The 72,089-nt window shown below is 39.8% G+C and overlaps 1 protein-coding gene across 15 annotated transcripts; it reads right to left on the minus strand.

The window, feature by feature from the left end:
* Positions 1–16,340: 16,340 nt before the first annotated feature.
* Positions 16,341–45,833, minus strand: ANKEF1 (ankyrin repeat and EF-hand domain containing 1). Of its 15 annotated transcripts, none has more exons than XR_014778098.1 (12): positions 45,507–45,832; positions 45,240–45,335; positions 41,350–41,742; positions 36,685–36,884; positions 35,602–35,751; positions 34,510–34,633; positions 31,029–31,851; positions 29,591–29,817; positions 27,687–27,847; positions 26,696–26,833; positions 25,608–25,827; positions 16,341–16,449 (listed from the first exon to the last, which is right to left on the minus strand). XR_014778098.1 is itself a non-coding variant. In XM_084776165.1 (12 exons), the coding sequence occupies exons 5-12, from the start codon at positions 36,733–36,735 to the stop codon at positions 25,669–25,671; spliced, it is 1,833 nt and encodes a 610-aa protein (XP_084632291.1). In that variant the 5' UTR covers positions 36,736–36,884; positions 39,125–39,192; positions 41,710–41,742; positions 45,240–45,335; positions 45,507–45,830; the 3' UTR covers positions 25,023–25,668. The 15 variants fall into 15 exon arrangements, 13 of the variants coding, with proteins under 13 accessions (XP_084632291.1, XP_084632280.1, XP_084632281.1 ...); XR_014778099.1 differs by lacking the exon at positions 16,341–16,449 and adding an exon at positions 23,273–23,702; XM_084776165.1 differs by lacking the exon at positions 16,341–16,449 and adding an exon at positions 39,125–39,192 and having other exon boundaries at positions 25,023–25,827; positions 41,710–41,742; positions 45,507–45,830.
* Positions 45,834–72,089: the final 26,256 nt, after the last annotated feature.

Consider the following 72,089-nt stretch of genomic DNA (forward strand, 5'->3'; position numbering starts at 1 on the left):
CTGGCTGGGTGGACAAATGGACGGACTCATGGCATCCAGAGTAGGTTATGTCATGGGTTGGTTTGAAGCTGAGCTGAGGCCACAGCAACAGTTGTGGGTGCTCTGCTTGCTGGTGCCTCGCCACACACAGCAGACAATAAAAGGACAAGTTACTGGAGATCGTCACTGTTGCGGTAGTTGATAACGTCTCCCTTATGGTGCCCAGGTGAAGGAGTTACAAGGTTTTTCACTTTTGGTGTGTTTAAGAAGCTCCAGGTCTGATTTGTCCGATATGGTTTTAGGATATGCATGTTTTCAAATGGTCCATATCTACTTTGGGAAATTTATAAGATGGTGTTCTTCATCACCAGGGTGTGCCTTGTGGGTGGAGCTAAATAGATGGTGGCATCCACAGGCACAGTGAGCTACAGAGTCGCCCTGCTTCTGCATTTGCACTTGAAATGGAGTCAAATGCTCCCAGGCCAAAGCAAAACGTAGCATCATTGTTTTACATCATATGGAGTTACTTAGAACAAGGCACAACCTGAGATCACTATATATTAAAAACTAAACCTAATTTATTTATTTATTTATTTTAAATCTAATAATAACACATTTTTATTGAAAATTAAAAATAATTCCTATTACATCTCATTTTCTATCCCATCCCATGCATCCTCCCATTCCTCCCTCCCTCCCACTTTCACCCCAATCCCCCTTCCCTATGACGGTGGCTGTGGGGGACCTCCTCCCCCTGAATATGGTGCTAGGGTATCAAGTCTTTTCTTGGTAGACCGCTATCCTTCCTCCGAGTGCCATTGGGCCTCCCCAACAAAGGGACATGGCCAAATATGGGGCACCAGAGATCCTGTGAAAGTCAGTCCCCAGTCTCCACTTAGCTGTGGAGAATGTTCTTTCCCTTGGCTAGATCTACTAAACCTAATTTAGACCCATCCTGCTTACATTACAGATGTTGCTTTCCATCATTAGAAATTTTAATAGCTGTGGCCAAGTGTTCAGCATCTTTTCCCTTCCGGCTGACATGTTATTAGTCAACTGTCACGACAATACTGTATCACAACCACCACAACTCTTAATGACATGCAGTAAGCATCTATTTTTGTGCACATAGGTTTTCCTTTGTTTGCCTAGTAATTTATTTAGATTCTTCCAGAACAAAAGAATAATGTAGCAGAAATGCAGGAGAGGCAGTCACAAGTGCAGGAGATAAGTCTCTCACCTACATGTGTAGAGCTGGCACATTGTAATTTTGCCCATGGGCCACTGGCCAAAGCAAGCTGTGTAGGGCAAAAGCAAGATTTCCAGTGAGACAAACAGCAATGCTATTAAGCAAGAGTCTGTTATGGGGCTAAGGGAGGAGTGGAGGAACATTCCTTGAATAACTGAGTAAGTGGAGATACATTATGTCAATCTGCGATTAGGGTTGGGATGTTAAAGTGCTTATATTTAGGTGGTAAATGTGCCTCTAAGAGGTAAGGACCTAGCCTTACACGGTGGCTGTAGCACTGTAATTTGGACTAGTTCTTTTGGGAAAGTGGAACATATTATACCTGAAGTCATCTTTCGTGGGAAAGCCCTGTTCTTTACTGAACATTTACAACCACAAGCAGAATCAAAATACCCAGCTTTAGTATCACGTAAGTATGATATTTTCTACAGCAGGCAACTTCCATCCTCAAGAACACTTTGTGTCTGGGAGTGTCTGTATCCACAATAGGAACTGAATTCTGCTTTCCCTCCCTGGGGCACCCAGAGATGTGGTCCTCGTTTCTCAAGGAGTCTTTCCTCAGCTGCATTCCATAGGCTATAATTATGATCCCAGGAAACTGAATTAAGTCAAATATTGTGGTGCTAACTATGGAGGTGGAGGTGATTCCTCATGACAGTCATAGTGCGTAGATTGTTTCTTCATAATTACCCAGACTTTTCTCGACAAGAAACTGAGCGTGTATTGCTGTTTTTCCATCACACTTTTTGCCACATACTCACAGAGGGTAATTACAATATAGGTAAGGATATAAGTGTGTCTCTTCGTAGGGAACATATTCATTTTTTAACTATGAAAATGAGATTTATTCATTCAGCAAACATTTCTAGTGGTTTCTCAGCTCTCTAGAAGCTAGTTTGACAGAAAAAAACATATGTGAAATTATTTGTGACATGAACAGATCGTCTGAGTCAAGTATATAATGCTACATTTTGCATCTTTATTTAATGGTTTTAACACTGCTTAGTACTACAGTCTGTTGTCAGTATTTCATCAATTTTAACTCAATTTAACCTTTATAATGAAAGTATGATGAAGGTCCTACTTTTTACAGGTATATAATTCAAAGCCCAGATTCTCAAGGTTAAGTAGTCTTTAAAAGGTTGAGATACTCACGTGACTAACACTGAGGAGAGGAGGTATGTGTTGGCACTTATTAAATATATATTCTGATTTAATTACTCATGTTTGTGGAACCAACTAGCTGCACATGGTGAAGAGTCTTAATTGTTGTAGGAAGAATTTCTCCTGCCCAGCATCCATTTTTCCTCTTAGCTCTAAAAACCTGATTCTCTTTTTCAATAATGAGTCACTTCCATAAACTTCATGTGCTTTAAATGGAAAACTCCAAACATCCTTCTCAGAAAATGTCAAGTGCATCAACCCTAGTGATCAATTGCACAGTAGACTATAGTGTGACTTGTTGTGGTGTGGTTTATTTTGGCTCATGTCAAGATCAAAGAACCATATCTGGTGATAGCCATTTTCCCTGGTAGATCCCAGAGGCCCTTCCAAATATCACATGGCAGATATAAATAACTTGCCCTTTAATGTGGTCATGCTCTTCCTATAAAGACGCCAACATCTAATGATAGGCATCTTTAAACCCAATCACTTCCCAAAACACTCTATCTCTAAACACCAAAATCAAGTTAAGTTTCTATGTTCTACCTCTTACTGGGAATTAAATTTCTGCAGATGACCCAAGCAGTAGCTTGTAAACATCACCCTAGGATATTTGCTAAGGCCTTTATGAATGAAGTACATTCTTTCCACTAGTAATATAAAGAAAAGGGCATAAGGCTGCAATAACAGCTGGCGGACATCTTTTTGTGTGTGTGGAAACTCTGAGATTCAAAGCAATACCAGGGATGCTGGTGCTGAGGTAAAATTTGATTCTCTCTTTAATTTTTAAAAATGTGTTCTTGGAACAACTTTAGCATGTAGCATGTAAGAGCGCTTACTTCATAGGCATGAAAATTCAAGTTGTATACCCAGCACCCATGTAAAAAGTTGGACAAGGCCATGTGTCCCTGAAAACCTAACATTGGAGGGCAGAGACAAGAATATCTGAAGAGCCGGGCATGGTGGCACACGCCTTTAGTCCCAGCACTCGGGAGGCAGAGGCAGGAGGATCACTGTGAGTTCGAGGCCAGCCTGGTCTACAAAGTGAGTCCAGGACAGCCAAGGCTACACAGAGACACCCTATCTCAAAAAACCAAAAAAAAAAAAAAGAATATCTGAAGAGCTTGCTGACCAGCCAAGACAAAGTGGTTAGTTTTTGATTCAATGAGGGACCATGTCTAAATGCAATACAAAGGGAATTGATTCAAGAAGATAGTCCATGACCATGGGCCACACACATATCCCCTCCTCTCTCTGTCTGTCTCTTTCTCTTTCTCAGACACACACACACACACACACACACACACACACACACACACACACACACGCATGCACGCATGCACGCACACACACACTTGGATTTTAGAGCCCTTTAGGCATTAGATTCATAAAGTAGGCTGCTCAATCTATATTCTTAAAGTTAGTCTGTTACCTTTCAACTGTTTAACATGACTCACATGATATTCATAATGAGAAACATTTGCCTAGAGTTTCATCATAACCCATGATTTTCTATACCCAGAGGCTACAGTTCATGACATCAAAGTCTGGGTTTGAAAGTTTTTGAACTTCCATTCTTTAAATACATTGAAGAAACATGACAGCACTCTTCTTCTCTTAGTTTGCTTCAACAAACGCCTAGAACAATCTAATCAAGAGCTTCGATTATAATCTCACCATTTGATATTTCAACAATGCTTTGGCTTGTTTTCTTATTCTGTTTGCTGCTTTCTAGTGTAAGCTTACAAAACATAGGTTTCTGGCATGACTGAGAGCCACAGTTTCACAGCAAACTCCTGAGTCCTGTCTCTTACAAAATTTTGCACCCTCTTCCCTAATGTTAGCTCTGCCTTTGGTACAGAATTTATTTCATATCTCGTTGAGCCTGGCTCACAACTTCACATTGTGGTTGTCTGTGGTTTTCTGTAACGATCTCTCTCTGTTGCAGAGAAAAGCTTCCTTCAGAAGCTGCAGCCACAAAGTCTGGCAAACATGGCTGCCTGAACATCGGATGGACAAGGACAACAATAGACATATCAAAGTAGATGGGGAAAGACCAGAAAGCTCTATCTTTACATGGAACTTACAGGCATCCATGGAATACAAAGAGCAGGACAAATGGCCTTCCCATGGAAGAGCACTCCAATTGGCTAACCAGTCCCCAATATTCAGCCCTGAAAACCTACATACAAACATAATTATAGGACTGAGCAGGATGCACTTAGGATTATCTATGTACGTGCAAATACATAGCTCATGTAACACTAATTAAAGAAAAAAGAGGCCACGAAAAGAAAGAGATCAAAGAGTGGCACATGGGAAGGGAGAGAAAGGAGGGGGAGGAATGATATAACTAATTATATTTCAATCTCAAAAAGAAAACAAGAGAAATGTAGAACAAAACCTGAGTTTCTTAAAAAAAAAAAATAGGAAAGTGTTCCCTTCCTTGATGCAAAATGTAAAGTGCCAGACATATTTTTACCATGCATATAACTGCTATCTTGTCCTTTAAAAATTGTATGTCTGATATTTTTATTTAAATAACTTAGAAACTTTGCATTTTATTTCTTTAGCTTCATTTCTCATGTTTCTCTAAGACCTTTTCTGAGATTCCTCTTTCATCTATAATCTACTTGTCCAGAGACCTGAAAATACAGCTACAGCAGATGGACACATGAGCGTTAAAGTTCACTTGTACAACCAACCCTAACATGACCTACCACCTGGCTGCTCCAGTTCAGTAGACCCTCCTCATGTGCTAAGAATGACCTTCGGAATATTTAAGGTCTTTGACACAACTAAACAACTACCAAACAAAGATAAGTCCACCCCAGCAGGTTGGAAATTTGAAGCTTTTAAATCCATACCATGTTCTTGGAAACACAATGGTCATTTGCCTGCTGCTCTGAGGTATCATCTCATCAAGGGCTGGAGAGATGGCTCAGAACTTAAGAGCACTGACTGCTCTTCCAAAGGTCCTGAGTTCAATTCCCAGTGACCATATGGTGGCTCATAATCATCTGTTGTAAGATCTCGTGCTCTCTTCTGACATGCATACATAATACTGTATAGATAATAAACAAATCTTTGAGAAGAAAAGAAAACAACTCATTTCCAACATGCATTTCTTAGACTGTCAAGTTCTCTGGCATGTTTTGTGGAGAAGTAAGAGCAGGTGAAAGGAGAGAACAAGGAGACAGGAAGAAGCCAAGAGTCATTACTTCTTATCTTAAGATGCATCTTCATAGGGTTGGCTTTGCATCTCCTGCTTTACAGCTTATGTCATACATATTTAATTTTATGACATATGTCTTCAAATCATATTGTAGAAAGTGCACACAAAGTCATATGACAACTAGTTAATAATTTGCATGTACCATTTTGAAATCGGTTGTCAGGACCCATGTTGAAATATGATTATGGATGATGAGATAGTTTAGTGGATACAGGGGAGACTTTATACCTACTGAGTACCTGATGCTCATGTGCAGTGAACATTGTACTCATTCCAAAGCAGAGCAGAGGATCATAAGACAAAATGTTAGTGATTACTAATTTTAGATAATAGAAAAGAAGGAAAAAGAAAAACCATAACACTAGCCATAAACCTTGCAATAGTACTTTTTTTCTTAATCATTTCCTTTCAGGAAGTATTTGAATATTATAACTGTATTAGCTATCTATTGTTGCTAGAAAGGACAAAGTGCTGCAAACTTAGCCTGAAATGATGCAACCTTTTTTTTTTTTTTTTTTTTTTAATTTCACAACACTGGAGGTCAGAGCCTGGAAGATGTCAGTAGCCTAGGTGTTTTTTTGTTTTGTTTTTGTTTTGTTTTTTTCTTTCTTTCTTTCTGAAAGCTCTAGGGGGGAAACTATTTTCTTGTCTTCTTTTCCAGCTCCCTTGAAAAATTTACTCTTATTACTAGGCTTATGCATCTGCCCCACATATCTCAAGAGCCTTAATTCAAACATATCTACAAAAGCTCATTTACACTGTAAGACACTGCACACCTATTTCCCAGAGATTAGGATCTGCACTTTGAGGAGAAAACCATGACTTTGCTGATCGCAACAATTTATAGTAGGTAGACAGCCCTCATCTACAAATGAAAGAACTTGCAAGCTCCTTTTTCATTCAGCATGTCCTATTTTGAATAGACAAAATTTTAATTCAAGTTCAGAGGCCAGAGGCCTGAGAGGCATAGCTGGACCATATGTGTTTCCAGTAGAAGACAATGAGCAAAGCACGTGTCCATGTGGGTGGTTTTCAACAGAATATCAGGCAGAACACAAACTAAGTCAGGACAAAGCTTTCTTTTGGATTTCCATCCATGAAGAGATAAGCATCGTTTGCTCTGTTGTTGCTCAGCTCAGCAAGTCGTTTTGGCTACAAGCTACCACTGTTCTGATATTTTATGTCTTGCACTGGCTTTGGTGCGTCTGCTGAAAACAGGCCGATTTCTTGTGGACTAGGATTTGGCTAGTCTGGTTATTTGTCTGGGAAGTGGGTCTTAAAACTACTTATTTAGAAAGTACCAGTGTTCATTAGCCTATGATTAATAATCTTTCTTTCTCAAGTAGATTAAATTTTCGTTAAAGAAAGAGGTAATGAAATTCAGAAACTCCCAAGGAGACCACAAGTAGACACTTAATTAAGCAAGCAAGTTAAGGCAAGAACTTGGCACATTACCATGCAAACAGTCCTTGTCAAATCTCTTCACATTTCATTAAACAAGTGTGTTCCTCCAGCAACCAACAGAAAAATGTATTAAGTGTCCAAGAGTTGGAATTATGTAACCAACTCCCAGAAATGCTCAACTGCCTTTCTGGGTGTCAGAGAGTGACTGTAAATTCCCAGCATTCTCTTAGCTTTTGGATGGCTTTTGTTTTCTTCATTCCTGAACAGTTACTTTATGAGGTAGAATTTGTTCCGAAATTAAAGAAGAGACATTTCTCTAATTTCAAAGTTCAAATCAAAATATGAAAAATATCGTTAGTGGTATGTGTGTGTGTGTGTGTGTGTGTGTGTGTGTGTGTGTGTGTGTGTGATATTCTCTTCTCTTTTGTGTCAATGAACCCTGAGATCCTTGGGAGGGTGGCTTTTGGTTTGCCTAGGTATAGATGGCTCCTTTCAACTTGGACGAGTGAGTTGTGGGCAGTGGCTGCACTGCCAGCACCTGCCCTTCTAGACTTACTTAAGTGAGTGAACTTCAAAGCTACCCCCTAGAATACAGGGGCCATCACTTGCTTTTACTTTGGAGAATCAGCTGGAATAAGAGGATGGTTGTCTTAGGAACCCAACTGTGTTCTTTGCTTGGTGTCTCGGTGAAAGGTGGATTAAAAACAACTTCCTCTACTCCTGACAGCACATGATGGATGTTATGTTCAGGTTCTTTTCATAGCAGAACCTGAGACAGCATTCAATTTTAATTAATTCATTTGGGAGCCAATCCCCGGAAGCACAGTAGGACAGAGTAGAAGTGAGCCGGAGAACAGGCAACCTCCCAATATGCACTATCAAATAAATTTCTACTATAGCCATCACAGGAACTCAGTCCTGCTGGAACTTTCTAGATGTCTGTGGAGAACACTCAGAGTTAACTTGTGGCTCAGGGTGGCAAGAGCAAGAGGTTATCTGCTGTTTGGGAGAAAGCTGCCTAGCTGAGGGGACCAAGGAGCTAGAGCTAGAGCAAGCCTATCCTACAGTATGGTAAGGCCTGGGCTCAGTGATGCAAGGACTTCTCATTATTGTGAGTAAGACACTGAAGGAAGCACTGGAGGTTAATGTGCATTAGATAGAAGCAGCCGCATTTTATATACTCAGAACTGTGCCATGTGCTATCAGGGAAACAATGGCATGTGAAGACGTTGTTTCTCCCTGACTCTGGGTAACTTAAAGTCTTAGGAAAGTGATCCTCATTCTGCCATGCAACAGTAGGCAAAGGAGGAAATTAGAGTGGAAAAGAATGGTAGGCATCCATTACAGAAGGTGTGGAATTGTTGGGAAAGGCTCCCTGTAGGGGGCAGGAAATAAAGGAAGGATACTATTTACAGAATCAGAGCCTCAATCGGTATGATCTGAGGATGGATAAGGGAAGACATGGAGCATGTTGGTAGACCTCAAGCATGCTCATGAGAATCAAGTGGACAGGGTACCCTCAAAAGGAGGGGAATCCACACACGTGATGATGAGACAGGGTTTACAACGAGGTACTTAAAGGCAGGATAGAAAGCTTTGGCTCACTGTTTTCCTAGAGATGTAAGCCATTGACTGAAGTCTATAATACCTTAAAATAATCCACCCACAGCCATATTATTACTCCTCCTAGGTATCTATTCTTTCTGGGTTACATATTACTGAGATCATCTCACTGGCATTTAGTTTTTTACATTCTGTCATATTGACCTTAGCCTCTAAAAGGTTGAATAAGTTGCTTTACCATAAATCCAGAGCAAAGTTTTCTTCGGTTAACATGCCACAGCTGTGTGCAAACATCGCTGTACAGTAAGGCATCGCAAAGCTGGACTGCAGCAAAAAGATGAGTTAAAGTGACAGACTCAGAAAACACAGCCTGAGTAGGTTAAGGGTGGCTTCAATTTTCTTGGGCAGGGTGTGTTTCTGTCAGTTTAGTTTTCTGTCCACTTTCCACCCAAGGACCCGTCACTAACGTGACACACAGTCTCTAACTGCATATTGCTTCCCTGTTTTCCAGTGTTTCCATGGCTAGTCCTATGTATTTATGTCAACACCTGCGATCACCATGATCAGAAGTGGCACTCAGAGGAAGGATAGCAGGTTACCAAGAAGAGACTTGATACCCTATGAGCATATACAGGGGGAGGAGGTCCCCCTCAGGAACAGTCATAGGGGAGGGGAGTAAGGGGAAAATGGGAGGGAGGGAAGAATGGGAAGATACAAGGGATGGGATAACCATTGAGATGTAACAAGAATAAATTAATAAAGGAGAAAAAATGAAAAAAAAAAAAAGAATCATCTCCAAGCAGTTAGTGATTGAGGAAGGGCCCCAGTAAGACAGCAAAGGTGTGTGAGAAGTGGACTCAGAAGGGAGGGAAACCCTGCACAGGTGAATTCAAGCTGCTTCCGTGGAGCCTGCATTGGTGTGCTGTGTGGGATCCTGCTTAGGTTTGCTTTCTTAAGCTCAGCAAGAAACTGGCCATGCACATCTGTCTTACTGATACAGGCTATTTGGCAATCCCTAGGCAAATTAGGCAGACTCCAGTCCCTGAACTCCTTCACCATCTGCTTGTGGGAGACAAAGCTTCCAAACAAAGGCATTTTGGAAACTGTCTTCTGGGTAAAGAGCACCACCCAAAGGATGTTGACTACCAATAAATGCGATGACATGTGCATGTCCCTTTCCCACAAGACACAGTAGAATGACTCAACAGCACAAGCACGGCTGATCCTCCCCACTCCCACCACAGACACTGTTTCCTCGTGTCTTGCAGAACTTCCTGGGGAAAAAAAAAAAAAGACCGTTGAAGGAATGTGATAAGAACTTGGCAAGAACTCAGTTTAGACTCAGCAGCTTTGATCCTCGAAAGAGAAAAGTAAACATCACACCCAAGGTTGGCGAGACTATTGTGTCTTTTCCTTTTCCCCACAAAGGCATGTTTGCTCTTTTAAGAACTAAAAACTTACTGTTTAAAATCCAAGTGCTATGCTGCCAAGAAAGAGATAGGAGTTTGCTCATAGTAGTTATTAGCCCGCTGGCCCTGAACTCTGTTCTGAAGAAGGATGTGGCTCAGCAGCCACAGGGCTTGTGGGAATTTCAAGTCCTAAAATGATAAAATACTGAGATACTGTTATTATGAGGAAATGAAATGCAACATAATTTTAATTTAAAATATGTAACAAGAGCCCAGGAAATGACTCAGCAGGCAAAGGAGTTTTCCATTAAGCCTGAACACACACACACACACACACACACACACACACACACACACACACACACACACATAAATGAAGTAATAAAACATTTAAAATACATATCCTAAATCGGGATGCCTGTAATCTCAGCACTCAGAGAGGCAGAGGCAGGTGAATCTCTGTGAGTTCGAGGCCATCCTGGTCCACAAAATGAGTCCAGGATAGCCAAGGCTACACAGAGAAACCCTGTCTCATATCTGTATCTATATCTATATCTATGTATATATATCCTAGTAAAGTACTATTATGAATTGACTTCTTGTAAAATTGGGTGTTTATACAGTTTGTATATATGTTTTATATATTATATATAACATCGAAAGTCATTAAGAGCAGAAGTTCGGGAGTTGGATGAAAGGTACCTTCCACTAACTTTGCACAGCTTTGTAAAACATGTGCCACAAGGCACATAAAATCCTGTTGTCAGCACACAGGGCATCAAGTCCATTCTCAGGAAGCTTGGGGAGCACAGGGCACCATCAGTGAGGTCCTACTTACAACCTTTAATTGCAGCTGTCCTAGCTGCATCATCATCAGTCATTGTCAGCTCAGACTCACCTTAACCTAAGTTCTTTCATGTGTGCTTGATCTTATTCTATGAAAAGGTGCTCTTGGACACTGGGTTTCACAAGATAAAGGCAGGGTTGTAGGATTTTATTAGTATGTCATGCAGGAGTCGTGGAAAGGGAGAAAAGTCATTAACAGAGTGTACTAATGAATAGACTGACTGCCCTGGGTAGTCAGGACTCAGAGTCTTGGCAATTTTGAGGACACTTGGTATGTTCACATGCCTCAAGAATGTCCCAATCAAGAGGTGGGGACTTGTGACACTTAGCCAACATGTTCCATATGATGTTTGTTGCAGGCTGCTTTGTGGACAATTTTTGGGTATGTAAGGGGAGAGAATCAGAGGAGAATGTTAACAGGACTTAAGCAGTATGCAGATGGATGCTCTGACAGCTTCTGCTATGGCTGCATATTTCCATGAGCAAGATTCAGAAACCAGAGGTGTCCAATCACTTGACTTTAAGATACATGGGTTGCATTTCAATGCTTCACAAGTCCACGTTGCTAAGTAGATGGATAAAATCTCATGTAAGTCGCAAAACCTTGATGAAGGGGGAAAGACAGCCACATGAAAAATGGAGGGGGAGATGTTTTCAAGTTCTCTGCATATTTTTGCTTCTTTAAATTTGCATTTTAAAACAAGCTTTAAATTCTGGACTGCTTGAGGACTGGGTCTTGGCAATCACATTTTCATGCAGAATAAAATTGCCTAGCCACACCCTGCAATCTGAGCTTTCTATTTGGTAGCATTTCGCTTTTCATGATTCATTTGTCCAGGCAGTTTGTGCCCACCATCAGTCACATCCCGCGGTCTCATTTCCAACTATGTTGCTTGAAAGTTTTCACCTCCATTCTAGGATTCACTAATTCCTCTCCAAGTTCCTGGGAAACTGTAGTCCCTGAGGTGGAGTCCCCGGAGATGCCCTTCGAAATCCCAGGTGCATCTACAGATAATGAGGGGGGCCACTTGGATTTCTGGGACTGCACTCAGGGTCATCTGGCTACAAAGGCCACTCACTTGTCTATCTTCTCTTCAAGTAATAATGTTCATCACGTACTCGATATCATAAAGAAGGTAGATAAGCCTGTGCAGGTGCATCTTCCTCAAATATTTGGCTTTGTTGATATGGAGCCAATCTCATCATCTGAGACATCATATTTTTATTCCACATTCTGTGTGTGTGTGTGTGTGTGTGTGTGTGTGTGTGTGTGTGTATCTCCTCTCTCTCTCATCTACATATTCATGTATATATATATATATATATATACATATATACATACACACAAGTATGTATGGTGTACATTCACATGTGTGCACATGCATGTGAAAGCCACAAAATCCTTTAGACTGTTTTTGAGGCAAGCTCTCTTACTGAACTTGGACTCAGTCATCCTGACTGCTTATGAGAGTCCCAGGGATCCTCTGCCTCCATTTCCCCATCTCTGGGATTGTGGGTAGATGCTGCATTTTTGCATAAGATTTATGATTATCTGAGCTCTTGTGCTTTCAGAGCAAGTGCCTTACTGGCTGAGTCTGTCTGCCAGCCTCCTTTCCACACCATTGAATAGCATGCGGCTTTGCTCTTGAGCAATTTTAAGAGGCAGCGTACTAAGAACATTAGATAATTACTAGGCCAACTCATCTCCGTTCTTAGAATCCTGATCTTAGCTTCTCCCACCTTCATTCTGTTTTGATGCCTTCCTCTTTCTCCAATGGTGGCATCTTCCATCCTGAAGGGTTCACTTCTGACCTGCAGATACTTTGTCGTCATCTTCTTTGCACCTGGGTGCTTTCTATGTCTCAGCTATTTCCACAATTTCTATTTCTTTGGTGGACCCTTTGTTTTTCTCTACTCTTACATGAAGTGAAAGTTATTTCCCTCAAATTAATTTTTCTTGTAAAAACTTTGCCATATGAATAGATACCAGTGCTTGGTTTGCATTGTTATATTTCAATAACCCCTTCTAAGTAATTTATTTTTGCATGTCACCCAACTGATAATGGCTCTCAACTGAGGTCAAGTAAATAATGTGTTTAAATCATTGCTATGTAAGGTGTAACCTAGTAAATCTTTAGCAACCTTAAAATGGGTGTCCAAGGAATTATAGACATTAACATGGTTCATGTACATAGCTGGAGTGTTTGTGCACTCCACAATCATCCAACAGGGTGGCATCAGTATTTTCACAACGTGTCAGCTGGCTCCAGCAAGCCATCTTTGCAGTTATTTTTCATGGTTTACCTTTGGAACATCATATTTGGATCATATTATTGGATGCCCATGTCACCCCTGATCAATGAATGCGTAAAGATGCTACGCTGGCGTGTGAAAATTAGAAGTGAAATACCAGGGGTAGTTTCGGGACTGGCAGGCGCAAGCAGTTAAGGCTCAATGTCACACTGCTGCGGAGAATACGATGCCCCCTTCAGTGGCTTCAGTCCTTTACCTCACCTCAGCCTTTCCCCACGTCAATAAGATACAAATTTTAGTTAACTGATCTCGGTTGTGCCATCTGCTGGCTTTAGTTCTTCATGGTGGAACATGCATGTTCTTCTCTGAAAGGTCTTCACAGTTTGATCTAAGTCTTATCAGCCTTATCCTCATTGCTTTTCTCCTGCCACCACCATTGCTGAAGGTCTCCTGGACTTGCTCCCGCTCTCCACCGAGCTTCACTATCTCCGAGCTTTTGGAAGGCTCCATATAAACGTCTTTTTCTTCCTCTGTATGGCCTGGATGCCGGTACCACTCTGCACCTCTCAGTGTGGGCTTTTCCTCAGGGAAGTCTTTTTCCTTGACTTTCTACTTAAAAACCTCATCCCAATTTATGATAACAAGTTTATTACTTAATTGTTTTCTTATTGTGGTGGCAAAAGCCATCAATCCCCATACTGGAACAAGACTCTAGAATGCTGAAAATGAGTCCTTTAAGTTTATTTTAAGGCATAAATGAGCGAAGAAATGAGTTCTTCATCTTTAAGTGAAGATTCTATGTAAATGTCTAAAATGTTAATTTCCATTTCTTTCCTTTAAAAAATTTCAACTCCAATGGCAAAGGTGAGAGATTAAATAGAGAGAAACCAGAATCAGCCAGAAGTGTTTGGACAAGGATAAAAACACTTGTCCCTCTCTATTCCAGTAATTTTTTAAACCAATAGCCTAAAAAAGAATAGCGTTTCTGAACTATTGATTTTAGAATAAAGTATAAAGGATTTAAGTACATTTTGGTCCAGCCTAGATGATGTTTTTAAGTCAAAGGATGAAATAGAAAACCACCAACCCAATTACTGCAACTGAATCAATCAATACGTCCCCTTTCCCACTCCTTCCCTCCCTCCATCCTTTTTTAACCGTTCCATTATTTATTTCCACTTGCCAGAAATTTGTTACTGAATAGCTTGAATAATATGATCATTATTGTCATTTTGTGTGTATCCTTAATCATGCATTTCAAATGAAGGAAAGTCAAAATCTATGGGACACTGAAAAAGTGTGTTGCCGACCAATTTATATTATTGGAATTCTTTGAATCTGTGCTACAGAACAGCATATGAATCAAGTACTGTGATCATGTTTTATCACAACACACGTGGCACATTTAAGAATAAGTTTTAATTCTGCACGGCACATTTATCTGGTAACATGTGGCACAGGAATATAGTGTCTCTCCCTTTTGTCATCACAATATCAAAAATGACCTGCAGTGTCTTTTGGCTTTCTTCTTGTTTGCAATCCTTTCATGTATTCAGAACAATCAGCACCTGTTAGTTCTTTGTATCTCAGGCTAGGTGAGACTCAACTATGAGTTTAGTTGGAGTAAGGGAGACGCTGTTCCACAAAGTGACACTGAAACCATTTTGAAGAAGACTAGAAATTATGTACAGTTACTTTACCAGAAGCAGCAGAGAAAATTCTAGAGTCCTGCAGAAAAACAAGATCCATTGTCAGATTCAAGGATTCGTAAATACTGCAGTCATGGAGGAATTAGTGTAAAAACAAGCTGCTCTGTACCTGACTGGGCACTGAGGATACTTGAATATGATCTTATTAGCCATATGTATAATTCATTAAAAATAATTTAGCTAATTACTGTATGTTTCAATGCTATAGGCTGACTTATATCTTACAATGTTCATGAAGCTTTCTTAAGCAAGGAAAGGACCTTGCAATATCACAGATAACAAATTGTCTAGAACGCTTCTTTACTCCAATATACAGGTATGTATATATGCATATATATGTAATATATATATATATGTTATTTCTTCCAGCCATTTTTGTCTAAAACAGTGAAATTGGTAATATATATATATATATATATATATATATATATATATATATATATATATATGTATGTATATATATATAACAGGTTATATATATATATTATATAGTGTAAAGGTTATATATTCATATTTTTCACTGTTTAATAGCTGATAGTAGTGAATAGACTATAGAAAAGGAGAGAATATAAAGGAGATTCCTCATTGGCTTTGTACAGAGAGATGATGCTGAGAGGTGATGGTATGGGTACAGATAGTGGGAAGCAAATTCCAACAAGAAATTCAAGAAGTTTAACAGAGGTTAATTGCAACAGATGAGTCCTGAGGAAAGAGAAATGGCAAGCTAATTCCTGGGATTTCGTGTTTTCCGCTAGAGTGGTTAGTGACTCTTTCAATGAACTAGGAAACAGTGAAGGGGAGCTCGGTATGGGGGACAGGCAGTGAGTTTGCTGTGAACGATGGTTTGAAACACCATTGCCAACTCAAAATCTGATGCATGGAGGTAGAGGGTGACTATTGGAGGATAAGGAAGATGGGAGAGTGCAGTGGGGTGGTGACTGTGGACAGAGTATGGTCAAAGTGTCAAAATGAAACCCATTATTTTATACGCTAACAATGAAAATGCGATGTCAAATGTCAAATGTTGAGGAGACTGAGCTTAAAAGACATATAAAGATGGGAGCCACTCCGAGTGGAGGTCTAATGAGCCTGCCTAGGTAGTGTGTACAGAGATGAAGGTTTGGAAGGTGGTTTTGAGAAATTCTGGCATGGTTTGCTGTGGGTAAATGTTCTTTTTATGTTCCAACATCTATGGCTTTTCTTTTGGGGGTAAACTATGTCCCTTTTTTCTTCCAAGGGCATACCTCTTTGGGTAGTAGTCTTTGTGACTGCAACAGGGCTTATAGCCTATTAATATTGCACTGCTAAATCCATCTGACCAACAACCAGGCCATAGCGATGTGTAGAATCCCAAAAAGTTTTTCACTGTGGGTGAGTACATTTTCAGTCAGCATTCTGGGAGGTAAGACTGGATCATTTGTTTTTGTTTCCTTGTAGCTGAGACTAGAGTTCACGCAGGAGGAGGAACAGAGAGAATACAGACGCTGTTCTGTGAGCGCCGTGTGGGAGCCTGGGTGTGAGGCACCATTCCCAGTGGAGCTGCTAAGGCTCCAGACTTGCTCAGTTTTCCCTTTGAAACATTGGCTTCCACAAATCCCATACTGAATTGAGAGTGCTGACACGTTGGTGGAATATGACCTGTGAAAGAGACATGGAAGTTACCAAAACCACTGTGCTGTTACGAACGCTAAGGCTGTATCAGGGCAGAGGGAGAAATCGGAATGAAGTGGAAATGAATCTCCTTCCCAACTCATTCCTCGCACATAAGGATCTGGCTTTGCCTCTTTCCTAGTAAATGTAAGTAAAAAGGAAGGTTTTTTACTTATATTGTCCTCTATTCCTCCTCCTTGAATCTCATTGCCATGCTGGACGCCATCTCTTCTATCCAATTCTTCTCTTCCAGGAGAGCTGAGTTAAGCCCTCATCCTACAGGACTCATCTCATAAGCATTTCACTGTCTAAATTTCCTGGTTGTGTCTTATGTACTGTAAGTTCATAGGTTGTGTGAGGTAACATCATGTAGCTATACTGGGAAGGCCTATAGTTCTCTCCTGGGATGTCCAAAATCCTAGCATTTGACAATGTATTTTTTAAAGCTGAAAAAAAAAATCCCTCAGCACTAGCTTTTCTGCTTGTTTTAACAGGCTCTGAAAACTGTAGGTGTTCCAGGATGGAACCTTATGGGGATTAGAGGTTTCTTATGGATACCTTAGGTAGTTCTCATGAGATTATTATAAAAGCCAGAGCCTGGCCCCACCCAGTTTCTCTCTGCCTTTCAGGCTGGCAAAGTAACTTTCACTTCCCCATGTTTCTTCTGTTGGCATCTTCCATAAGGCAAGACAGCTAAGGATATTCTTCACCCAGAGCCTGTACCATGCCATTTGGACTTTGAGCATGAAAAACCATGAACAAAATAATCCCTTTTTCTTTATAAAGTTACCCTGACTAGAGTATTTCTTAACAGTTAGCTTCATGGTCAGTTAATATGAAAGATGCTCCAGTAAATACATGCCTGGGGTTACAGCTATTTTGTTTGTGTTTAATTTGAGTATCATGTGTCCTATCTCTAATGACTAAGGGTAGACTATGGAGAGGGCTGTGCTTAGAAATATCATACTTTATGGTTACTTATGCTCTGTCCTGCACTATCAAATGTTTCATATATGTTAAACCTTATACAAATACACGTTACATAATATTTTAAGTATTATAATAATCTTCCATTTTTTTTGGACAGTGACCAAGTCTGGTTTTGTAATCCATTGCTTCCTGACACACTAGTGTCAGGATTGATACTTAGTCAATCAGGATGTCACCAAGGCAAAGGAAACCTCTGGCCTCTTCTGAGAGTAGATGTAAGGATGCGTGTTGTGCAGAAGAAACTAGAGACACAACAGGTGTCACCAAGTTCCTGGGATTCTAAGAACAAGGGCCATTGGTACTTACTATCCCCAGGAGCTAGAAGAGTGGGTAGTCTTAATGGAGCAGAGGGGATAGGGCATCTGGTTGAAGTGTGGCAGGTCTGTTAGGTGGAAGCTGAGAAGTGAGACAGATAGACACAGCTGTTGTCTGGTATGCTGCCTAGGGCAAAGTGGCAAAGAGAACTATCCTGGCTTCTCCACACCTCCCTCTACCTTCTGTCTGACACAGGATCTCTACTCTTTGAATCCATCCAGAAACCAGATGATGAGGAAACCTGGCAAGTGCAACCTGGATCAGCTACTCCTTGTGATGCAGCACGGGGAGGAGCAAAGAAGATGCTCAGGGATTCCATTACCAGCACTAAATAAGCATATGCGGAGTGAATGAATAAAGTAAAGTGTACGCAGCTTAGGGTCGCTGGTTGACTCAACATGATGGCAGTACTAGCCTTTGACACGTTGGAAGGTTTAGATCTATAGGACAATGCACATGTGAGATACGTAGATGTCCCTACCTGAGACCTTATCTAGGCATGCATGGTGTGCCTGGCCTCTCCTGTGATGTCCTGTTGCTAATTATGCCCCTTCTGGCTGACTCTTTAGCTATTCAGTGTTGCCTTGGCTGTGGATCTATTCAGACATATGCAGAATACTTCGTGTATTGCTCCTTTTATTTTATATGTTGATTTTTATTAATTCCTACAAGGAAAGCTGTATTTTTCACTTTCCACTTCCTTAGGCAAGAGCTTGATACTAAAGCCTCAGGAACAAAGGCCCTAATGCTATCTCAGTTTTAGAGAAACAGAGGAGTATTTCAAATCATCAGGCAAATCACTATAAGCTAGGGGGTTCAGATTTGTGTATCAGTTCCTCTTCAAAGTCTTACCTACGAAGACATTAGTAATCCTGAACATCACATACACTAATGGTTTACGTGGGATAAAAGAAATCTCCCCTGGCTTGCAGAATGCAAACAGAATATTTAGTTCTTCCTTGTTACCCAGACATGGCTTGATGTAGTAATAACTGCCAAAGGACCTGAGGATGTTATTATGAGCCTCTTTAATCTGCACACATGTCCCATTTACCTTCATTTGTAACTTTCCCCAAGGGTCCATAGTTAAACAAGCAAAATCCATAAAAATCATAGTTTATGGAAATGGTAAAAAAAAAAAAAGTCCAACTGGCTTCTTACTTGAAATTGGTGTCTCTGTGTAGGAGGTATCTCAGCCTCCCACTTCTCCCCTTTTATACTACCCTCGTTGAATAAAAGATGTGGGTCTCTCAGGCATCAGTGTGGCTCCACATTGAACATCTTAGGTTGAAAACTCAATATAAGTTGCTAAACTAACTTTACTGGGTCCAATTCATTTGTACCTCGTAGATGTAATTCTATCCTAGAACATAGGGAAGAAATCATCTGTCTCTGATGTTTATGGCTTTCAATGTATAATAATATTAAAATTTGAAGAAACAGAAACCTTCAGTGGGATTTGTGAATTGCTTTTCCTTCTAAGTTGCTGCCAAATGAGCTTGCATTGCTGTTCTCATTCTTTCTTCAATTTTATATTTAAGGATGCATAAGACAAATTTGTGAAATCAAATTCATTTGAAAGAGAAAGCATGACATGCAAAATTGCCTTCTAGACCTTTGTCCTAAAACTTTTCGTTCTAAAGCATACCATTTGTAGCAGAAGCTGCTAGTACCCTACCCAGGTTCCCTTTGCCAGCTAGCCCATCTTGTGCTCAGCTGATGAGAGTGGAGGCTTACAGCTGCCCCCCTCTCTGGAAGATTGCTCTCATGTACTAGATTTTGAGTTTCCCTTGGCTTCAGGGCTGGCTGTGAGGCTGAACACTGTGCTTATGGGGGAACATTTGGCACAGGAGCATCTTTATTCATCTCATTGCAGACTGAAATCAGAAAGAATTGGAAATGATAAGATGTCAGGGCCAGATATAACACTCAAGGGCACACTCTCAGTAACCACCTTCCCTCTGCTTACATGAGCTAACCCTAACCTTCTGCCCAATGGTTCCCAATAAATCATAGCTGAGTACCAACTTTACATGGGCACAGGGCTAGTGGCCCTAAAGCTGGGAACACATCTGATTGTTTCCTGTGAGGCTGCTGTCCAAAGCCACTTAAGTATTATCTCTTCTTTACAAATGATGAAACTGAGTCTCGGGGGCTATTGGGACTTGGCCAATAGACCTGTAGTTAGTAAATAACAGCAAAGATTCAAATCTGAGTCTTTGGATAAAACTCATGCTTTCACTCATGACTCCATGGTGTAAAATCAAATAAACATCTTCTGCTGTGCCATGTACCCATTCCCAGCTCCTTCATGCTTTCCAGAGGATAGTTGGAATTGCCCCTGGCACTGAACGGCATTTCTTTACCACCCCCCAGCCTGTAGTTATTAGCAGGTGACTCAGAAATCCAGACAACCACAAGTTTCACTGATGTTTTAATGCACCCCTTCCCCATCCCTAGAAATTACTCTGAAGCTGGGCTTCATCTGAAAAGCCCACCTTGCGTGGCCCCTTTCACTTGCCTACCAAGTTGCCCTGTCTCTGGAGAGCACCCCTGTCTTGGGGGCGCTCCTTGTCTCAGTAGTTCTTCTTGTCGCAGGGGTGCTCCTTATCACAGGAGTGCTCCGTGTCTCAGGGGTGCTCCATGTCTCAGAGGTACTCCCTGTCTCAATGGTTCTCCTTGTCTCAGTGATTCTCCCTGTCTCAGTGGTTCTCCCTGTCTCAGGGGTGCTCCCTGTCTCAGTGGTTCTCCTTGTCTTAGTGGTTCTCCCTGTCTCAGGGGTGCTCCCTCTCTCAGGGGTGCTCCCTGTCTCAGTGGTTCTCCTTGTCTTGGTGGGTCTCCCTGTCTCAGGGGTGCTCCCTGTCTCAACAGTACTTCCTGTCTTGGGGTGCTCCCTGTCTCAGGGGTGCTCTCTATCTTCAGGGTGCTCCCTATCTCAGAGAGATTACTTGCTCTTCAGTTCTTTACTCAGAGGCCCTGACTAGGAAGCTCTAGACACTTTGATATTCTAAAAAGTCTGTTTCAACGTTTTATCCTTTAAAATAACAAATGTGTTTATTACATTTTTCTTGTTAAAAATAACAAATGTGTTTATTACAAAGTACTACATTTTTCTTGTTAAAAATAACAAATGTGTTTGTTACAAAGTACTACATTTTTCTTGTTAAAAATAACAAATGTGTTTATTACAAAGTACTATATTTTTGTTGTTAAAAAATAGAAAATGCTTGCTTCAGCAGCACATATACTAAATTAGGAATGATATAGAGAAGATTAGCATGGCCCCTGTGCAAGGGTGACATGCAAATTCATGAAGTGTTCCATATTTTTGGACACTTGACAGAGTGCCGTGAGTGTAGGGTAGCCCCGTCAGGCCACGGAGGAAGAGGCCATATATAGTACAGGCGACACTAGATAAACTAAGATTAGATGTTTGGGGAGGAGGGGTAGCCTTTCTAAGGACTAGAGGAGGGAGGGAAAGGGATGAGAGAAGGGATGAGGTTGGGAGTTGATAAGCGAAGGGATGGGATCGGGAGGGGATGGAGGAGGGGGTTACAATTGGGACGTAAAGAATTCAAACTGCACAACAAGAAGGTAATTTATATTCCTAATCTCACTACATGGGAACAGCTCTGAGACTGGCAGAGATACGAATGCAGATGCATAGAGAGGCCTCATGTTGGCCATAGATTCTTTGTGACCTAGTATTAGAGGCCACTCTTAGTACTGCATGAAGGAAGATTTGCACACGCCTTACATCGACTCATACAATGAGCAGAAAACTAGCTTTATTTGTTCTGTGCATCCCGCACACCTCATACAATTATAATGTTAGAACTGTATAATGCTTGTGAGAAATTATGTTTTTAGAACAAAATAACCAGACACTGATGCTAGATCAGACCTGACAGGATTCATTCCTCTCAGCATGATGGATGCTGACATCCTGCATTCTCCTAGCTCCAGCCCCGGATGACTCTGTTGCTGTTACCCATCAGATTTGGACGGCTTCCTGGACAACACTGTAGAAAACTTCTGATCCAATTTGGACCACCATTTCGATCTCCTATTAAGTCTGGAACCTCTCAACATTTAGAAACTGGACCACAAATGCAATCCCTGGCTTGCTTAACCGTTTTCTCCAATCTTTTTGGGCCCCTTTCAAGATGTTATTTGCCCCAGTTCAGCCTAAGGAAACCTTAAGAGAATGACACCTATTCCCTCTAAAGCGGGGGAGGGTCGTATAGCTTTCTGTTTGTTCTCTTGGTCTATAAATGCTTATTCTTATCGGGAAGTGGTCATAAGTCATTATTTGTCTTATATAGAGGAAAAAAACTGGATGAAACTCAGGGATGTCTCTCTTTTCCTTTATCCTGCCTATGTAGGTAAGGAGATGGGAGCTGAAAAGAAAGAAAGGGAGGCATAGGAACATAGAGGGAGCATAGAACAAAAGCTGGATGATTGGACCTACTCCTTAACCCAAGGCCTGGATTGTTACTCATAATGAAGGTTATGTCTAAGTCACTGGTATAGAATTAAGTACAAAAGATGGGCACGTCAAATACTTGTGAGATTTTTAGCACAAGAATATATATCCTAAACCTAACAGATAGACATGACTCTATCGATATATGAAATAAAATAGTTAAATAAGGTCTTCAAATGACTCAGAGACACACAGAATATGGCATTTAAAGATGTTTTTATAACCTTAAATTTCTTGGACAACAAGACAAGTTAACTCTTGACAACGCCCAGCTGACCTCAATGAAGATGATGAGCATCAAAGAGCCTCCTTATAGAGATGGCTTCAAATGTGGCAAACAAGCTACTGGGCAAAATGTCCTCAATTCCTGCCACAAACAGAATTCTGCCTAAAAATGGGCAGCTTAGATGGAGGCAGAGTCAACGGCCGCACTCTGCCAAGACAGAGTAAGCAAGTCCTCAATAGTTCTGGCCTTGAGAATAAGTCTGGCAGAGATATTGGGTCTGAAAGCCAAAGATGAGGCTCCAACATTATAGAGAGTGTTAGGTGACTGGTCAGGCAGTAAACCGCGTAAGTCAACTTGTTCATTTAGGAAGCTGCTAACCTGCATCGCTGGTGCACTCAGGAATTTAAGTTTTATTCCTTCTCAAGTCTCTGAGGGGCTTTGAAGGCCAGATAGTATAGTTTTACAATCAAGTTTAGTTGGTTAGGGGATAAGGTCTTTTTAGATCAACATAAAGAAGTTAAGTTATCAGAGTTGAGATAGGATAGATACTGAAATTCATTCAGAAATTTAGAGCCAACAAGACAGGAAGCACATTTACTTCAAGCTAGACAAATACAAATAGCCAAACCACTATGAACGTAACATTTATAGAACTCATGGTTCTCCCTGCCGTATGTGGTTTGTTTTATACATGTGTAATAAAATAAATGTATTTTAAAAAAGATTATAAGTGAAATAATTTCACATCAATTACCTCCATTGATTGGGAAAAATAAATTCCTTTAATGTAAAAAAAATAGAAAATACAAGTTAAGTCAGGATAAAAGAGAAGCTAAAATACAATTTACACCCCAGACCCCACAAACCCAGAAATTCTTAGAAAATTTCCATTTACGTATCTCATAATTACAAGTCTGAGGTGCTGTACAATCCACGCAGTTATTGTTTTGTGTAACTTTGACAGACTTTTATGCCAGTAAAGCTTCCTCTACAGAATGATAACTGTGTTGCTCACACAGACTGTCCTACTCTAGTTTTGGAAGGCGAAACCCAGCTCCCAGCTCCTGGTACTGCTCCTGCTGCTGCTGCTGTCCATGAGCCACTCGCTGTAACACCAGTGCTTTCTCAGGGACCAGCAGAACTCTGACTTTGCTGTTTGGTCTTGGTGTTAAGCTCCACTTGAAACTCTTTCACACATAGTTCCTTTTCACATGCCCTGAGCCACTGGAAGGAAAATAAACATTGCGCATGTGGGGGCCAGAGTGCTCACAGGACCGGACCATACCCTTTAGGTTTATGTGCAGTAAGGGTTAAGTTTCTACATGTCTTTGAAAAGGAGATGAAGGTCTGATACAGTATATTCATTTCTCTTGTTCCTGAGTGAATAGGCATTTCCCGCACATTCAAGAAATAAGGAATCCTGTAGCTTCTCCAGGAAACATCTTTGTTATTAGGAGTTGAATTTTTAATGGTTTTCACTGGCAGAATAAGGGGCAATATGAGTTACGTAATAAATGATGTTAGTAAAGATTGATATAGATGAGGAAGCCTTTTCTTTTGCCCTTTTAGGTTCAACACCTGGAGTTTGTGAATAGCATATAATAGCAGAAAAAAATATTTTCATTTACATGTGAGTATACCTATTGCCCCATAGTGGTAAGAGGCTCAAAGCGGCATTAGAATTAAAATTTTTAATTAAAAGATTCCTGCATATAAGTATTTCACCTGCATGAATGTAAGTGCACCTTTGGAAGCCAGAAGAGGGCAATGGGTCCCCTGGACCAGGAGTTACAGACAGCACAGCTTCCGGTCTGTGAAAGATTCTGGAAATGGAACCCAAGGTCTCTGCAAGAGTCACAGGCTATTTTAGTCAGTTCTGCAGGCCAATGATTTGAGGTTTATTAATACATCTACATCATGCTATTCTCCACTAATGTGTACATTTAATATAATATAAATTGCAGTAGTTAAAAGCAAATTTAAAAAAAATAGGTAAAGGGGAGGAGAAAAGGCACTTGCATGAACCAAAAGCAAGTTGTTTGGAAAACTGGCATTTCAAGAAGATGAACAGGAGATAGGAAGCTTGTGACAGTGTTTGTCTACACTGTGGTATAGAAACAAGTGATCTCTGCGTCACCTTTCGGGCCGTAAACCTCCCCTAGGAAAGTGACCTGGAGTAAGTTTGCTTGTTCTTGCCCTGCTGTAAAAGCTTAGGATAGAAGAGGAGTTTATGGCTGATCAATAACCACCTTGGGTTCACAGTTGACTCCACAGTTGAAGCCTATCAAGTAGGAGAAGAATGTGTGCGCACTCTGACTAAATTACCAAGCATAAGGGAAAAGAGAAAGCCTCACTGCATTCCATGCTCCTGCCACCCATCAGCTTCCACAGCAGACTATTCCCATTGCAGCCACGAGCCAAAATAAACCTTTCTTTACTTAAGTTGTTCTGACAGATGTTTTGGTCTTAGTGAGGCAGAGCAGCTAATAGTTCCATCCATCCATCCATCCATCCATCCATCCATCCATCCACCCACCCACCCACCCATCTTTTTTTACTGGTCCTATTATCCCTGTCAGAACCCTGTCACGTCTTCTTTCCAAATCAGAATCAGCTCTAAAGTTTAAATCACCCTGGGTACTTAGGTGGCTTCGTGCTGTTTTTGTTAATGTTGCTCTATAGTATAGCTTGAGATAGGCTCTTGTTACGCAGCCCAGGCTAGCCTCCAGGTTGTAATCCTCTGCCTCAATAGTGCTGTGATTGTAGACATGTGCTACATATGCCTATCTAAAAAAATTTATAGGTGTACTTTCAAAATCACTATTGTGGGTTTTGTTTTCAAATGTGGTTCTGGGGATTGATCCTGGGCCTTGAATTTGCACTAGAATAATTTTTAATAAACATATTGGAGCACATCTGGTAAACTGTGACAATATTTACAACTTCCATGTGGCCAACTGCACTCTTAATGAAGGATGGGCATTTATATGGATAACCTGCCATCATTGCAAAATGAAAGAGAGCTGTTTGATACAACTCAGGATATTTATAGCTGGTACAGCAAAAAACTGATCTTTAATAACAAATTCTTAATGAGTGGAATGCTTCGCTTTTGATGGAAATACATACTTTCTCCAAACTCTGGACTCTGGGCCACAGAGCACTTATCCCAGGAGGCAACTGCTGTGACTTAGTTCTTGAAGGATGCCTCCAACGCTTGAGCTTTCTCCGTGATGTTCTTCTGGAAAGGCATCATGAAGTCTTCAAAGTCCACCTCGTATGTGAACCTCTCCCTCCGCAGTTCTCTCTTCCTGATCAGCTCTGCTGTTGTGGGTTCTGGACTCCAAATCTTAAATAAACAGCCAAAGTCAAGGCAGCTGTTATCCTCATGGCCAGTGATTTTCACCCTCACACATGTTTTCAACCAAGCACATGCTAGGAGAGGACTCTACCCATGAGTTACATCTCTAACCCACAGTTTCAACCCAGAACTATCAAGTACACTTCTCAAGTACATGTTACACTTTTCCTCCATCTTGTCACCTTTGTGGCTTTGTGAATATCACTATTTCTGGTGAGGGCCACCTGAACAGAGATCAGAAGTGCTCTTCACTTCCTTCTTTAGTTACCTCCCGGCCAACTGCTACCTAGTTCCATGATATCAAATTACAAGATGAAAGGAATCAGGGCATCTTTTATGTCTAGTGTAGAGGTCAAATTATTTTTGTAATAAAAGGCAGAAAGTACTATTTATTCAGCATGGCTGGATTGGTACTGCAAAAATAACTCCTTTTACCACACGTCTCCACCTATTTAAGGGAAGATATTCTAGGAGACTAGAGAGTTTGTTCAGCCTTGGTTATATGAATATTCCAAGTAGTATTGGTAAGGACTAGGGCCTGTATTGTTACAATACCAAGTGTCTATAGAACGTGATGACTGAAATGGCTATAAGGAATGTCATTGACTGAAGAGCACTCCAGTCCTCTAAGGAGAATGTCAATATTAGTATAAAATAGTAACAGATGGAACCAGATATTGGTTGTTAAGAGTTGGTCTTACTGAGATGAGTGTGGCAGAACATGGCCAGGGGACCACTGCAGTAGTAACTGTGGAAGACGGACACTAGCATTTGTTCAGATAATGTGTGGAGTCAGCATGAGTGAAACTGACGCTATGCACTCTGCCATGTTATAGAGGCTTCCCCAAATACTTACCCTTTGTGGGTAATATGTGATATCATCTTTCTTAGTGTAACCACTGGTAATCAGTGAATTGAGGTAAACCACATTATCCTTGGGTACTCTCTTTTCCTCTGGTACTGCAGGCATAGCAAAAAGTGATGACAGTGTTTCCTGGAAAAAAAGGATTTTTAAAAGTATAAATGGCTAAAATCAAGCATTCTCTGTTATCCTTTTGTTTGCAGTTTACTTTGATGTTAGGAAAGAAGGAAAGGGATAAAATTTGAGATAAGGTAGAACAGTATAAATACTATATCTGTGGGCATGGAGCGATTCTCGGCTTGCCTTGCTCGTCTTCACGTAACAACAGAGACAACGAACATGAGTTGTTGAGATCTCTACCCCTGGCCTATGGCTAGTCATAAGAGGGACTAATAAAATGATAATGTAGGCATAGTAGGAGCTGCAGTTGGTGGAGACCATATGGCCACATCCAGCCCACGAGTAGAACTCTGTCTCTTCCTCCCAGTGCCTTTCCCCAGCTGCTTTCCTACTGTCTACGTTCCCCCAGCCCACAATGTGCTGGATTTAGAGCTTTGATTTCTTGGCTCTCGTCAATTGTTTTCTGCCTTACAAGGATCTCCGCTGAACCACTTGCTCCCCTAAAGAAGCTTCCAGTTTGGAAATGCACTTACGACATCCTTACTAACAGTGATGTCTTCTTCATTGTCTTTCCCCTCTACGTTTGGGTCATACCACTGAATTTGTAGAACTCGGGACCACGTGGATACAAATCCAATTTTTCAATATCCTAATCATTTGACTGAATCATTTGTATTTCGTGTGGATTCTACTTACCATGCATATTTTATAATCTTCAGTATTTCCCTACATATATCTTTGTACTTATTGCCAAGGGTACACATAGCATGGCATTTTCCCTTGTTGTGCAATAGCATAACGTAATGCCACTTAGATGTTAAGGGTTTCCTATTATTATTTGGTAGCCAGCTTCATTTTGTTTTACCTCTTCCTTCTTAATGTCCACGGGTTCAGCCTTCAGCTTAGGAAGCTTGCCTTTCATCTTTTGATTATCCGTAGGTTTAGGCAGGTTATCTAGCTTTTCTTTTATCATATCAATTATTCTATAGTCAGCATACTCTTTTGCAATATCCATGGCAGCATGTCCTGTTTCAAACAAAAATATAAACTGAAAGTTACAATTAAGCATTTAATGATAACCCATGTAGAAAACCCCAGCATGGTAGCAAATGGCAGTGTGAGTTCAGGGCAAGATGGAGATTCTCCAGAGATGAACGTCTCACTACCACATCCCAGGGCTTCAGGAGGCACTTACTAACACAACTTCTCTCTTAAATCCCTTAGCCATGTACCTTAAAATGTTAGTGAGAAATGTTATATTACATTTGGAATACTAAATTGGTTGTTGTCCCTCCGCCCCTGTCCCTGACACGCATCTATTTTGTCATGATTATTGGTTTTAAATCGTTCCTTTCTATGTTATGAGGAGGTAAATTCCAAATGGCCTGGGAAGCGGTGCTCAGAAGTAACCTAGCAGTTATTATTTTACCTTCAACATCATCCAGCAATACTATACCAATACAAGGTAACCAATGGTAATACTGTCTGTGGCTCAGGTATAATACAAAGAATGTGGTCTTAGTGAGCCCAAAGCAGTATGAGTTCCAATTTTTAAAAAGACATCTCAAAATAGTGTTGGAGCATGCATGTTTTAGAGCCTCAAGTTAGGAATTTGTCCAATTCTAAGGGAAAATATAGGTTTGCAGTCTATAGATGGCCATTTATTATGAAATAAAGGCTTTAGTAGTGACAATCTAAGTGTGACCTGCAAAATGGTCTGTGTTAAGAACTAAAAACATGAAATTTCTGCAGAAATCAAGTGTTTAGAAGTACATGAACAAGGCCAACACTAATAGTGATACTAGCTTGGACAGGGGAAAGTAGGAGGTCTCAACCCTACACACACCACTCCAGGAATTCTGAGGGTGGGAGAAATAGCCTTCCCAAGAGAGAGCACACCAAATGGTCATGCCTGAAAACAGATAAACAAGTAACATTATATAGACTGAGTAATCTGTGTTTGTTTAGGAAGGTGGTGTGTGTGTGTGTGTGTGTGTGTGTGTGTGTGTGTGTAACAAGAGTTAAAAAAAACAGGTCATGAATTTGAAAGAGACTAAGGTAAGGGAGAGTATATGAGATGGTTTGGAAGTGAGAAAAGGAAGGAGAATGATGTAACTACATTATAATATTTAAAACTTATAAAACAAAACTATAAGGACCTTCACGTATACTAATTTTGTTATAGTTAGGTTAACATCAAAGATAAACTGTTATATGCACTAGAAAGGATTATAATCAATAATGTTATCTTAAGCTTAGCTTGTGTATATGCAAATACACTGATTTTATACTCTCTATGTTTAAACACACAAATTATCAATATATTTCTGTCATTTTGGTCAATATGCAACACGCATAGTACTAAGGTTTCCTTTAGTCATTAGCCAAGGAAAGCATAAAATAAAGGTTAGAAAAAATTAGTTACAGCGGTGTAATAGAAAAACTTCTGTCATTTGAACCTAATGAATAAAAAGAACTTTGGGCCTGTAGTTCATGGCTCCTTCCATTTTATTACCCCAGAGAGTTTTTCTTTTTAACTTTACAAATATATCACATATCAGTCCACAAAGACTGCAAACATAAAAAGCTGAGCCTTTAACCAATGATTGGAACATCAGACATATTTCCCTAACACTTAGTGAAAGCTGATGTTTCTGTTAGTACCAGGGAAGCCATGTTTCTACAAGGACAAATTCGACAGAATTTGCAGTTTAAAATCAATCTACTTCCCCCACCCCCCCCCAACCACTGGTTAATACAAATGCATACCGCTTCTATTTTCAATCTGGAATTTGGCACCAATGTCAAGTAGGTATTTTACAGTGTCCAGCCTACAGCTTTCGATGGCCCTACTTAGGGGAGTGGAGTTGCTGATAGATGTGGCATCTACTACAGCTCCAGCCTTAACAAGAAGTTCCACAATGTCCTGCTGGCCAGCGTGGCATGCGAAGTGAAGGGGAGTCCACAGAAAATTATCTGTTGCATTGACATTCGCCCTGCATAATAAGACAGACACGCTAATGGAGAATTTCAGTTGTTCCACACACTGAAAAGTCAAAGTAAAGAATTTCACAAAGTTTTACCCTTATAAAATTATCAATCAGAAGAGCTCTGAGAAAAGTAAACTGTGTAAATTTTCTTATGTTTCCTTATGTCCCCAAATACTTTTCTTTTGTTTTGTGTTTTGATTTATTTGGCAGACTTTACTTCCTTTGTACATATGTATGTATGTATAAGTTTGAAAAGTTACATTTCAAACTGGGGATTCCATTTTTTGCAAAGGTTAAAATCAACGAAAATTCTAAATCTGTGTCAATGAAGGAAAAGCTGGGCAAAAAGATAGCATGTACATTATTCCACTTTGTGTCTACTTTCTCTGCGTGTTCTGATACTTAATTGATTACTCTTTATTTTAAAATCTAAGCACTGTAATGAATTATTTAAAATTTTAGTCCTCATTAGAACTTCACTTCTCAACAGTTTTTACTGTCTTTTAATAATATGCAAATGAATGTCTTTGACGTCCAACACTGTATCAACGTTAAATGCCTTTCCTCGAGTATTTGTAATAATTGTATTCAAAGAGCATTACATATTTTAACTTGTTTAATAATCTATGAGTTTGGAGCTGGGTCCTATTGGAGTCATTGCACACTTGCAGAAACAGAGGCATAGAATTATTCAGAAACTTGCTTCCACTTACATAACTATGGCAGAAGCAGCCATTAGACTCCGCAGTAGTTTTAGCTTTAAGAGATAAGTGAAAAGACCATGCTTGAATGATATTTATTATGAAGCAAGGCAGTCTCTGCTGTCTGGGAAATGGAGAGGTACGGATGTCTTCTGTCACTGCGGCAGTCACCCTACTTGTATTTGTTGTGGCCCTCCATGAAAGAAGTGGCCCTCCATGAAAGAAGAGATGACTCCACAACATCTCTCACCATCTAGGTATGACCCGATGGCAAAGCCGAGTTGCCCAATCCCTAGCAAGCAGCAAGAGTAGGCAGCTAGAAGACGTCTCCTCCCCAGAATGAAAACTCCTTGCCTTCACTTTGTGGTCATCTTGGTGGGCTACTGTCTCGGTGCACCTACCATCCCATGTCCCCCTTTGCCTGCATCCTCTTGTCATTCGGGTTGTCCATTGCGGGGAATGGGGCGCAGGGGGGCGGGGGGGGGCTACAACAAAACCCAAAACCTGAAAGCATACCCCTTTTCAAGAAGAAACTTGACCACATCAATGTTGCCGGTGGCGCACGCTGTCATGAGGGGAGTCTTGTAAAACCTGTCCTTCGTATCCACAGGCACTCCTGCTTCAAAGGCCTTTTTCAGAGAGGCCAGGTCTCCCGCCTTGGCGATAAAATTAATATTTGCGAAGACCTTCCCTGGATCATCCATGTACCACTTTGAGTCGTCCTGGAAGGGGTGATCAGGCGGGTGGTCCCTGTTGAACCTGCTGCAGTCGGTGAGGTTCTGGTGGGTCTCGATCATATAGTAGGGCGGGCCTCCATCTGGCCTCCTGGGTAAGGCGTTCTCCGGAATGGTGCAGATTGGGAGAGGCAGAACTAACTTGCCTTTCCTCGGCCTTTTGCCCAACCCCATTTTCTTTTTCTTAGGCGCGAAAGATCCTAAGACATAATTCTTACCTAAGTATCTGATTCCCTTAAAGAACTCATTTATGTTGACCCCACCTCCGCGGCCTTTTTCGTGCATTTGAGCGACGGAAATCAACTGATCCGAGGTGACAAAGTCTTGTCTCTCCTCTAGGGTCACTATGAAGTCATCTTTGCTGACTACGCCATCACCCCTGTCCACCAGGGAAAAGGCTTCCCGTAGGAAAGCCTCATGCTCCACGGACCAGTCGTGCAGTCTGAGAGCCCATAGTGGGTTAGGATTTTTCACTCCAGGCTTGGCGAGTTTCGCCGCAGTCAGCTCTGCTCGACGAAGTTCTTTGCTAGCCAATTTGAAACCTCCGTCTTTCGCTACAGCTCTGGGGGTTTTATGCTCCAAATTTTTCCATTTCAGATTACATCCTAAAAGGAGGAGGCATCGCTGTTAAGACTGTGCCAAAAGTTATTTGCTTGGCCCCACAAAACGACACTCGCGACTTAATTTTGTGTAGTCAGTTTTGTTCTTAAATTTGATGTATGAACACATTTAACCATTTGTAATTCTGCAAACAAACAGCAATTCATTTTCCTGAGAGCTTCACGTGAGTGAATTCTAATAGACAAGTTTACAGTATGTATCTACTCATATGTATGCATACCTGTAGATCGGCAACTTAGATAAAATTAGATGTTTGCAACAAGTATCAGTGGGATATTTTCTGGGGAGATGATGCTAAAAGGGAAAGAGTGTGGGTATCCTACAATAAGTAAGGAAACTCTGGATCCAACCAGCTTGCACAGGACTCCATTATTTCACAATACAGCAAGATACCTGTTTCTTTTCTTTTCTTTTTAACACAAAGCCTTTTACACGCTAAAACAAGATTTCATGTTTTCTCTATTAACTGAAGATAATTCATCCTAATTTGCTGTTTTGTCATAAGATGGTGAAAACCCAATGTGTTTAATGAAAGTTCAACATTCCAGACTAGTGTTTTTGTATAAGATAAACATTAAAATTCATTATTTTAACTCCTTACTAAAAGAAAAAAAAGTAAAAGTCTGAACATGTCTAACTATATCAGGAAATATTTATTGCTACCAAGGAGGCTATAATGCATTTTCAGGTATTAAAAATCTATTACATAAATAAGTCCATCTATTATGATGTTCTTTTTGGTTTTTAATCTAGAGGAGGGCTGGGCAGCTGTTCTTCCAGCATGACATCATGAAAGCATAAAGTGGCTCTGAGAGAATAAGAATCTTTATTTCTTAGGAGGAAAAGATGCCTATGATCCTAGCTTTGTCAGACCTCAGAGGTCAAAGCATGCTCATCCTTCTGTGTGTTGTGGGGAAGAAAGAGGACAACTAGGAACACAAGCCACCCTTTTCCTCCAAAAAAGGAGAGAGGAGAAAACTGTCAACAATGATTTTCAAGCTCAATCTTTATTGGAACTGTCAAAAATATATATTTATACTAAGGTTAATAATCTTAATTGTAATAAATACTTCATAGGAGTATATGAAAATAGAAGTTTTGGAAGTTTTACAGTAAGCAGTTTTAAGAACCCTCATTTACTTAGAAAGGGATAGGGGACATCCCAGGAGGAGTTCCACAGCATGGCGATGCCACAGACACGCAACTGCTTTTGACTGACTGTTTTGCTTTGTCTCGGATCCCAAGCAATTACACCTCTCAAGCTAGTTCCTTTGTGTTCACCCCAGAACTGGGGGATAAGAGATTTTAGAGCCACTTTAGCTTGTCACCCCAGTAGCAAAGCCTTTTTATGGTTAAAAATCTGGTATTCCCTCTGACCTTGTCCCTCTGACCTTCCAAACACTCCCCAGATCACATAGTGTGTTCAGACCTTGGTTTTAGGAAAACATCTTAGGTTTCATCCAAGAAGATGTGTTGTTTCTCTATGCCTTGGCCAGGCCTTCGTGCATAATCAAAGCTTTGGTCATTTGCTTCTCAGGGATGGATCCCAGCATTTTCTACTTGGGTATATTATCAATGGAGTACAAATACGATTTTGTCCCAGCAAAAATCGTTCACCATATTAGAGATGATTGAGACTGACTCCGCCTTGAGAGATTACTAATGTTTGGAAATCTACATTGTTAAAAGTGCAATGTCAGAACAGAATGTTGACAGTGACAGATGTAAAGTAAGATTAGTTTACTGGGCAAAACTTGCATAGGACACAGTTTTTTTTCTTATTTGTTAAAATAGTTTAGTATTGAGAGAAGTATGACTTAATGAAGTAAAACCAGATTAACTATACTATTAATTATATGGGCCTGTTAATCATATATATTAATGGTTCTAAAATTTATCTCTGGAGGGCAGCAAAAGAAAATACTGTTTTACTGTATAGTTGTGGGAAATATTTTTAAATTTATTTTTCATAACCTAGAAATAACATAAAATTCAACAAAGTGCAAATGTATTCTACTGGAGTTAAACTTTGGATGCACACTCAATTAGTGGGTAACTGACCAGCAGCAGTGCATTTATGTTGTTCAACCTGGCTAGCCAATATTTCATTGTAATGATTCTCTAAGCTATCATGTGCACTAGATAGTAACTAGTTCTTTAGCTTTGAGAAAATCTATACATTGAATGTATTTTACACTTCAAATTTTCATAAGTCTTTCCATTTTATTGTTTCCCATAAAATATTTTCCTTGTAACTACAAATCACCCAGAAATCCTTTTTAATTTAACATGCATTTTAAAAATAACGTAATTAAAATTTCAGATAATAAAAATATTTTCAATGTTTGTATTTCTTTAGATTGATGTTAGGACTCTTAAAATAAGGATATTAATCAAGTATAAGCATTTTTAAATTTGGTTAACACATGAAAATCCTTTTGGATTTAAGTTTTAATTCCTCCCATTACTAGATTCATAATTCAATGAGCAGCTGTGTGAGAACAAAATTCAATTTTCATCCTACATTGGATGAGGATCAGTGACTAACAATTATACAGGTAGGTGGCAGGCCTGAATTATGTCATCACTTGTGACATGGGTAGACCACAAACACCTTAAACAAAACTATCAGACAATTTTACCTCGCTGAGCTAAATATTTACAGCAATCTGCAAAGCCACCCATAGCTGCAAAATGAAGCGGTGTGTTACCATCCATTCCAATCAGCCCCATGTCACCATTGTAGGCAAAGAGAAGCTTCAATATCTGCAAAATAAACAGAGAAAACAGGAATGCTCAGTTACTACACGAACATTGACTTGTGCAATCCAATCTGTTGTCTATTACCACATGTGGGTTTTGAAAATTTGAACTAAAATTTAATTTAAGTCCAAGTCTTTAGTCTTCTTAGCCACATTCAAAGTGCTCAAAGGCCATGAGTAGGCTAATGATGCGCTGAGGTATAGAAGGTTTTCATCTCTGCCAAAAGTTCCATCAAGCAGCCTTGACACAGACAACAGGAACAGCCAGGCATTGCCACTTTGGTGAGTGTAGACAACTTCAGAAAGCATCAGAGCATGGCAAATTAGATCAGAGCAGCAAATTCTTAACTCATTCCAGATTCTACTGTTAATCTGTATTTTCATTATACAGAAAAGGCATCATGACACAAACAAAGGTCCGGTGTTAAACCTCAGAAAATTGAGTAAAGGATTTTTGGTTGTGATTCAGGATTTTACAACGTAATATAGCATTGATTCTTACACTGTCCCTTGCAGTGCCACTGGATCTGTGAGCTATGTTTGTTAAGGGGTCAGAAGTTTAGACTTTAAAGTTCAGGAGCATCACTAGGTGCACAAGCAACAAAGAGATGAGAATGTGATGACATTGTCCTCTCCATAAGTAGATCACATGGGGCTTGAAGATTTCAGTGGCTATCAGAGGCATTACATAGCATAGTCCTAGGTGGCAGGATTTTTGTGTTGGCTAATTACATAAAAAATATTGCTAGTAATATTCAGTGTCTCAGTTAACAAATATATAGAAAAGTTGCCAAATGTATAAAACTGGTGAAGAGACAGGATACATTGTCAGAGATAACTTTTTATATCTGGGAAAATCAAGATAAAGCAACATAAGTAACTTTGAAAAATACCTGCCTGAGTATAATATACATGAAAAAGAAAAAAGAGAAGGCTTTAACAGCCAAATTTAAAGCAAAGAACAATTATTACATCAAAAAAGCCTCCTTTGGCAGCAAAATGAGCAGCATGGTGTCTATCATTGTCAAATGTGTTCACTTCGCCTCCTCTTTCCAATATGCCTCGAACTATCTCCAATACCCCTTCTCGTGCTGCTTCCATCAAAGCCGTGCGCCCTGTGGACTGGACACAAAACGGATCAAATGCTGTTGACGCTTTTATGCAGAAGCCTTCATTAGTACAAACATGACTTGAATTCACTGGATGTTGCTTTATGCTAAGACGTTTAACGATATACATTTTTATTGGTATTACTTTCAGGAGATGCAGCACTCAGTCAGGCCTGTGACTATCTGAAATGGACTTTTAAAGCCAGAATCAAGTTTGCTCTGCATACCCCTGTGAGAATGCCATGCGATCAAAATATAAGTCTACAAAGAAAGCAGAGTATAAAATGAAAAGGCGAGGGGCAGAGCAGCACGCCAGACTTAGGCAGCATTTGTTTTCTAATGAAAAGAAAATCTATTTCTGAATGCCTGGAAATAATTACAAAACTGAAAACCCCATATTAGCCAGTTGAAAAGAGGAATAAAAATATATGTGAGAAGCAACAGGATTTTCTTTCTACAGAGATATTCTTTGTCAGGTGCCAGTGATACCATTTCTGCTTGCTATAATGATATTTTGACAATATGAATAACATGGACCAACTTCCAAACACAGGTAGCAGATGAAGTATAGTGTGGCAGCAATATAAAATGAAAGTGAATAGAGACGAGAAACCTATGAGCCAACAGAATGTTATTATGTCTCTCCCTCCCCACGAACGCCTTTTCCCTTCTTGTTTTGTTTGAGAAAGTCTCAGTATGTAGCCCTGCCTGGCTTAGTAGGTGTAGATCAAGGTGGCCTTAAACCCACTGACATCTGTCTGTGTCTGCCTCTTGAGTGCTGAAACTAAAGGCATGTATGCCACCATGCTGGGCTGCAATTTTATCGTGACTAAGTGCAAAAACCAACCAACCAAAATCAAAAAATCCCAACAGCAAAAAAACCCCCAACTACTTGACTGTGTAGCATAGTAGAATAAAGAAATATTAATTGCAGGGAGAGTCGTACTGTGTTGATAGTATTAGGGTTGGCTCCTTTCTCCAAAAACGCCAGGCACATATCCTTCACGTCATGCGCTTCTTCACAAGCTTTGAGGAATACTGGCTTTCCTTCATAGGTGACATTGTTGACATCTGCGCCATGGTCTAAGGCAATCAGTGCACATCGATGATGCCGTTTGGTGGGTAAAATGCAGTAAAATAACACACCTGTAGAAAAATAGTTCTGCAATGAGAAATCCTTGTCCAGTGCCAAATGGCTAGCCCTGAAAACACAGATAAAAGTGACATTGTATAGATTCAGCAGGTTGTATTTAATATTATATACATATCTACAAATACATACATGCATACATTAATCACTAATGAAAAGGGGGTCATGAATTTAAGGAGAGTGGAGAATAGGATATGGGAAGGTTTGGAGGAAGAAAAGGGAAAGGAAAAACACTGTAATTAAAATCTCAAAAGGAAAAGAGAAAATAATTAAAACCCCTCTCTCTTTATCTATCTGTCTGTCTGTCTGTCTGTCTGTCTATCTATCTATTTAACTACCTACTTGAATCTGGCAAGAAAAAAGGAGGATTTAAAATTCCATGAGCTATGTCTTTGGCAGAGCTGGAAAACAGCTACAACTAAATCTTACAGGACTTGTACTGGGGAAGGAATGGATCACGCATATGGAGTCCTTTTTGGCGCTGGGATTTGGCAACTTACAGTCCATACTCCATCAGACCCTTCAGATCTTCAGGGCTGTGTGTGTGCCAGGAAGTTCCTTAGCTATCCTGAGTTCCATTTGAACCCATGTTTATAGGGAGCAGGCTCTTGATTTCACAGCAGTAAGAAGAAAAATCAAAGCCGCTCGGCCATTTTGGTATAGCTCTTTGTTCCACCCAACAGAGGAAAATGCTAAATCATTGCACTTGGGACCCAAAAGATACTCTCCATCAACATACTCTGTGTTAAACATGTACTGTAATATCAGATATTGTTACAATCCTGACAGAGTGGTGTTAATTAAGGTGTATATAAATACGAGTCAAACTCCAAATTGACATTGTAATGAGCTGTCTCCCAAAGAGGCTTCATTCATAAAAGAACTGCAGCCTGAAAGAAGCATGTGACCATGAAAGAGAAACCACAAAATCATAGGGGAATGGATAATAAAAGGCAGGTAAAAGAATAGTCTTAAAAGACCACATTTATAAAGATGATTGCCTGGCCTGTTTTTATATTAGTGAAGAAACAAAATATAACTCATTCAAAATTAAAATGCAAAGACAAGCACCAAAAAGAACCAAAGAGAATAAAAGACAGAAAGAAAAAAGGATTGAGCCAGCAGAACCTAGAAAAGAACATTAAGCTCTGAAAGTCAAATTAGAAGCAGACAAGGAGGACAAGAGCCTGTCCCAACTGCAGTCAAAGAAAGAGGAAAGTTACAGAAATGACAGTTACAGAAAAGACATGACTCAAAGAGAAGCAAAGATGACTTCACACATGTTTTAGTAACAAAGGACAAAATACAACAGAAAAACCACAGAGGTACAAGGACAATTTTGTGAAAGAAAAACCAGAATCTCAAGATCAAAAGGGAACACTGAACTTCAGAAAAACTTGCCCAAGAACTATTAACATGAAGAAAAGCCAAGTGAAGAGGTGTTTTATGGACAGAAACTCAACTCCTGTCTAATGAGAAAAGTGAGGTTATTCCTATGACTTTGTATGGCAACATTGCAAGTAGGATCTTTTAAAGGGGGGCTTCATAATGTCACAGAGAAAGAAAATAGAAAAAATGATACCAAGTCAAGCTGCTGATCATATGCAAAATCAACACACACACACACACACACACACACACACACACACACACACACACACACACACACGACTAAGCATATAAGAAATAAGTGAGAGTCTAACAGTAGATCAAAGTGTGCCTAAGAGTCATCAATCTCTTCAACCATTGAAGGAAAGCTAAATTGCTAGAGGAATTCTAGGTACAGACAGAGATAGGCAACTGAGTAATGCTGGGAGCAGGAGAGGTGGTCCTCCCTAGGGAAGAGCATAGCAATTGGTTGTCCAGTGCCAAATGATCAGCCCTGAAAACATATATACAAATAGCACCATATGAACCAAAAAGGTTATGTTTAGGAATATAGGTATTCCTATACATGTGTATATATGTATTCATGCATGCAATAACAACTAATGGAGAAAGAAGCCGTGGAGTTGAAGGGCAGTGGGGAGGGTTATATGGAAGGGGTGGGGGTAGGAAAGGGAAAGGAGGAGTACTGTAAATACATTATAATCTCAAAAAAATTTAAATAAGTTAGAGCTGACCGAAATAACATATCAGAGAACCAAACCAAATTGAACTCTGAGTGTAATACTAGACTAAATCTACTACAACAAAGCCCTAAGGCGCTTGTGAAGTGCATTATTTTATAACTCACAGCTCAAAGCCTACGGAGTAAGTCACATCCTTTTAATGACACATTTAAATTCTCCATCTTTTCTTGTCCTGTAGAAATAACATGCAATCAATCAGGAAACAGGATGTCAGGGAGTATCCTAGAATAAGCAAAGAGCTGGTCCCCAGCTGAAGCTGTGTCAGCCAAGTGGGGCTCCTCCAAGGGGGAAGACAGGGGCCTTGTGTTAACCATGGATCATGTGTGAAAGCACATTGCATTTATTTTACTTCATATTTTGTTTCTCCCGTGTGACTTATATTATTTTTTCCATATGTTCATATTTCTCAGAACTTTATTAGCTTAATAGTAGTTTGAATGGGTATGAATATTACCCACATGGCTGTTGTATTTGCTACAAATATTTATTTGACCTTGTTCTTAATTTTAGTTTGATTTTAAAAAATTCTATATTCTTAGATTTTTATGCTATATAATGTCTCATTTTGATATATTCTGTCTGATTTATATTTCGGTTCCAATTTAAGAAATGAGCTTTTCTTCATTACAGTGTTTTTCAGAGTTCCTTCTACATAACTTAATGTTTGATGCTATGTGGAAAAACTGCTACACAGCCAAATAAACATTTAAAAATCTTTTGACTGAGTTCCAACAGGAACAAAGGAAGATGCTTCAATCTGTTTTACTCAATGGCTGGCTAAGGAATTCAATAGTAGGGCTAATTGTGCATGTTCCACTTTTAACATCTAAATGATTCCATACTTCATGGAAGACACCTCAGACAGTGGCATTCTATGAAACTCTGGGGTGGCTGGGTTCTCACTATGTAACTCTAGCTGAAACAAAACTCATTATATAAACCAGGATGGCCTGAAGCTCACTGTGAGGACCAGGCTGGCCTCAAACCACTATGATCCTTACGCCTTGGGTTCCCAGGTCCTGGGATTATAGGTGTGAGCCTCTCCGCCCAGCCATTCTATGAAGCTTGAAACTGTGCTTTCAGTATTTAAAATTTTAAACCATATTTGGCTTCTAAATATATCTTAAGTATATTTTGTTATGTGGCTCTAGCATACACTATATATCAAATATCAAGTTGGTAGTGAGTTACAGAATAGATTTTCCTCCTGTCAGAAAATATTAACAATGTAAAATAAGATTCACTTCTTTAGTTTAGGCTAGTGACAGTGGCTTTGTAGTTGTGGCAATCCTCTGGGACAGCTGATTCAATCTACCATTTTATATTGAGTCCGCTTGTAATCATTTTATTAATTTTCATGAGGCTGGCTCAATTCTTGGCTGCAACTCAATTAGACAAAAATCTCCCGACCATGTTTTTAGACTGATAGCTTGTCAGCAGAATTACATGTGCAACAATTCTTAACAGCCATCTGTAATATTTCAAGATATATTTCCAAATATATTAAAATTGACCTTATATACATGGAGTTTAAGCAAAATCTACCTTACTCTTCTCACTCTCTCAACCACAGTCCTTTCTATACTAACAGGACAGGAAAAATCCATCTAGCATCCTAAGTCTAAGACTACCACGTTCTAAAATTTAAGAAACACTTCTTTCTAAACAAGATTTTACCCTTTACCATAGATGTCTGCATGTTGAAGGCTGTCCTCACTTGAAAGCATCTACCAAGCTTATAATCTCATACCTATAAGAGCATGAAAGCAATCTCACTATTAGGTAACTTCATGCAAGAAGATTCAAGTCTGATGAAACCCAGACTCAAAAAATAAAAAATAAAAAATAAAAAGGAGAGGAGGAGGAAGAGGAGGGAGGAGGAGGAAGAGGAGGGAGGAGGAGGAAGAGGAGAAGATGATGACACCAAAAGAAGAAGAAACCATCAAATACAAACCACTCTAGTTGTTTTTACACGAGTGGGATTTCAAAACTTGTTTCCACACAAAATTCCTAAACTATTTTAGATTATACGGAGGCTACATATTTAGGTGCAGCCGTGGGAATTGAATCTTTTAAGATCTTAATTTACCCAGCACTGAGAGAGACAGAGGCAGGCGGATCTCTGTAAGTTTGAGACCAGCTCTGTAAGTTCAGGACAGCTATGGCTACACAGAGAAACTCTGACTTGAAAAACTAAAAACCAAACCAAGCCAAACCAAAACAAAAATCTTAGTTTACTCCTAAAATTAGGAAATGAAAAAGAATCCATTTTCTTGCTTTCTGGCTACAAGGTGAATATATTCTTCTGGAGAAAACACTGGAGTTTTACCTTTTCCTTCATTATCAACTATTGTCATATCAGCTTTGGCTTTAGCTAAAATTTCCATTGACAAATCATGGCCCAGCTCTGCAGCTCTCATGGTTGGAGTACAGCCCATGTGATCTTGCACATCAGGGTGAGCACCAAGTCCAAGGAGAAAGCTAACCATGTCAATATCATTGGAAACCGAAGCCAAGTGGAGAGCACTCAGTCCATCAACAGGTTCAGTGAAGTTGATTAGGTCGGGGTACCCAAGTTTGGTCAGTTTCTTTATCATCTTCTTGTCTTTGTTGCGGACACACTGAAGAAGTTTGTAGATCTGTAAGTTTTTAAGCCTGTTGTCTACTAAAGCCATGTCTGAACACTCACTTCTTTACAATGCTTTCTGGACTAAGACAAAAGCTGTAGAGCAAAAAGGAAAAATGAGGAAAGGTTAACTGTTACAGTTACCTTTATTACAATATGTTAAAGCTCAAAAGAGGTTTTTAAATAAATATTATGCTTTGATGAAACTGCTTTCAGAAAATGTTATATATAACCTAAAAATATTCAGCAGATATAACATTAAAATATTTCAATTTACTCAGAGAAATTATTCTAATTTATATGAAAGTACCCTTGTTGTCACACTGAACCTCTCCTCATTGCTATGACATTTATATTTTCCATGAAAAAGGTGAGGCTAACTGAGTTGCAAACATTAGGATATAGGTTCCTATCTGTGGCCTACACCAGTATTTCCCCTATATTGAACTATATACATCATTTAGGCATGTTCAATAAGAGCCAAAAAAACTGATCTGTGTGAGGCACCAAAGATGAGCTGGTATAAAAGGCATGAATGATCACAGACAAACACTGGAGAAACCAGGAGTTTTAATTATGCAGCGTTGTCTCCTCAAGGGAGGAAATGAATATCTACTTTTCACCCAGAAGGTTGGGAGTGGATGTTGTTAATCATCTGGTGACTTTTGCTATCTGAGGAGCCAGCCATCACCCCAATCCACCAGAATGTTTCTCTAAGACTCTTCTCTCCTTAGACCTTATGATTATCTTTGTTTCTGAGTCACCAGACCCCATCCTTAGGGGAGATGTCAAATGTACTTCAGAGTCCGTGGACCCTTATGCTATCTCAGTCAGAGACCATAACAAATCCTAGGCCCTTAAACTATAGAACCCATCTTCATGGTAGAGGTCACATGGGTTAGAGGTGGGGTGAGGGGACTTCTGACACAGTAAGACTGAGGGTACAGCTGATGCCATAAATTTGTCTTCATCTTTTGGGTACATGCTTTTGAGTACATTCTTTTCCCCCACCACAAGTTAATGCTTTCACCTACATGTTCTAGATCAGTGAAGGGGCCCTTGATCCCTTGCCTTTCTTCATGTCAAAAGAGTTTTGATATAGTCATGCCTTAACTATTGTGCATATGTAATTGGGATAATTGTTACTAGGCAATTTCCCCATAAATCTGTGCTGGATTTAAATGTCCAAAATAAACTGTCCTAATGTCAGACTCGAGAAGTTTTGATGCAGCACCAGCTAAATCATGCTGACCTGAGTTTCATTTACCTCACTCAGATCCACTTCGCTACCACTGTGATGCTTGCAAGGAGCCCCGTGGAAGTATTGATTCCCCTCATCATCTTAAGTGAGGTTGGGGCAGCTATGGTGAGGAGAGACAACTAAATTTTTTCACAAATACCATCAATGCTAAATTGAGTACCCTAATATATAACTTCCTTATAATTTTTATAGGAAGATTTGGATGAATAGGCCCTGATTTTAGATAGGCTCAGCTTGTTTATATTTTTCCTGGGGGAAAAAAAAGCCCTTTCACTATATGAGGAATCAACTCTTAAGTAGTTTTAATGTGGCTGTCCTTCTGCCCTACAAGAGGGTTAGTCTATGACCAAGGCCAAGTCCCACCACAGCCAACTATTGAACTGCTCAACTGCTTACACCTAGGAGGTGCTGGCCAATCAGCACCTTGAAGGCTCTATCTAGCATAAGCATATGGCAAGGCCGTTATTGCTGAAGCTGCCAAGCTGTGGGTTGTGCTGCTAGGGCTGTTGCAGAAAGCATATACTCAAAAGATGAAGAAAAACTGATGGCATCATCTATACCTCGGGTCTGTGTGAGAAGTCCACCCCATCCTCATCTTATATTGAAGGTTACGTGAAAAAAATCTACCTTCCTTCCCCCATCTATCTTAACCTAGCTCCAGGCATGTCTTACTGCTTCCACAATGGCTCCAATATGCCATGCTCCAGTAAGCATTTGCAATGAATATATTCTATTTTACTACAAAAATCAGCAAGTATGAACATTCTTTTCCCATATCACAAATTAGTGCCTTCATTTGCATGTTCCAGGGCAGTGAAGTGGATCCTTGATCCTTTGGTCTTTCTTCATGTCACCATAGGCAACCAGGGTATATCTGTTGCCATTTTTTTGTTGTTGTTGTTGTTTTGCTTTGTTTTTGTTTTTGTTTTTTGTCTATGCCACTGTATACTTCCCTACTATGGTCTTTGCTCTCTTTTTTATGATTGACATCTCATTGTTGGACTGTCTTGATAGGTCACAGGACTCTTTTTATCCTTGGGAACTCTGTAGTGCCACCTCCTGATTTTTATTTCCATTTTAAGCTTCTTATTCTTCCTCTCAGATTTACACAGCTCCCATAAGCTCCCCCAAGAGTGAAAAGAACTATTATCTCTCTGTATCTGGTGGGCTTCACTAAGATGTCATAGACTAGGGGCCACTGATGGGAGACAGAGAGGGAAGAAACATTTCTTTAACTGGAAGGTTGTCTCTGCTTCAGCAACAGTACTTAGACAAGGTGAAATACTAAAATATAAAATAAGAAAGATGACATGAAGGGGGACATGTTGAGGGATATCCATAAGTAACTGAAGGAGAAAACAGAGGGTAAATACAGTAAAAATATATTTTATGTATGCATGAAATTTCCCAAAGAATAAATTAAGGTTTTGAAGCAACATGACAATTGCAGAATGTATAATATGTATTACCCTGACCTACATTTCTGATAATGGTAGCAGTGGTCATCTACTTTTCTTCAAATAAGCCTTTATTCAAAACACACCAGCAAATCCCACCATCTTGGCCCCTCATGTATATCTTGACATCAACCCGGCACTATTGTACTAGGCCAAATTACCGCCAGGCGTCCAGTTTGTCTCATTACTTCTATAACAGTCCTATATCTATCCCAGTATTTAAAGAAGAAGAAAAATCTTATTAAAATGTAGATCAGAACCACACACACTTTGGACTCCTAACATTTTAGGATAAGTAAAGAAAATTAAGTTTGTGTTCAATGGCCATTCATTCACCACCTAGAGGCTACCAATAAGACTATTCTTGATTGATTACATATGTACCCATCCCTTTATCTACTGACTAAGCTCAGGTTTTTAAATCCAGTTTAAAATAAAGTGCAGATACATTCACGTATACAAACCCTAAACTTGAATCTATTATGTATTTGCAGTCCTTTTTATATTTTGTCTATATAATGAAATGAGCAAATATTAAATATGCAGCCTGGTCTACAAAGCAAGTTCTCAGACAACCAGTGCCACACAGCCAACCCTGTCTCGGAAAGAAAAGAAAGGCAGAAAGGAAGAAAGAAAGGAAGGAAGGAAGAAAGAAAGAAAGAAAGTCTAATTAGTGTTTGTGTATCATTTGCATTAGAATATGGTCATTACAGAACATGAGATTTATAACACTGTTATTTCTCTAAACCCGTACAACTTGAATTATGAGGCACTTAATTATTACTTTTCTCAATACTTAATAGCTGCAAGTTAAAAGAACCAAAGAGAAAGCACAAAAGAAGATTCCCAGGTTTCTGGTTAGAAGCACTAGATACCTGTGTCTGAAACGGGCTCCTCATGGTGGGCTCCACATTGGTCAGGCGGAGTGGACAGTCCCTTGCCATGCTGAGACATAGGCAAGCTGATATCTACTGCAAAAATATTTAGACAAGTCCTTCAGGGCAGGCCGGCTACTCACAGGCATTGGTTTACATTTCTGGGATTTTCTACAGTGCCTTCATTTTACTCCCAGAAAAATCTAGAGGTGGGAAGGGCAATAGAGATATGTCACTTCACAGAAGAAGGTAGGGTAGCCATCTCACCTTTCAGTCCGAGAGGCCATCGAGAGCTGGATCTCTCTGAGCACCTGCTTCCCTGGTCTTGTGAGGGCCTGGTGGGACTCCTGATCTCTGTTTCCTAGGATGGGCCCCAGCCAAGGCCTTAGGCACCAGTATTGAATGGCGTCTCTTCAGGCAGAGCAGGCTACGCTGCACACAGGCAGCAGCAAAGTGTGTGTGTATCAGCCAGCGTGTGGCCCGGTGATCACAGGGGGCGAGGCATAGGGGGTGAGAGGCGGCAGCCAGGCTGGGCCAACTGTGAGCTCTATTCACAGGCGCCCGCTGCCAGGGTAACAACCAGGGCAACCGCTCAGGTGCGCGGCTGGGCGGAGCTTGCCTAGGCCCCGCCCACTGCTGGCCTCAGAAGTGGGCTTAACAGCAGCCTGCAGCGTCCTAAACTGAATGCATGCAGGGGTGGCACACCACGACTCAGCCCTTTTCATTCTGCTCGCCCACCATCTGCCCTCAATCAAAACATAAAAGTAAAACTAAGCTGCTATGGTAACTGGTAATAGTAAAACACAGTTTACTGAGTAAAATTAACAGAAAATGAAAAATGCAATGAATTGTACCAATGAATAATCTTTTGGGCTATTCATTCCTAAAATTATTCACACATAGTGGAAATGGATATGAGAATAATTTCATTTCTGAGCCATCCCCTCACCTTTTTGAGAGGCAAATTTTGAAACTCGGTTTATGAAAATGAAAAACCTGTATTTGTAAAATTACTTATTTTATGTGTATGAGTGTTTTCCTGCGGGCATTTAAGTCACCGTGTGCAGCAGTGACCACGGAGGTGAGAAGAGGCGTAGGCATTCCTGAAACAGGAGTTACAAAAGTCTATGAAGCAAGGGATCGAAGCAGAAGCTGAGTCTCACAGCCAAACTTCGGGCAGAGAGTTGGGAGGGAGGCATAGAAGGACCCTGAGAGGGCGGGAGCTCCACAGGAAGACCAGCAGAGCCAACAAATCTGGGCCTTGGGGTGGGTGGCGGCGGAGAGGGATGCACCAAATAAAGGACCATGCATCCAAATGACCTAGGCTCAGATGTAGCCAAGAGGCAGCTCAGAATCCATAGGGATCCCCTAGTAAGGGGAGCAGGGGCTATCTCTGCCTTGGACTCTGTTGCCTGCTCTTTAATCACTTTCCCCTGGTCGGAGTGGGGGCAGGGAATAGGGACTGGGACTAGAGCGGTGGGGGTGGGAGGGTAGGAATGGGGGGGCGTGGGGAGGGTGGGAAGTGGGCGGATGGATACGGGGGAGGGGTGGGGGAGGGGTGCGGAGTGGGTCGGGGTGGGGTGGGGCTTACCAGGCCACAGAAGAGGAGGATGCTGGAGGTCCTGAGACTTGATAGGCTGGGGTCAGTTGGTAAGGGAGAAGAGCTACCCCCCTCTGAGGACTTGGGGTGGGGGGAATCATAGGGGTGAAGAGGGAGGAGATGAGAGAGGGGGCTACGATTAGGATGTAGAGTGAATAAAAAACAAAAAAAGCCCATGAGCTGCCACGTGGGTTCTGGGAACCCAACCCACTGGTCCTCTGTAAGAGCAGCAGGTACTCTTAAGCACTGACTTATAAATCCAGCCCAATCTTTCATGATTAGGAATAAATAATTTAGAAATGTTTCTCATTAAAAGTTTCATGGTTCCTGACACCCAACTTATCAACACAGAAATGTTTTAAAATATTTTAAGGGGGCTGGAGAGATGGCTCAGAGGTTAAGAGCACTGGATATTCTTCCAAAGGTTCTGAGTTCAATTCCCAGCAAACACATGGTGGCTCACAACCATCTCTAACGAGATCTGGTGCCCTCTTCTGGCATGCAGGCACATGTGCAGGCAGAATACTGGATAAACAATAAATAAAATCTTTAAAAAAATAAAATATTTTAAGAACTATTTCACACAAAACTGCTTAATGATTTATAGATAATATGATAGTATGAAAAACATAAAAGACAATGTGACTGAAGAAAAAATTGAAAAAAAAAGACTGAAAAAGAAAGAAAGAAGAGAGAGAGAGAGAGAGAGAGAGAACACTTTTCTATTCTCAGTTTGAACTTTGTATTTAATTTTGCCTAGCATCCAGAAATGTGTTTCTTCCTGTGAATGGTTCCCTAAATGATGGGCATTTACAATACAACCCCATGTTTATAAATTGTATTCAAATGGAGAAAATAGCTGGTTGTGGTAGCTCATGTCTATGATCCCTAAACCCCTGACGGCCTGTGGCAGGAGTCTAGGCCTTATAGTAAGTTTGAGGCCAGCTTGAGCTTCATGAAACACTGTCCTAACAACAACAATAACTACACACAGGTGGGCACGTGCACATGCACACACACACACACAGGCGCACACGCATACATACACAGTAGTGTGCTATTTAAAAGTAGTCTGGCATTCCACTGCTTTGCGACTCCACGCCCCCCTTTAAGTCAGCACTAACTACTACTGGAGGCTGTTCAGAGTATTTTCAATATTTCCTTATAAAGCGAAGCTTCTAGAATCGTATTTGTGCAGAGTCTTTAGAAAAGTATGAACAAGAATTTCTCATGGGCGTGTGTCATCAGTGAACCTTCTGGGATATAGATTACATATGATATGAACATAATAACCTGTTTTCCTTTCTTGGTGACACAGCTGATGTCAGTGGTGGCAAGGTTTAACTAGGAAACCCATAAAGCTGCAAATCTGGTATATTTTGGAGGAATTGTATTTAGAAGACAAAAGGGAAGAGATTAGTAATTACATCAGAACTACTGACTGGAAGCTGAAAGAATGTAACATGTGGCTTCCACCAACATAAAATGTGAATATAAAATGGCACTGGCTAAGTTGTCCACTAACCTGTTTTATTTTTATCTGTTTATTTGTTAAGTAATGTTTTACCCTCAAATTAAAACTATCCTATCTGAGTGGGGGAGAAAAACCACTAATTATATAGTCTATGAAATTTCCCTGAACATAATAAAAGTGATTTTTAAAAACTAATTTCAGACATGTTATAAAAAGTGTAATTACCAGGTATAGTGGTGCACACCCTTAATCCCAGCCCTCAGGAGGCAGAAGCAGGCAGATGTCTGTGAGTTCAAGGACAGCCTGGTCTACAAAGTGAGTCCAGGACAGACAGAGCTTGTTAACAGAGGAGCCCTGTCTCAAAAAACCCACCCACACACCCACCCACCAACCAGCTAATCAACAAATTTTTTAAAATCCCCAATTTTTCATTAAATCTCCATAAGTAAACTTCATTTGCTACCAGAAACTGAAAATTTTGATTGCTGGCCTGGAAGGCAAACCTTAAGTAGTTTGTGGATAGTCTGTTGATCAAATCAAATTAAGAGATTATTGGTCATTCATAAGGCATGCCAATTGGTGATGGAATATTTAATTAGAAATACAATTTCTAAAGTTTCTAAAACATCTGAGTTTTAAATGCATGTTACCATAGGATCGAGGTGAAGCTGGCAAGGGTTTCTTATGGCTGCTATCTTTTTTCAGAGTTCTTTACAAAATTATTTGTCTCTTCTAAAGCCCACCTGCTTTATGTTCGCCTTGTTTCAGAGGGTGTCATGCGTTATGGGAAAGGCTGCTGTCAGCTTATCCTGCACAGGCGCTTAAAACTTTGTTGTACAAGTAAGTTGCATATCAACAAGATGCTTTGTATCTTTTCAAATGATAAACAAAAACATGTCCAACAATTTGGAAGGGAGAAATAAATTAGTTGACAGCAGAAAGCAGTACTTAAGACTTCCACTGGCAGCTTACCTTGACTCTTACCTCGCAGCAGTTCTGAGCCATGTCTTGCTTGAACGAAGGCTGAAGAATGAGTGCTTTAGAATAGGAGCAATTTGTGGATAGTTATATTCAGATCAGAATCTACACTGTCCCTGGAAAAGCTATTCTAGGATCTCACGAGGAAGGAGTAACTCAGAAGCTCGTGCTGTGCGTGGTCTCACAGCTTGAATCTTGATTCATCTGGATAATCTCATCTATTCCTAGGAGACTCTCTCTCTCTCTCTCTCTCTCTCTCTCTCTCTCTCTCTCTCTCTCTCTCTCGTGTGTGTGTTTGTGTGTGTATGTATGTGTGTGTGTGTGTGTGTGTGTGTGTGTGTGTGTGTGCGCGCGCATTCTTAAATAGACCAAGCAGTGTTACTTATTACTTAAAGATGTTCAGAACATCTAATTAGGTGACATTCTGGTCTGCATTTCTAATGATACACTGTTAATCAGTGTGTCCAGTTCCTACATAGATGTTCATCAACTTGGGGTTTTTACACTTGAAAAGGGTCAGTGCTAGTCATTCATAACAGTTTACGCAAGTTTTCACTTGACTGACATATGACTGATAAAGGTTCACTCATAATTCTTGTAGCTTCTCAGATGGTGTGCTTGTGTCTTCTACTTTAATTATGGGGACAGCTTTTCTCTTTAATCAGAACCACAAAGGCTGTTCTTCTCTATAGGTCCTGACAAAGAAGATGTTTTTATTATATATCTTTGCTAATGTATTTTGTTGGGTTTAATTTCCTTGAATTCAGCTATTTGCCTTTATTATCTTTTAAAAGGGCCATTCATTTTACAGGCTTAAAAAGAACTATTTTTTTTTTAGGCTAGAAACTGTTTTATCTCTGACAGACTTTATATGATAGTGGAATTCATGAATTTACCCAAGAGCAGAAGAGATGGCAGTGATAGAGCAAAGTCAGGACTCAGGTGTGTCACAAAACAGGAGCAGATAAAGAAAAATTACTAGTAATATAAGGACAGTGTGATAGATCATTCTGATTACAGAATACTTGATATATTATGAACTGAATTTTAAAAAAGTCAATCATATAGTAAAATGGAATAATACAATATTAATTTCATTTCCCATATAATATACTTTTATGTCCTTTTATGATTTCTTAAAATCAATTCTTAGTTCCACTATCATATAAATATATTTAAAATAAGTTATTTTAAAATGATGAACACTTTAGTTGAAAATTTAGCAATATACTCCATCTTGGCATCAAGGAGAACAAGTTACATTACCATCTGCGTGAAGCAATTAAAAGACATATTAATACTAAGGCCAGGAGATACGAATGGAACCCTGTTCAAAGAAAAACATATAGCCTTTAGGGCCTACATTAATAAAGTCTGTCAGAGATAAAACAGTTTCTAGCCTAAAAAAAAATAGTTCTTTTTAAGCCTGTAAAATGAATGGCCCTTTTAAAAGATAATAAAGGCAAATAGCTGAATTCAAGGAAATTAAACCCAACAAAATACATTAGCAGTTCCTTCATTGCCCAGTAGAATTATTAAGTGAGAAACACTAAATAGTTTGTAACATCATGGGGGTAATTGATATCATATCTGGAAGTAGAAAGGAGAAAAGGGAGGGTGTTAAGAGACATATATGCACTATAGGGCTTAAATACTATAATTTTATGCTAAATTTAAAATAAATTCCATAAAATGAAAAGACAAAAATCATTAACATAATTATTTCAGTTGGTTTACTTATATAATTTGGGAAAATTCAGGATCATAGCATCTTAAATTAAATGCTTATTTAATAGTAATTTTCTACTGCATGTATATTAGAACACTCATTATCTTACTGCGTCCCCTTACTTAAAACCTTCAATCTGCTGAGTCAGCTAGAAGCCTAGGTTTGGATACTGTTTCTGCTATCATGCTGCCCTTAGCCCCTACTGGAACTCTAGCAGCTTTATGAAACAGGACAAGAAAGCATGATTTGGATTGCCACTGGATGAGTTTCTCAATATAGCAGTATTTCTTAAACTGTCATCATGCTTAAAAATAACCTAACAGTCTGGCTGAATATGAGGATTTTTAAGATGCAAGGTCAGTAATTAAAAATTAATAAAATTCCACTTGTAATACCTCAAATAGATACATCTTTAAAAGTTTTATTTATCTATTAATTTATTAGTTTATGTATTTATGTAGTTATGTATGTATTTATTTATTTACTACATATCCCTGGTAGCCTGGAACCCTCTCTATAGACCAGACTGATCTTGAACTTACAGAGCTCCACCTACCTCTGCTTCTGGAATGAGTGGGATAAAAGTGTGTGCCAACTAGCCCAGCAAGACAGTTACCATTACCTATCAAATTTTTTTCAACATATTTCTGAAAAAATATTTTCTTCTTCTCTAATTAATATTAAACTAATAAAATAACAAAATACAAAATATTCAGTGACCTTTTATACCAATATATGTGTTCTTTATTGATGACATTTTAAATTCTATATTTGTTGTCTTTTTAAAAATTTTTATTTTTATTAAACATTTTTTACTTTTACATATACATTTATTATTACACACACACACACACACACACACACACATATATATATATATATACACATATATAATAGACTACCTATAGCAAGCAGAACAGTGACATAATCAGGAGTTATATAAATGTTACATTTTTGGTGTTTTGGCTGTTTGTATTTCACAGCCTTGAAGAAAACATCTTTCCTATCTTCATGTGTCTAAAATTCTGAATATAAATCAATCACCATCACATCATCACATATTGTCATTATCAACTTAAAACATCTATCTAGACACAAAAAAATCCTTAACCCCTAAACAACTAAGCTTCATTGTAAAACTAAGCTACCTGGTCTTCAACTACATCAGAGACTTGAGAAGGAATAAACTTGATTACCTGAGTTTGCCTGGAGTGCAGGTTAACAGCTTTCCAAATGAGAAGATAACAGAGACAGTTTGCTACCTGAATAGTCACCCAAAACTCTAATGTTGGAACATCTTCAGTCTTCTGGCCCAATACATCTGACAGACATACTTGTGAGGCAGGAACTATTGAGAACTTGATTACTCTGTCTTGGCAGAGTTTGGCCATTGACTATACCTGCATTCAAACTTGCCCTTTTTAAGACAGAATTCTGTTTGTGGTAGAAAGGAGGACATTTTGCCCAGTGGCTTGTTTGCCACATTTGAAGCCATTTCCATAAGAAGGTTCTTTGATGCTCATCATCCTCTTTGAGGTAGGCTGGGTGTTGCCAGGAGTTAACCTGTCTTGTTGTCAATGAATCTTTAAAATAATAATAAAAAAACATTTTAAAATGCCATATTCTGCATGTCTCTGAGGTTTTTGAAGACCTTATCTAACTATCCTAACTTATCTTTCTATAGAATCAAATCTTAACAAAACAAGAACAAGACTTGTATGTAAATGGACACTTTAAATCATTGTTGGTGAAAATGAAGGACTAGATCAGTGGTAAGAAAGTCTATGATTATAGACAGAAAGGTTCAATTTAGTTGACAGTGATTTCCAGATTCAACAGAGTGCTTAAAAAAATCCCAGATGCATTTTTATAGAAATTAAGAAGCCAATACTATAATGTATATGGACATACAAGGGATCGGGGAGAGAAACAACTTACTGCTATTAAAAAGACTAAACATAGCAAGACTGGTAGGAATATGAAAAAAATGGAATAGAGAGGCCATATCCTCCAATAGACCCATTTCTGGATACATATCTAACAGAAAAAAAATCAACATTTAAGAGGTTTCAGCATTGCCATCTTTATAACAGTTGAGAAACGGAGATGACCTAACGTCCATCATGTGAGTGTCCATATGGGCCATTGAAACGGCTCAGCATCATATACCCTGCAAGTCTTGTGGCCTGAGCTTGATCCTCAGAACTCACGGTAAAAGGTGAGAATCAACTACTGAAAGTTTCCTCTGGCTTCCACACGTGCTCTGTGGCACTTGGTCAACTCCAATGTTTCCCTCTCTTCATCTTCTGTCTTTCCCTCTCCCTCTCTTCTCTCCTTCCTCCTTCTCTTTTATTCCTCAATCTCTCTCTCTACCCCCTTCTCTCCCCTCTCTCATACGTAAAGTATTTTTAAAAGAAAGAACTGTGGCGTATACATAAGATGGAATAAAATGGTATACATAAGATGGAATAAAATTCAGCCATAGGAAGAATGACATCTTGCCATCTGAGGCAGTGGCAGTGGTGCTGGATGTGACTGAAGAGCCCTGGATGCCACTGCTCAGTGCTGACTACATAAACACCCATGTACTCTGAAGTTCAGCCCATGCGACCTGGCCCATTCAAGCTGCCATGGTGGTAGACGAGAGCTGCACAATGCATTCAGAAGTCTAGTATCTTGAAAGTTTCACTACAAAATGTGATTAATACTAGAGGAGATATATTTAATTTGATTGATGAAAACTTTCCACAAAATGTGCATATGTGAGAAACTTACAAACCTCTGGACTAATATGTAAGTATTTGCTTTTATTTATCAGTTAAAAATAAATTGTAAAACAAACCAGTTTTGAAAAAAAAAAGAACAAAATTGAAGTATTAGTGCCTCTGATTTCAAACCTTATTGTGAAGTTATAGCAAAGAAAGAAATGTTGGACTGGCATAAAAATAGACAGGTCAATTGATGGAATAGAACAGATAGTTCAAAAATAAACCTACACACTTAGATTTGTGACATTTGTCACAACAATTTAATGGGGAAGATTGGGCTGTTCAATAAATGATGATCTCACAAAAGGGTGGAATTGGAATCTACAACACATTATACTTTAAAAGCAACTCATAGTCTCCAAGTTCTATATTAATATAAAATTATAAAACTTGGGTTTTATTTGCTCTGATTTTCAGTTTTTGTTGCATTTCAGTTTTTTGTTTTTGTTTTTTGTTTTAGAGAAAGGAGATGAGAGAGAGAGAGAGAGAGAGAGAGAGAGAGAGAGAGAGAGAGAGAGAGGGGGAGAGGGAGAGGGAAAGGGAGAGGGAGGGACAGACAGACAGACAGGCAGGCAGGCAGGCAGAGAGAACAAACGAAGTAGTGAAATAGTGTGGGCAGGGAGACTGGATGAGAAGCGTTGGGAGAAGACAAAAATATAATCATTTCATCTTCCTGCACAAGTATGTGCACAAAATATAAAAATTTAAAAATTAAAAATATACTTTTAGCAAAGAGCATATAGGTAAATTTTCATGACCTTTTAATTAGGTATGCTTTCTCAGGCAAGGCACCTGGTATATAAACAACTAAGGGAAAAATAGACAAGCTCGATATTATGGAAATGAAAACTTCTGTGCTACAAATGGTGCTAGCCGGAGAGTAAAGAGAGCTTCCCAGATTGTGCAAAATATTTTCACATCATATATCTGATAAGTTTATAATATTTGAAACATATAATTTATAACACAACAATTAGACAAAACTAAATGAAAATGAATATATAGACTTTTTGTAAAGAACATATGAAAATGACCAGTAAATATTAAAAAGGCTCAAAAACTTGTAAAACACAGTCCAAATTATAATGATGTTATGTTTTGAAGCAGTTTCTCTGATATTTGACTGAGACTGGCCTCTTAGGTTAATATATTTGAATATTTGGCCCCAGTTGGTGGAACAATTTGGGGAAGGAAAAGGAGGGGAGGAAGTGTCAATGCGGGTTAGCTTTGGAGTTTCAGCTTCCCCACTGGCCATCCCAATATGTATCCTGTGTACTTTCTGTTTCTTTTTAGGGACCAAGATGAAAGCCCTCAGCTGTTCCTGTCACCATGCCTTTACTTTGCTATCATAGATTCTAACCATCTGAAACTGTAAGGCCAATCGTGATGCTAAAAAGCAGGATCCAAGTGTTGAAGGGGATATGAATAAAGCAGAGCCCTATTTGCCACTAAAAACAACTGACAGTGGCACAGCCACTCAAAATACTGTTGCAAAAGTTAAACACAGGATCAACATATCACCAAGAAGTCTCATTCCTAGCAGTGTGCACAATAATTTTTAAATATGTGCACAAAATCTGTTACATGAATGTTCATAGCAGCACCATTAGTAACAGGCAAATATGTCAATAACCAAATGCCCATCAGTTAAGAAGTGGACAAAAAGAATTCTAATGGGACTCTAGGTAAGAGAAATATAGAATAGGAAAATAGAAGGATCCAGAGGGTCCTAGAAACCTACAAGAAGAACATCATGATGAATGGATCAAGGTCCAGGGTGCCCAAACTACTGCACTAACCAAGGACAATACAAGTAATAAGCATGGAACCCCTACGCTGATCTAGCCAATGGACAGGACATTCTCCACAGTCATGTGGATTGTGGGGACTGATTCTGATGTGAAATCTGGTGCACCATATTTAACTACTTCCCCTTGGTGGGGAGGCCTGCTGGCACTCAAAGAAAGAATAAGCAGGCTACCAAGATGGGACTTGATAGCCTATGACCATATAGTGGGGGAGGAGGTCCCCCTCGGGTATAGACTTAGGGGAGGGGAATAGGGTGAAAGTGGGAGGGAGGGAGGAATGGGAAGATACAAGTGATGAGATAACAATTGATATATAATCTGAATAAATTAATAAAAAGATTATATAAAAAAGAACATGGTATTCTAAGAAAAGATATCCAGTTTTAAATATAAAGTACTGATAACATCCAATTACATGACTAAGTATTGGAAATAATGTTTAAGATTTCTCTTAAGTGAAATTTATATGACATATCCAGAATAGACAATAGATTAGCAGTTGCCTAGGGCACAAGGGAATGTGATGTGACTCTATGAATCCAGAGGGGTTTTTTTTTTCTTATTTTGGAACTCTGACAACATTCTGGAGTTACTGGTGACATTCTACCATGTTGTCAAGACACGAAAACTCCATTGGATCACATCTCTTGAAAGGATGAATTTTATAGAATGTGATGTCTCATTTTTTAAAAATGAAAACTGGATAGACTCCCAGAATTCAGGTTTTCTTAAAGCTCCCAGGTGAGGTTGAAGCTTTGATGCACAAACTACACTTAGGACATCAAAGATTTAGAGAATCCATTCCAAGGTCCAATTCAGAACATAAAGCCCATCTGCAGTTATACAGTGCTGGGAGGCCCCTTCTCTACTCTCAGTGTGAAAGGGGTCATGAAGGAGAGATAAACGTGTGAGAGAGCAGGTGATATTTATCCCGTCAGAAGTCAAACCACCATGTGGGGCAGATTGGTTATTAAGCAGCTGAAAAACATCCTTGAACAAATGCTGAGAGGAGGTATGAATGTGAGCCAAAAACAAGAGGCGGGGCCTTTGGACACTTGGGATAGTTTTGGCTGTTCATCGCTCCACTTTGAGATGCTCCTAGAGAGAACCATTCGAGGGAAAGCTTCGGGGAATCCAGGCTCCGGTGGAGGTCCAGGTTCTGGTTGCTCCAGGTTCCAGCAGAAGAAATCCTGCTGATTATGCCAAGAGACTCGTTCCTTGAAACTAATATCCTTATGGTTTCATTATTGTAGTCTTTAATCTTCCTTTCCTATTGTTTAGGTTAGTCAGGTTATAAGTGAAGTACTCTTGGTTAATAAGTTAGTAATAATATTTATGAAAATTGAGTCTACAGGGTCACTCTAAACAGCAGTTCTTGAGTGAATGACAGATATATCTCAAAATGGGGCACAGCTCTTGCTTCATCCATGAAAAATGGATACTACGTATCTGAGCTATCTATTGTTCTTGAGTGTCAGCCATAATCGACTCTAGAGGAAGGAACCTTAGATGTTTTGCATCTGGGAAACTATATGTCATGTATGTTTATTAGGAATGTTATTAAGCAGGGTCCTTGTCATAGTTTGAATGAGAATGGCTCACGTAAGCTCATATATTTGAATACATGGAAGGCAGTTGGTAGAACTGTCTAGGAATGGTTAGGAAGTATGGCTTTGTTGAAGAAGGTATATCACTGGGGGCCTTGGCTTTGTGCTTTCAAAAGCCCACATGAGTCCATGTTTGTTCTCTTTGCCTCTTGCTTGTGCTTCAAGAAGTGAGCTCTCAGCTTCTGCTCTAGTGCCATGCCTTCCTGCATGTTGCCATCATCCCCAGTATGATGGTCATGGATTCACCATCTAAAGCCATAAGCCCCATATAAATGTCTTTTATAAATTGCCTTGGGCATGGTTCTTTATTATGTAAACAACAACAACAACAACAATAATAATAATAATAATAAATAATACATTGCTGCTAGATAAACAACCCTAAGTTTTTGCTTATTTGTGAGTATATTGTATTGCTTGTGTGTGTTGCACACACTTGTTAGCATGGGTGTGCACACATATGTTTGTTGCCATGCACATCAGTGTTTATGTAGAAACCAGAGGCTGACATCAGATGTCTTTCCTTGATCATTCTTTACTTTTTAAATTTTAATTGAACTTAATTAGTTTTTTTTCTTGAGAAATGGTCTTTTATTGAACTTGAGGCTCATTGGTTCTGCTAGACTGGCTAGCTGGCAAGCCAGTTAGTTTGGGGATGATATGTCTCACTCAACTGTAAACTGAAATGGAGTTTTCACCTCCGTACCTGGCTTTATATTAGAACAGGTGCTGAGAATCTAAGTTCAGATCCTCCTTCTTGGAGTGTGGGGCAGTTTATTGACTGAGGCATTTCCCCAGCCTCCATTCTAAATATTTCACCCAAAGATGAGCACTACTTACAGAAGTGGTGGATAAACTGATATGCTATGTAGGATGGTGGGACACCCAAAATTTTGCTATGGCAGGAAACTATTCATACCTGTGCTGGTTGGCAAGAGGCCATATATGTCTATAGGCTCAGTTATACCTAGGAACTTGAAAGTACAAAAGCCTCTTTGGCAGGAACAGGAGATGAAGAGACACAGCTGGAGGCAACTTGCAGCCAAAGTCTTTGCCTGACTTCCAGCACCCAGATGTCTTTGGAACCGCAGTCTACAGAGTCTCAACATCTCTGTGACACATACCCAAAGCCCTGAAGGATCATAATGGAACAGAGGAGGGAGGGCAGAAGATTGGCAAAGAACCTTCAAGGGAAGGGCTCATTCATAATTTGCCTTTGCTAAATGTCTAGAAAGCAAAATGGACAAGTCCACTGGGGAAGCTGGACCCAGCAAGCTTTCCAACTTGATCTACATTAGAACCACTCAGTAAGGTTCTAAAATTCTGCTGCCTAGGTTCCATCTCAGGTCAATTACGTTGAATCTCTGGGAGTGGAACCGAAATACTAGTTTTTGTTAGAATGATCTAGAGGATTGCAGCATACAGCCAAGACTGAAAGCAAAACAAAACACTGTTTTAAGGTCCAGCATTCAGCATGTAGTTTTCTATGGTACTTACCATTAGTAGCCATTATAATAGAGCAGGGTATCATGCTCACCTGAACTGAGAACAAAAGAAGGAAAGATGGGCGAGGAAAATTTAAAAATGAGGTTGTGTTGTGATTAGAATATCTTGGAAAGATACATCAAAGGTGAACAAGTTACCAAGTGGGACTGTTTTGAGTAAAAATTAAGCCAATCTCAAAAAGTATGTTTTCTTTCATATATGGTGCCTACATTTTACACAGATGTATAAAATCATATGACTGTATATATGTAAAACATGAGAGTAGAAGCAAAATACCAGAGAAACAGAGAGGACTAATGGGTGGAGGGATGATTAGAGGGAGAGGAAATAAGGTCACCATGCAATGCACACCTGTATGAAAATGTCCTTATGTAACCTAGTACAATACACAATAAATGTATGGAGTAAACACAAAATAAATTAGAGAGAGAGATGACAGAGACAGAGACAGTCTGTAGTGAAAGCATTGTATTTGTTGACCACAAAGTTTGAGGATTTAAAAGCATAACAGAAGCTGAAGCAAGATCACAGGCAATGGGCACAGCAGTGTGCCATGTCTGGTTGCCGAGACAACAGGAGCACTATTTATGCTAATGACAGAACGAGGAGGAGACCCACAGGCCATGCATGCCCTCTCACTAAGGAGTTTTTAGAGATACAGTCACACCTGGTCCAGGGAATTTCCATTGAGGAATGCTAATAGGAGATCAGGTGAGATTGTTCTGAGAGCTTGTGAAGGGCTGATGGGGATGGACTTGGTTTATGGGAAGCCTGAAATTGCACCTTCTGTAGAGGGTCAGCTCACGCCATATGTGGCCTCTTCTCCATGTTGTTCTTGATTGAGTTCCCTGGGAATAAGACCTCAAGACATCTGGACTTGGTTGACATTCTATTTAGGAAGTGGAAATGTAGAAGGAAAATACCACAATTTACAAAGATGGCTTTAACCATCTTAAAATAGGTGAATTACATTTCTTTTTTAGTTCTTTAGTTACTGAAAATTTTTGGTTTTATGTTTCACGTTTTAAGAATTAATAGTGAGAAAGGTTTATTTCCACACATCATCTTTCATATTTCAAAAACACTTACATGTTTTTCTCATACACTAAGAAAAAATTTAAGTGAAATGTTTTACATTTAAAATAGTTTATTTTTCAGTGATTGAAACATAAAACAACATGCTTTCTGTTTTAGAGGAATGTATCTTTAACAAGCCCAAGATTCACTTGGGGATCATGTTCACTGACTGCACAGTCTCAGGTGGGGCCTCATGGTATGCATTTCAACAGCTGCTGGGTGATGCCTTTTGATATTTTGAATAATGGGACTTTAATTCATTATAGTAACTATGAGAAAATGTTACCTTAATAGATACATTCTGACCAAATATAGTGCTTTTTACTTATAAGCTTTTCTTTTTAGAAACAATTTTCATCAAATTTATTCTCTTGTAATAATTATACAAGTAATACATTGAGTAAAATTTCAATAATTATAAGAATACATGAAGTGAAGTAAAGTATCTTACCATTTTTCTTTATCTTTCTCATTCTTTCTCCTCAGGATACGAAATACTTAGAAATACTAAATACTTTGTGTATACAAATAAAATAAGAGTAGCCCAGTGAATATTTTGTTATTAACTAAGAACTTTTTCAGTGTATTTAGAAGTAGATTTACAGCTGGGCAGTGGTGGCACATGCCTTTAATCCTAGCGCTTGGAAAGCAGAGGCAGGCGGATCACTAAGATTTCAAGGCCAGCCTGTTCTAGAAAATGAGTCCAGGACAGCCAAGGCTAACACAGAGAGACCATGTCTCAAAAAGAAGAAGAAGATGAAGATGAAGAAGAAGAAGAAGAAGAAGAAGAAGAAGAAGAAGAAGAAGAAGAAGAAGAAAAGTGGATTTACAAACATGTGTTCACTCATACATATAATACACAAAAATATTATATGTAAATTATCTCTATGTTCTTTATAAAAATTTAACAACCCTCAGATTACTTCTTTTTAACATCCATGCCTATTGTATTTTAAGACAGTGTATTATTTCATTGTGGTTTTCAGTATTGCTCGCATTAATAAAATTACAGTAATTTATGTAATTTTTACACACTTGTATTTCTATACATCAGGGTGCATTTAAACTTCATTTTCAACGGGAAAAATGACAATAGTGACTTATAGCAATGTGGAGAAGAAGCTATTTCCTTACTTCTTCAATAAAGGCTTTTCTGGTTCATTCCAGGACTGAGAGGAATGGCAGCATCCATCCCATGAATGACCATCTTTGCCAAGAGTAAAACCCACATGCAAATTATGTCATAGTGCCTATGCAAAACCAGCTACCTCGTTGAAGGGATGGAGCATGTGCTCAGTCTACTGTAAAGCACAGGAGAGGTGTCTCCTACAATTAAATTGATATAAGATGACCAAGTGTAGTCTTGTCATATCTGTAAAGCTGTGGAAGAAGTTTCCTTTGCCATCTTTCTATGCTCTCTGCAGGCTTTGTCCTCGGCCAAATTCACATTTGCCATCCTTGGCAGATGACTTTTTCATCAGAAAGAATTCATCTTTGAGTGTTTCCAAATTGGTAATGGGCCAGAGCGATGATTAGTGTAAAAAATAATAATAAAAATCCAACTATTTCCATGTGTTCATTATGGGAACCAAGCCAAATAGTTATTTTACATACTTCAACTGCCAGAGCAATAAGTGTGTTGATTTCTTTCCAGGTTTGTTCTCCAACAGCAGTAAAGCGGATTTTCATTAAGAAGATGGAATGTCAGTGCAAAGTTTTGGTCTACAAAGTTTTTAAAAAAATCTTATTTTCACAGTTAACTTTGTCTTTAGCATGAACTTTTCTTTTTATGCAGATACCGAGGGGACGCTGTTGCTCTTTGAAGAGATGCACCCTTTGACAGGCTATCTCTGAATGGACAGAAAGTGCTTTTGGTGCCCAACTGTCTTCTTAGCCAGTCTCTGGATTCAGGGCTGCAGCCAAAGGTACCCATGCCTGGTCGTTTCATTTCTGCGGCAACTCCACCTGGAGGCTTTTCCACAGAGAGGAGATCATTTCATCACCTGCATGGCCACCTATGAATGCAAAGGGCTTTAATGGCACCAGTACCATCCTTTAACCAGCGAACACCTGGAGTCAGTAAACAAAAACCCCAACATCTCTGTGGTACTATGAGGCACACTCTGAGAAACATTGAGAGAGCAACAACCTGCTCATTCACTCCTTTTATTGGGGGCCTTTACTCAGGGTGTGGCTTAGGGGTAAAGCTCGTGTTCAAACACATGTGAGGTCCTGAGTTCAACTTCTATACCACAAAAATAAAAAGTGTTTTTACAGTCCTATGTCTTATGGATGCCTCACTCTCCACTCATCTGAGCAATTCTTTCCATGGGCTGACTAATAATGTCATGGTGCCCATGTCTTATCTCAAGGCTGAACTTAGAGAACCCAGGCTAAAACAGGTGCTAAACTAAAAAGCTGTTGGCTTTCCCTCAAGGGCACAAAACCAGAGCACCTAAGGCAACAAAGTAACTTAGTTTGTGTGTAGATAAAATGGCTGGCAATGGCGTTGCTTTGTCAGAACTGTCAAGTTAAAATAGGCAGCAGCTGAATCTCAGACACATATAAAAATATACCTAATGCAGTATGCGTGCGCGCGCGCGCGCGCGCGCGCGCACACACACACACACACACACACACACACACACACACACACACACACACACACACACACATTGGTCTGTGATTAACACAGTGTGATCCAAGTCAACAACAGTACCTGATCCTCCCAACTCTTCACCTCTCTAAGTCATTCCATAAGAGCTCTACTGCCATGGATGCCCCTTGGTTGGTCTAGAGGACCCCTTCCTTGACTCTTGTCTGGAGGAGGTATGCCCAGCTCTGAGCTAGTGATTTTCAGCACAAATGGATTTGCATCAGTGTCACATGCTTCTAAGAGTCAGTGTATACTCCTCCTGTGGCCCAGAGTACATCTCCTAGGCCACCAGTTTACAACAGCCAACTTTGTGAAAGTGTCAATGGTGGATAGTTATATATATATATGCATATGGGCTTTCTTTCTTGGTGTTTTGGTGTATAGCCTTCTTAGCCCTTATTTTAAAAATGTTATTTATTTTTATTCATGTCTATGTGTTTGTTAACGTTTGTCCACATGTGTACCACGTACATGCAGTCAGCATCTGCAGAGGCCAGAAGAGAGAGTCATATCCCCTATAAGTGAATTTCCAAGCAGTTTCGAGCTATCATGTGGGTTCTGGTAAGTGAATCCTGGTCTTCTGAAAGGACAGTGAGTGATGTTAACCCCTGAGCCATCCTTCTCTCTTAGCTTTGTATATGATTGTCAAAGTGCAGAGTAAAAAAGCACTGCCTGGGAATAAGAACTCAGATGGCCTAACTGTTCTCCCCTGTCTTGGTTGATACTTTTTAAAAAATATCTCTTTAAAGTCATGTATTTTATGGATATGGATGTTTCACTTGCATGCATGTGTATAAACCAGATGCATTTCTGGTTCCTTTAGAGGCAAGAAGAGGCTGTCAGATGCCTTAGGACTAAAGTTATAGAGGATTGTGAGCAGTTGAGTGGGAGCTGAACCTGAGTCCTTTGCAAATGCAGCCATGCTCGTGACTTCCAAGCCATCTCTCCAGCTCTGAGGATGATACTTTAGAAATGTATTCTATGCCTCTGCACAGCTGGCCTAGGAGGACAGCTCCACTGGACTACATAACACACTATTTTGTTCTGCCCAAGCCTCCATTTCAGCACCTGAGGAAGGGACTAGACAAATGAACCCGTATGCACACACACAAGCTCAACCCCAGGGAACCCTGTGGCACTCATGCCCACATAACCTTGCTCCTTTTCCAATAACTCTTCCTATCACTTCCCAGATCACATTCTAGTACCAAAATCTTGGCATAAAGTGAACAAAGCTTGCAAGTTAAAAAGGGAAATAATATGCTCCTCCTAAACCATTCATATGAGCAAATACTTAAAAATCAAATTTTGGCATTCTTACTGAATATATTTTGGAACCCTAATGGCCTTTTCCAGCTCCAAACAGTGGTCCTTTTTCATTGATTTTTCACTCTCCTTTGGAATCTATTGTGTTTACAGCTGTTTTTATACATTTTGTGAAGACTTACTGATTCTGGAAAATACTCCTGAATATGGCACATGGCAAGGCTTCATTAAAAACACTGGGTTTCACCAGGTCTCCACTCGGAAGAAGAGTAAGCAGGCTACAAAGAAGAGACCTGATATGCTGTGATCTTATAGTGGGAGACAAGGTCCCCCTCTTTCACAGACCTAGGGGAGGGGTATAGGATGAAAGAGGGAGGGAGGGGGAATGGGAAGATACAAGTGAGGGATAACAAATGAGTTGTTATCTGAATAAATTACTCAAATTTAAAAAAACCACTGGGTTGCTGCTGAAATGCAATGGATAACATTTAAGAACAGGGCAATGAGAAAGCAGGAGTTTAACAAAGAGTCCTCACAGGTGAAGGACCGAGTGTGATGAGTGAAACAAGTAAAGGATTTTCAACATGTTACCCTGGAAAGAGAAAGCACAGCAGGGCAGAGGCACAGATTCTACAGTGTTCTTCTTCTGTTGAGTAGTGAGAATGGTTTCCTTGAAGCATGCTGAGACCGGCAAAGGAGATGATGACTTATTTTTATTTTATTTTCCAATAGTGCTTAAGTTTTGCTGGCTAAGTTGTTTTTAAGAAATAGTTTTCAGTGTCTTGAGAAGAGTTGGCTAGCTCTAGGTATGTTAAGCTCCAAAGACTTTTCACCGAGTCTGGTACAATGTCATTAGAAAATATATTTACTCTTTTCAAGGCTGAGCTTTCAGAGTTATGTGTTCTACTTTCGCGGGGCTGTGATATCTTAAAATATGCAGTGTTATGACTCTTCCCATACCTCATGGGTATTTCTGGGCTTTGTTTATTTGTTTTAAATGAGACTTTTATTGTTATATACATGTGGATGGCAGTTTGAATAACCTAGAAAAGTCTAACTATGAAAATAATGATGACATAATTCAAACCATTGCTAATTAGTTGGAATTTAGGCTCCTGGTGCTACAAATGTTGTTTCTCTTAACAGCCCATTCACATGTTCACATATTATTTACCTCACACAAACAGGATGCTTGTCAGCTTCAAACCCTTCAAACACAGCAGACCTCCTGTGAATTTCTTTGTTATTTATTTTTAATTTATATATTCACTTTACATTCCAGTCATAGCCCCCCTCTCCTCCGGGCCTCTCCCTCTCCTCCAGGCTCCTCCCTCCCACCCTCTTCCCCCCCCCCCAAGGATCCCCCCAATCCACACCCAGCACAGTAAGTCACATAGGGACTGAGCTCCTTCTCATCCACTGAGGCCAGGCAAGGCAGCCTGGTTGTGGGGAAGTGATCGAAAGCAGGCAACAGAGTCCTTGTCACAGACAGCACCTGCTCAACTTACTAGAGGAGCCACATGAAGATCAAACCTCCCATTGGTTACAACGCGTAGGGGACCTAGGTCCAAGCCATGCACGCTCATTGGTGCTTCAGTCCCTTTGAGTGTCCGTGCATCTAGGTTACTTGATTCTGTTGGTCTTTTAGTATTGTTCTTGTCCCTTTCAGTTTCTTCTGTCCTCTCCCTCCCCCCACTCTTCCACAGGACTTCCCGAGCTCAGCCTAACGCTTGCCTGTGAGTCTCAGCATCTGATTCTATCATCTACTGTGTGCAGGGTCTCTCGGAGGACAGTTAAGTTAGGCTTCTGTCTGTAAACATAGCGGAGTATTGTTAATGGTGACAAGAATTGGCCCTCTCTCGCGGGGTGAGTCCCAGGCTGGGCCAGGCATCGGTTGGTCGTTCCTACTGTCTCTACTCTATCTTTATCTCTGCACGTCTTGTAGGCAGGGTCAATTTGGGCTTGAAGGTTTTGTAGGTGTGTTGGTGTTCCTTTCCCATCACTATAGGTCCTCCCTAGCTACAAGGTGGCCTCCTCAGTGTCATGTCCCCCACTGCTTGCAGGCTCAGCTGGAGACATCGCAATATCCTCCTGAGGCCTTGATGCTCCTACCTTCGGTCTCCCTTTTTCTCCAGGCCCTCAGCCCTCTCCTCTCCACTCTCCCCACAGCTGGCTCCCCCTCCTTTCTCTCTCCTCACACAGTCTCCTATCCAGTCCTCTTCTGCTTTTCTCTTCCACTGTTTACTCCATTTTCCCATCCGAGTGCTCCCTTGGGCCCTTCTTGTTACTTAGCTTTTTGTGTCCAGGAATTGTAGTATGGTTCCCGGGACTTTCTTTAAAAAACCAAAACCAAAACCAAACAGACAGATAAACAAACAGCAACAGCAACAACCAGTATCAGGCTCTGTTAGCTGTGTCTCTGCTTTACTGTATCCACCTTCGTAGGTTGAGGCCGGCCACAAGTTCCTAACCCTTCTTCCAGAGCTACCAAACTGTTGGTATTTTCAGCTTGTTGCCCCCATGTTTTGTTTTGTTTTGTTTTTTTTTTATTAAATCAATTTTGGTTACTTATTCATTTTTTTAATACCAATGCCTTGCTGACTGTGGCAGACTGTTCCCCACAGCGTTAGCTCATTTGTGATGAGTGCTCCTGGCACCTGTCAATCAGCTGCCACGGACCTCCCCCCCTCGTAATGCTCCTCCGCCCCCCCCACGCCCCCCCTGCCCGCCCAATGACTCCACTTTCACATCCTGTTTTCCCTAATCTCCCTAAAGCCAGGTAGGTCCTATGCAGCTGCAAATGCAGGTGCTGTTGCCATTGTCAGAATACCTGCAGATTACAGGGATATCTATATATCTATATACGCCGAGAAGATCTTAACTTTTAGTCGCAGTAACCACATGAGCAGGGCACTAGAGAACACACTTTGCCTTTTCTTGCTCTAGATTACATGTAAATCTGATTTTAGTTTCACATTAGTTCATTAATTTCACATCATCAAAGCATAAAGAGAACAGATGGGGATTGACTTAAGAACATTTCTCAGCACTTTGCAGTTCTTAGACCTCTCGCAGAGTTTCAGTCTCCTCTCTAGTAAAGAATGATGCAAAGATACGCAGTACTATCCCTTTCTGATTAGGCTTGCAAAGAGACAGAGGGTGTAAATTTGTAAGGGAGAGGCAAGAATGAGCTACTTACCAGGCTGGGAATAAGGAAGTGACCAAACCTGACTTTATATTCTCATTTTAAATGGATGTCAGTTTTACTGAGGGGTATAGTACTGTGTTCTCTTTGACTTGCAAGATACAGCATGAATAAATAAATACTATGTTAGAAGACCTCTGTGACTCCATTTGGAAAACATGTTTGCTCTGTCAATTGGAATTCCCCCACAGTGGGGTCTTCAATTTTTTAGAAAGATTAAGAAATAAGATACTTGAATTGGAAACAAGAATGCTGAGCTGAGACCATGACTTAGTCAATTTCTAAACTTTTCATGGAAAGCAGAGTATCTTAAAATACTTGTGGAGATCTAGGACATTTTACCCTTTAAATCTCTTAGTATTTAAAAAAAGAATGCAGGCATGGCTAAAGTGCTAAACACTTGGCACACTCCCTGTGCTCACCTTCAATAACTGATGTAGTATGATCCCTTTTCCTCTCAGCTTCCTATTACAGTTGTTCATATAAACTCGGAGAGAGATTACATCAGAAATTCTAGGATGATGCTCATGAGATCTGAGACCTAATCCTGCCCACGCCATCCCCAACAGGTCCAAATCCTCCTATGATCATCACTGAGAAATACCAACCAGACACTCAAGACACCGTGCTCATAATGAGACGTCCATTATTTGCTTCTATATTTGTTACGATGAAGTGATAAGATTTACCTCTCTTTCCCAAAGCAATAAACAAATCTAAAACTGAAATTAAGGGAAAAACCATTCTAGTCGAGAAAGCTGAGAGCAATCAATTCTCTAGAAGACCCTTAGGGGTTTTCTTTCAAAATAAGCTATAAATATTCATTAGGGTGTGGAGGAGAGGTCAAAGCATTGTAGTAAAGAAAAATGACATACACCCACTTTAAAAAAAACATGCATCTCCCTCTGATGTGTCTCCAACAGTGTGTGTGCACCTGGGAGGCAACTACTGGCTGCAAAGATAAGTTAACAAAATATAAGCAGTTTTGGTGTGGAAAGTTCATTGGCTTATGTATTCAGGAAGAAAAAATAATAATCATTTTGCATTAGGTGGTTTAAGTGTTATTTTGTATGAGTAATGGGGAGTACTTCCTTATTTCTTTTGGTATCTATTACAGGAAAGCTGTATTAGCCACCATGACAGATAGAGATGAATAGAGCAACTCGTTCTTTTCCAAAAGTAAATCATCCTGTTTCTCTCACTACTAATTGGAATAGAAAACTGTTCATCTAGATAAGATGGGGGTAGCAGGTGACTTGTGGCATTTCAAACAGGCTCCGTCGCATAATTTCTCTGGGCAAGTTCTAATTAACACATAATAGAAGATTACTCCCTTCATTAAGATACCACATTGGTCATTGGCAGGGTCTTATCAGTTAAGACTCAGAATGTGTCTAACAAGACTGGGAGCTGTGATTATCTTCATTACAACCCAACGTAAAACATAACAATTGGATAATACTAATACCGTCATATTCTGTGTAAACTATTCAAGTATTGAACTTCAAATGGCTGCCTTTAAAATAAAATCCTTTTAAAAAAAAGTTAATTTGATGACAAAGCAGATGCTGCACAGAATGCAAAGCAATGAATGAGCCTGACCAACACATGGTGCTCATGGGAGGGGACAGGGCATTAAACAATCACAGCACATAATTGGGCCAGTGCTACAAAAGGAAAACAACATGAATTCACTGTGTGGGCATTAATTCTGCCACTGGTAGTCTGGAAGGCTGTTACTACAGAAGGTCACTTAAGAATGGATATATGAGGCTGGATTTATTTCTTATTTTGGAATTTACTAAGTAAAGGAAGGAGAGCTGAGTAAAAGATGTATAGCAATGGCCACGGCAGGAAAAGATGTGGGCTTGCTGAGAAGAAGGTGACAATCATCTTTATTTTCAATGTTCACTTACTGATAGATTCCATGGTGCCTACTAGGCTCATTTATAATGTATTTCCAAATAGATAAAAAAAAAGATAACAAAATGGATTTGAACTTTCTTGCTTCTTTCTGAATGAGTAACCCACTCTTTCTAATTGCTTATTACAGAAAGAATAGATTTGCATCAGCAACTGTCCTGCTGGATACCAGGCATGTCCAAATTAGCGAACAGCGAGGCAAGTAGTTCTCTTGCTCAACCAGCTTCAATATCTCAATTTTAAATATTTTCCCCAAACATAAGTAAACACCTTAAAATTTTAACTAAAATATAATTACATCATTCTCACTCTTCTCCCCCAAGCCCTTCCCATGTTCCTACACTCCCCTCTTTACATTCTTATTCTTTAATTATTATTGTTACATATGTGTGTGAATATTGTTATATGCAAATAAATACATAAATGCAGCCCACTGAGTCCATGTAGTCTTTTCTGTATGCTTATTCTTAGTGCCAGCCACTTGGGTTTGGATAAGCATGTAGAGGCTCCTCTCTGAGGAAAGCTAATTTTCCTCTCAGCATCTTTAGCTGCCAATAGCTATCAATGTATACCCCCTCCCTGCTTGTTTTTTTCCCTTTAAAGCAAAAGCTTGCTATACTTTTAGAACTACCAGAAATTCTGAGTGACGTCAGTGCGGTACCTGGGATGACTGGCCACCACAGAGTAGACATACAGGTATGCTCAGTGTGTTACCACTTCTGTGGCCACTGAGCTGTGTTGAGTCGCATGCTCCTTGCTTTAGCTTTATCCCAAGCTCTTTCTCCTTGTTTCCACCTTTGGATTGAGGCATCTCTACTTCCAGATTAACCCCACTAGGTCCGATCTTTAAGTCCTTTTCCTCCAGTCTATGCACTATCACACCCAGCCTGACTCCTTGATCTTCATATATTTTCCATAATATAGAGTGTATTGGTGCATTTCCTTTTGCTATAACAAAATATCTGAAGCTGAATATTTCAAAAGTTTACTTAGCTCACAATTTTGGAGACAAAATGCCTAAGATTGAGCAGTCTCATCTCTCTACCCTTTGGTAAAAGGAGAGCAGGGACTGACTCTGACATGAACTCTGGTGCCCCATATTTGACCACTTCCCCTTGGTGGGGAGGCCTGGTGGCACTCAAAGAGAGGATAAGCAGGCTACCAGGATGAGATTTGATAGGCTATGACCATATGGTGGGGGAGGATGTCCCTTCTGTCACAGACCTTAGGGAGGGGAATAGGGTGAAAGAGGGAGGGAAGAAAGAATGAGAGGATACAACTGAGGGCATAACAATTAAGATGTAATCTGAATAAATAAATTTTAAAAAGAATAAAAAAGTTCTCTTTACCTATATTATGACATTGGGAAAAGGTTTAAAAGGAACCCAGCTTGTGCAGAGCGGGGCAAGTACGTGGGCTGGTTCCACTTTATTACGGTGCATTCTATGACAACCCTGTGACACTCTAATCTCTTTCAAGAGTGGTGTCCTCAGTGACTGTTGTTTGGGTCTGAGCACCCCTACCACCCTATTTTACCTCATAGTAAGGAATACATGGGACGCATGCATTTCAATCATTGTAGATGAGAACATACCCACAATGTAAATATTTTGAAAAAAAATTATACCATCTTTGTTAAGGAGATTTTTTAAAACTCCACACACATTAAACCCGAAATCCAATCTTGGAAGTTCATGCTAAAGAAGTTCTTCCTACCACATCGTAAACTATTTATGTTTAAGATTACACATTACAGCGTTGTTTATAATCAGAGCAAATGGGAAACAACCTATGTAATAATATAAAAATTATTGTGTTTTGGAAATGACACGAAGTTAAGTTTCGTACGGCTGTAAAGCAGTGCATAAGCAAACTGACTGTGCTGTTGCTGGAGGCTCTTCATCTTTGATGCCTAAGGCCTCACAGCTTTTCAGGCACCTCTGCAAAAGGATGGAGCTTACTGTTAACTCTAAAACGATATTGAGAATGTTGAGGAGAATGAGAAAAGTGCAGTGCACCAGTTTTACTGCTTATCATCATTTGATGTTCATGAGATTTCAACAGAGTGGAAAGAGTTCTATCTCGCTTGTATGTTTATAAGGACTTCTGAGTGCGTGTAATCTTCCTTAGTAGTACAACCGGTGATAGCTTCCAAAATCAAAACTTGGGTAGTCAACGTAGAATGTAGGTACATGTCAAAACATACATGACAAGGTTTGTGTACTGTTTTCAAAAAGCTGGGGAGCTGAGGCTTCTCGTGGTCTGAAGACAATCTGGCTAAGCTCCTACTGTGTAGAACACACTTACTACATACCATCTCCTAGGGTTAGGGTTAGGGTTAGGGTTAGGGTTAGGGTTAGGGTTAGGGTTAGGGTTAGGGTTAGGGTTAGGGTTAGGGTCAGGAACTTGCTGGGATGCAGCTGTTTTTACTTTCTCTTTTCATTTGAGGGAAGCTGGGCACAAGGAGTCTGAAGCAACTATTCCCAGGTTATAAAACCAAAAACATTAAATCTATTAGAAGAGAAAGTGGCAAGGAGCCTTGAATTCATTGGTACGGGAGGCAACTTCCTGAACAGTATACACATGGCTCAGGCTCTAAGACTATCAATTAATAAATGGGACCTCATGAAACTGAACAGCTTCTGTAAGGGAAAGAACACTGTCACTAGAACAAAATCACAGCCTACAGACTGTAAAAAGGTCTTCACCAGCCCTACATCCGACAGAAGGCCAATATCTAAAATATAGAAAGAACTCTAAGATATTAGACAGCAATAAACCAAATTATCCAATTTAAAAAATGGGTACAAAGCTATACCGAGAATTCTCAACAGAATATCGAATGGCTAAGAAACACTTAAAGAAATGTTCAACATCCTTAATTATCAAGAAATGCAAACCAAAATGACTCTGAGATTCCCTCTTACATCTATCATAATAACTAAGATGAAAAACTCAAGTGACAGCACATGCTGGTGAGGAGGAAGGGTAACCCTCCTCCGTTTACTTGTGCAACTTCTCTGGAACTCAATCTGGTTCTTTCTCACAAAATTGGAAATAGTGCTAACTCAAGATCCACCTATAGCACTCCTGGATATATACCCGAAAGATGCTCTACCATACAACAAGGACATTTGCTCAACTAGTTCATAGAAGCTTTATTTGTAATAGCCAGAATCTAGAAAGAACTCAGATGTCCCTCAACTGAAAAATGGATAAAGAAACTGTGGTACACCTACATTGGAATGCTATT

Source organism: Acomys minous (assembly GCF_964271855.1).
Source record: "Acomys minous genome assembly, chromosome: 3".
Classification (NCBI taxonomy): Eukaryota; Metazoa; Chordata; class Mammalia; order Rodentia; family Muridae; genus Acomys; species Acomys minous.

What these genes read in the sequence shown, in the direction of transcription:
- ANKEF1 (XM_084776161.1), bottom strand. Translation starts at nt 41,695, where the DNA reads ATGGCTTTAGTAGACAACAGGCTTAAAAACTTACAGATCTACAAACTT. An exon ending in CCAAAGGAGGCTTTTTTGAT is followed by an intron (nt 34,634 to 35,601) that starts GTAATAATTGTT and finishes TTTATTTTGCAG; the next exon opens with ATATTGAAGCTTCTCTTTGC. An exon ending in AAGTTTCTTCTTGAAAAGGG is followed by an intron (nt 29,818 to 31,028) that starts GTATGCTTTCAG and finishes CTTATTATGCAG; the next exon opens with GGCGAATGTCAATGCAACAG.